The sequence below is a fragment of the Haemaphysalis longicornis genome, unplaced genomic scaffold (assembly GCF_048455015.1).
Source record: "Haemaphysalis longicornis isolate Haplotype H1 unplaced genomic scaffold, Haemaphysalis longicornis Haplotype H1 scaffold_9, whole genome shotgun sequence".
NCBI lineage: Eukaryota > Metazoa > Arthropoda > Arachnida > Ixodida > Ixodidae > Haemaphysalis > Haemaphysalis longicornis.
In genome coordinates this window covers 156,703,105-156,775,193 of record NW_027526460.1, presented here as the reverse complement: position 1 = coordinate 156,775,193, position 72,089 = coordinate 156,703,105, and the positions used below count along the sequence as shown (strand labels likewise).

The 72,089-nt window shown below is 50.7% G+C and overlaps 1 protein-coding gene across 1 annotated transcript; it reads right to left on the bottom strand.

Annotated features, from left to right (window-relative positions):
* Positions 1-31,022: 31,022 nt before the first annotated feature.
* Positions 31,023-65,221, bottom strand: Ago1 (protein argonaute-1). The gene is made up of 9 exons (XM_077685284.1): positions 65,079-65,221; positions 57,223-57,860; positions 54,090-54,556; positions 50,803-50,886; positions 50,342-50,405; positions 49,276-49,347; positions 46,694-46,741; positions 45,269-46,593; positions 31,023-41,092 (listed from the first exon to the last, which is right to left on the bottom strand). Exons 1-9 carry the CDS (start codon positions 65,095-65,097, stop codon positions 40,984-40,986), a joined length of 2,826 nt encoding a protein of 941 aa, XP_077541410.1. The 5' UTR covers positions 65,098-65,221; the 3' UTR covers positions 31,023-40,983.
* Between the last annotated feature and the right edge of the window lie 6,868 nt (positions 65,222-72,089).

The following is a 72,089-nucleotide window of genomic DNA, read 5'->3' as shown; positions in this document are numbered from 1 at the left end:
TCTCCTTGGCAAGACGTGAGGCCGGTCCCCACGCACTCGTTGTCACGGGGGATTTCAATGCGCCACATGCCGCGTGGGGGTATCCCCACAGCAGCCGCCAAGGACAGCGCGTCTGGGTTCATATACAGGCACTCCGCCTTGTGATTAAATCGGACCCGCAGATCCCAACGTGTGTAGGTAACAGCGTTAAGAAGGACTCCTCCCCGGACCTCACGCTCCCATTGAACGCCCCTCAGACAGCCTGGGCCAACATGACCCACGCAGCGATCATTTCATCCCTCAAACCACGCTGTCCTTAAGCAAACACTCTCATACTCGTCTCCGCAGAACCCACTTACCCAACTGGGACAAATTCCGAGGGAGAAGTGCGGCGTGGTCATGACGATCCAGAAATCTCACCGCTAAGTCTCGATCGCTGGGTCCAGAAAATGGTAGCTGATGTCCGGCAAACCAGTACTCCCCTTGATCCATGCATACCGGCGCAAACGGTCGACCCACACCTGCAACATCTCTGGGCAGCGTACTGCGGCATAGAGCGCCGGTGGCGGAAGCAAAAACATAAGAGGAAACTTCGAATAGGAAACTTTGGTTATCTCGTCTCGAAGCTGAAATTCTCAAATACTCAGCTGAGGTTGCCTGTGACCGATGGTTTGAGATCTGTGACGGCATTAAAGGCACCCTATAGGCATGAAACGCACTTGGTCCTTCATAAGGCTCCTTCTAGATCCGACGGGCTCTAAGACGGAACGACGAAACGGCCTCACAGCTATATTACAGAAATTCTCTGCGGATGACGAACAACTCCGGCGCACACTGAGCACGCATTGCATCAACTAGTCCTGCGAGTCCACTCGCTTCATACCGCGGCTCGCCCAACGAAACACTGGACGCACGTGCGGAAGCAGAAGTGAGAAGCGCCCTCCTACTGATTCAGCCAGGATCCACACTCGGTCCAGAATGAGGGACCAACAAACTTCTTCGCAACTTAGACGATCCTTATATTACGGCCCTAACTGCTTACTTTAATTATTACTGGAATCAAGGCACCCTTCCTCCAGTATGGAAACATGCCTCCATAACTTTAATTCCTAAGCCAAGCAAACCTCTTACCATCGAACACCTTCGCCCCATATCTCTCACTTCGTGTATGGGCAAGGTACTAGAACATGTAATCTTTAACAGACTAACCGCTCACATAACGTGCACGGAGGCCTTTCCCCCACAGTTACAGGGTTTAGCCCTAAACTGTCCACCCGGAGTGCCCCTTTGCAGCTACATCAAGAGATCATTTCCCAGCCACCTAAACGCGACGCAGCGGCGATCCTTGCGCTAGATTTGACACAAGCATTCGACAGTCTCCCATAGTGTCATCCTCAGAGGCATAGAGTCTATCGACCCGGGAGACCGCATTTACAACTACGTACGTGATTTTCTCACCGCACACACACCGCCGCACTCCAGGTAGGTTGGTAGGTGAGCTCCATTCTGATCGAATCCCACTTCCTTCCATAAGTACACCCCAGGGTTCAGTATTGTCTCTTCTGTTCAATTTGGTAATTCTGAACATTCGCAAAGAGTTAGATTCGGTACCTGGACTACATTGCGATGTCATCGGCATAAACCTGGAGGTAGCGATGCTCAGATAGAAACCATCCTTCAAGAGGGTGCCCATATCGTGCAGACAGAGGCGCAGCTCGCCGGGTTATCTTGTGCTCCAGAAAAATACGCTCTGCTCATTCTCCCTGCGCGGCCTTGCCGTGATTCGCCGAACATACAGGTTTCCCTCGGCAACCGAATCATTCCAGAGGTGCAAACTCTTAAGTGCTAGGCCTCGTTATGCAGCGCAATCGAGGTAACGGTGAATTCCTCTCCCTACTTAACTCTCAAGTCAATCAAACAATTGGACTTATTCGACGAACCGCTAGCCCTCACCACGGGCTAAAGGAGAAAGAACGAATCCGTCTAATTCAGGCTTTCATCATCAGTCGCACCACATAGTCCCTCCCCTACCTTAAGCTTACCACCTACGACATAGACAAAATTGACTGCCTCATCCGAAATGCATACAAGGCAGCATTACAAATCCCCCTCCACTCGTCCACTGTCAGAATGGCTCGTTGGGAGCATACAATACTGCCCACGAGCTACTAGAGACCCATCGTATTTATCAGCTACACCGCCTCGCTACCACCTACATAGGGTGGCACATTCTTTACCGCTTACGATTTGGCATCCCGGCAATGGTAGAGAACGAAGCTTCGTTGACTCAAGGCATACGAAACTGCCTCATCATACGTCCACTCCCGCGCAACATGCACCCAGTACATCACGCGGAGCGCAGGTGCCAGTGCGCCCGTGCCCTTACAGATAAACACCCCATCTCCCCTATGGCCTCCCCCATCTCCCTCATGCATGGCCTCCGAGATTCCCCCGCGCGCCATGCGCCATGTATGTAGACGCCGCGGAGCACCTACACGCGGAGGGATTTGCTCTCGCAGTAGTCACCCACCCCAACCCTCCCCAGGTCACTTCCCTCACCGTACGGCCTCTTCCCCCGCAACGGGGGAAGAGGCGGCAATAGCCCTGGCCCTTATCACCAGGCCGCAACCACACATTATAATCGCTGATTCGAAGACGGCCGTTCAAACTTCATTCGCGGTAGCATTTCGGCTACGGCACTCAAAATTATCCTACAAAATCCTCCTCATCAACCAGTCGACATCGTCTGGACCCCGGCCCACACTGGGGTGGGAGACAACGAGGCGGCCCACAATGCAGCACGAGAACTCACCATCTGTGCTTGGCTCGCTCGGGCTCCCTGCCACGGTGCTCGGTCGGCCCGCAATCGACTGCTCTAGTACCAAGAAGTCACCGAGCAGTACCGCCTCTCCCGACACCGCTATCCCCCAGCCCATACATCCCTCACCAACGCTCAGGAGCGCGCATGGCGACTTCTTCAGACCAACTCATTCGCCAGTCATTCCCTCCTCCACAGCTATCCCTCTGAGTTCCCTTTACCCATTGCAACTGTCCCCTCTGTGATTCCCTGGACACACTAACCCACGCCATGTGGGCCTGTCATCTTCACCCATTCCCCCCATCTCCAGCGTCGAGAAGTGAGAGGACGCGCTGAGCAGCTCGTAACCGGGGGTGCAACTACTGCCGGTTGACCAAGCCGCCACCATCGCCGCAAGCCCTCGGCCGGCACCCACCACGCGTTCCTATCCAACTTGCTTGGAAAATAAAGTGATTTCTCTCTCTCTCTCTCTCTCTCTCTCTCTCTCTCTCTCTCTCTCTCTCTCTCTCTCTCTCTCTCTCTCTCTCTCTCTCTCTCTCTCTCTCTCTCTCTCTCTCAACAGCACGAAACCGCAAAACAAAACTGTACAAAACAGTGCACAGCATTAATTAAAGAAGTCCTGAAGCGATTTTTGAAAAGTTTATACTTATACTGCCCGCGTGGTGGCTTAGTGGCTATGGCGCTGTACTGCTGGTCCCAAGGTCGCGGGTTTGATTCCCGGCTGTGGCGGCTGCTTTTCTGATGGAGGCGAAAAACGCAAGCGCCCGCGTGCTCGAAATTTCGGCGCACGTTAAGGATCCCCAGGTGGTCGAAATGGATCTGGAGCCCTTTATTGATCTGGAGCCGCGTTGCCGCAGAAGGTGAGCGGAGTGTGGCGACCAATTTCCTTCTCCAGAAAATTGAGCCCGTCCGAATGAAGGTACAGCACCTTTGGTAGGAAACTCCTGGCCATATACGCGGCTATCTGACATTTCCTTCGATATGTAAAAGGGCAAGAATTTTTTGTGCTCCCGGATCACAAGCCGCTCACCTACGCATTGAGCGCGAACTCCGATCCTGGTGCGCACGTGGCCCGGGAGCTCCGCAAATGTCGTACATCGCAGAATTCACGACAGATGTACGCCATGTCAGCGGGACGGATAATGCTGCTGCCGACGCTCTTTCGCGCAGTCCAGTGAATGCCATCAGTCTGCCGAGCGGCGTGGACTTCATATTAACGACGGCTCAACGCAGTGACGGTGAATTGAAGCGTCTACTGACGCCTTCAACCAATTGAAGTTGCAATGGTTATCAGAACCCACAGGGTTCGTATTCTGCGACATGTCTACAGGCAGGGCCCAACCGTTCGTCCCCTCGAACCTCCGTCACAGCATTTTAGATGCGAAGAATCTCATGGCCGGGGCTATGCCCCTCCCTTGTCGTTGTCGTTGTTGTTGCGCCGTCCACACCCCCACTGCGCATGCTCGGCTTGCTGAACGCCCGGTCCCTTCTATGGCTCATGGAGCGACAGTGTTTCCGGTGTCTTCCTGGGCCGGCCCGAGACGAACACGCTTCACGCGCCTTCGACGTTTTATCGTCGTCGGCAGCGGCGTGCGTCGGTGAGTCTCGGCGGGCCGTGATTACAAGCAGCCCACAACCATCCGGGGAACGTGCATCGACCTCATCTTCAGCAACTTTAGGGTTCATCCACCACAACAGCCCTTGACTTTACATTTCACAGACCACAAGGCGGTCATAATCAAAGCGGAACGCAAACCACAGCTCAACGTCACCTACGTTGAACATGATGATGATAATGCCGAAAGGAAGACAAACTCATACCACGTACAACGTCTCTCTCTCTCTCTCTCTCTCTCTCTCTCTCTCTCTCTCTCTCTCTCTCTCTCTCTCTCTCTCTCTCTCTCTCCCTCTCTCTCTCTCTCTCTCTCTCTCTCTCTAATGCCTCTCCACTCTAACACACCCCTCCTCCCTCCAGTAAAATTACACCATCTTCCCGTAGGGGAACCCTGAGTAGTATGCGAAACAGCCATGGGGTCAACACAATTTCCCATTTCGTAGTTAGGGTAAGTGAAAAGTGTGGTAGTTACCATGGAAACCAAACGGTAAATATAACGGTAGCTGCGTACCTCAACCTCACGGAAACACAATTTCCCATTTCGCAGTTACGGTAAGTGAAAAGTGTGGTAGTTACCATGGAAACCAAGCGGTAAATATAACGGTAGCTACGTACATAAACCTCACCGAAACGACGAACTGAAAACTATGGGCACTTGAATCGACCCCATGCCTGCTTTGCATACTACTCAGGGTTCCCCTACGGGAAGATGGTGTAATTTTTTTGACTCGCTGCGCAGCCTGGCAGATCCCGGGATTCGAGCCACGGAACGGCTATGCACAGCGATGTTCGTATGGCCAGGAATAAACCGGGATGTCCGACACTGCACACGAGAGTTGCCGCGGAAGAAAAAAAACACGACGCGTTCAAAATGGCGCCGAAAGTCAGCACATGCGATATATTGTTGTTGGTGTTGTTATAGTCCTTTATTAATCGAGGGAAGGTCATGCGGTTAAAGTAGGGGTAGGGAAAAAAGGGGAAGGGAGGAGCAGCCCAGTTAAAGAGATGATGCGTCCATGAAGACCGCACAGGAGTTCCCTTCAGACAGCAGAGGCCAGGCTAAGGTGAAGATCTACCATTAGGGAATGTTCACGACCGGAGTTAGGCCCCAGACTACATTAATCTTGACAGACCACTCTCCACGCCGAACAGGCCAAGGGCTCTGAGAAAATTAGGATCTTCAAATGGAGGATCATCTCCCGAGGCATCAGGAGGCAGAGCATTGTTGAGGATAGGCCGGTACGGTGAAAACACGGAGGAGCCGGATCAGGCGGTCAAGGGTGGCGAGCGAATACGGTCATCCGGTAGTGGGGAAAGTAAGGAGGTGGAGACCCCGTTGGTAAATCCATTTTCTAGTGGTGTGGAGTGTGAGAGTTGCGTTGGCCCTAGCTTTGTTGACGAATACTTCCACATAGCGAGGCATCCAGGGAGCCAGAGCCATGTAACCAGGAGAGGCGACGGAAGAAAGACGGCATTTCCGTGCCTGGCGTGCATGATCAAGTTGAAGGCGAGGGCAGGGAGAGGAGGGCGACGCATTGTCAACCAGGGGAGGGGTACTATCAAGACGTTCCCATGCTGCATCATGTGCAGCCTGGCTGCCCCCATCCGGATCCGTGTGACCCGGCACCCATGTAAAACGGGTAGCGATCCCATTACGGGCCAGAATGGTGGTCATATATTGGATTCGGTGCACTGTTGGAAAATCGGTGAGGGGCTTGCGCAGCTCTTGGAGGGCTTCGTAAGAGTCTGTGAGAATGCGGATGCGTTGAGGTGGCGGGTTTGTAATAGTGAAGGCCAAATGATGCAGTGCGCTAAGGATGCTCTGGAGTTCCCCTTCCGGAGGGGGGACGAGTTAAAAGTGTGACGTGTGAGGGAGCCGTCCAGGAAGGGGAGAGGCTAGCATCCGTAAAAATATCGACCTCGTCCGGCAATGTCGCTGCGAGGACGCGCTAAAGGGCCTTTTCACGAGCAGTATTCGTTGTTGAGCAACTGTAACAGGCGGGCTTAACCAAGGGGGAGGGGTGGTGAGGCTGACAGAAGTACTGGAAGTACACGTTCGTCCCACGCACAGAGTGCAGTCTCCTGTTGTGCTAGTGTCCGCCGAAGCCGATGTTGTTGTACGGCTTCCACAAGGAGCTCTTCCATCGGAGGGACCAGGGCAGCCCGTTCAAGAGCTTCAATGCGAGTATGCATCGGAACTCCAGTGATCGTACGAAGTCTGGTCCGGTAAAGCACCGCTAAGTGCTTCTTGTGAGTCGAAGAGGTCATAAGAGAGCATGAGGCACGGCGATTGGTTAGCGCCGCCACATTTGTTGGAAAGGCCGGCGATTAGGCGCAGCATTGTTTTCCAGTTTTTGCGCAGCTGTGTTATCCATTGCCGAGCACTGTTGTGACTGCCGAGGGGAACACCTAATAGACAAATTTGGCCACAGTGTGAGGCAATGGGAGTGTCGCCGATGTAGATACTATGATGCATGTTGGCGGGCAGTTGGTGCTGACCGTGGAGGAGAAATTCTGTCTTCTCGGCTACCAGCTCAAGGCCGTGGGTTGGGAGCGTGGTTGAGAGGCTGTTTGCCGCCGCCTGCAGTTATGTAGCCATGTCTCCAGTGCATTTCTAGTCGGCGGCTTCAGCCCACACTGTGAGGTCGTCAGCGTAGACAGCAAAATGAGCCGCAGTGTCCCGTTCCAGGTTGCGGGCTACGCGTGCCATGGCCAAATGAAGAAGAACGGGTCCAAGGACAAAACCCTGGGGAACACCCTTATCTAGATAAAAGGTTCTTGGGCTCCATCCTGGATGCGTGCTGTTGAGCCAAATTGGTAGATTTTTCGAGAAAATTTCAAATTTACTGCTTTGGGCTCTTTGGCCGGGGAAGGGCATAGCGAGCTCTTCGAGGATCGCCGATTGGCTGACGCCGAATGCTTTCCGCACGTCAAAAGTGATGACGTAATCCGGATTGCCAGCCCGTGATGTGCGGTTAGACTGCACGTGTGAGTACCGCAAAGGCGTGAAAATTTCATTGCATTGGACAAACGTCTGTTCAATTCATCGGGAGAATGGTTAGACAGGGAGGCGAATAGCGTAAGGGGTGGTAGCAATAAGCTGATAACGGCACCATATCCCCGATGGCGAATAACTGCTATGCACTTCCGACAGCTTTCACGTTGAGTGGAACTGCTTTAACTGTTTTGTTCTTTATTTTTCAAATTTGGCTGTTTTGAAGCTGTGTACGATTACTTCATTTGCGCTATCTTGACGATCAAACACGTTAACCTCCCCAATTGCGCATTCTCTGCAAATGCAGGGCATTGAACGGTTGGTCCGTTTAAACGATTTTTTTTCTCGTTTCTGTCGTTTTTTTGGGGGCTTCTTTATTTTCTTTTTCGTTTCGTGGGGACCTGTATACATCCCCAGTTCGCTCTTGCAATTTTTTTTATTGGTATACTTTTGTGTAAAATTCCGTTCAACCCATTGTCGTTTACGCTACTGTATCAGTTGCAAATGCAAGGCGCGCAATGGGGACACTCGGGGGCAAATGCTGCGCATTGAAGCCCGGAATCTCGAGTTGTGCCCGTACGCTCTCGAAGCAGTCAAAACGATCAGTTGCTTTAGATGCGCAGAACGAACTTTTCGTAAATACCGAAAACAAAAAAACAGTAGCGCAGTTATGCCGCGAACAAAGCGTTCCAACGGGCTGAACGGTGCACAGAGTTCCTCTATATAGCTCCCGGAGGGGGCTATCGTATTGCAGCGGTTGTGGCACCACAGCGCCACAACGCTGTTGCAGTCTTGCTCGCTAGCCAGTCGGTTGTTTCGGTTACCTCATGCAATCACGTGTTGTCCCTGCTTGAGTCGTGGGAAAGCAGTACGTTCAACGTAGTAACGGTGGCATTTCGAACATAAGTAGCAAAAGCACCATCGTGGGTCGTGCTGCTTCGTACCTACGCGCTATTTAACGCGCCGACGCTACACTGCAGACAATGAGGTGCGCCGCAGTGGAGTGCTCCGGATTAATTTTGACCACCTGGGGATCTTTAATGTGCGCCGAAATCTCGAACGTACCGCCGTTTTCGCGTTTCACCTCCATCAGAAAAGCAGCCGTCACTGCCGGGAATCGCATCCACGTCCTCGTGCTCAGCAGCAGAACGCCTTAGCCACTGAGCCACGGGTCGTGCTTCTGGCGTCCCGCTATAAGCGAAAGTGACGTACAGTAAAAGAGGGCCCCATGTCTTGTTCGGGGCCTCGGCAGACATGCTTAGTCAGGCTATTGTGTTGATCAAGCGATCAGTTCATTTGTCCCCGTGACGAAAGGGTACGCGATAGAAGAGCACCGCCACGGCGTCAAAAGGGCACGCGACAAAACAGCACGCGATAGAACAGCACAGCGTCAGAAAGGCACAGCGTCAAAAACGCACACGACAAAAAAGCACAGCGTCAAAATAGCACAGCGACAAAAGCGCACGTGACAGAATAGCACGGCGACAAAACAGCACACGACAAAACAGCACACACCAAGGGCACAGCCCTGAAACAGTTGGATGCGGTGGCGTAGCTAGGTAGTCTGACGAAGTGCACTAGCGGGGCGGGCTCGGGCCGGGTAGCACGCATTTTCTCATGCCCGGGCCGGGCTCGGGCTTGAACCAAAATTTTCGGGCCGTGCCATTCGAGGCCCGGCAATCCTGTGCCACAAATTATAAATTGTTGACAACAAAAAGATTTTTGTTGATCTTTCAGGTTAACAAAAAGAAGTGAAGTGTAAATTCATTACGGCGCTGTTAACAGATATAAAAGATGATGGCGCTTAGGAAGCCTTTACATAATAAAAATGTATCTGGGACCCATCAGCATAGCGGGAGAGAGTGGGCCAGAAAACGACGGCACTCTAGCCACACAGTACAACATGATTGTCTCTTCCCTTTTCCTTTCAAACAAACACAAACAGAACAAATGTGACCTGGACTTTGGACTATGTGCAGAGTTTGAAGGACCAATTTTTTGAAGCAGAGCCCATGATTTCTTCCGGGAAGAATTTTTTCAAAACCATGAAAACGGGCAAAAACGAGCAGAAGCGCCGATAAAACATTCTTGGCAGATAAGGAGGGCTTTTTTGTTGTTGCTCGTGAGAGCGTTTTCTCGCGGAAAGCTTTTGAAGCTGTCACGAAGAATTTCGTTCATGTGGACATAAAGCCTGCAAAAGTAAAACAGCGTGCCCAGGACATACTGCATGAGCACAACCTGGAAAAACTTGCATCAGCTGTCAAAAAGTCGAAAAAGCCTCATTTGGAAATCTTCTTTACGGCAAAAGCGCACAAATTTGAAATACCTTTTCGTGCAATAGTGACCGAAAGGTGCACTTGGCAGCGAGAGGTTTCTACGTTCTTGCAGACAAATTTAAAAAACCTGGTGGTGTGCGACCCGTTCATCATCCCAAATTCTGATGAACTTGTTAATTTTCTTAAGGTCTCAAATCCAGGTGCCTGTGGCTTCTTTAGCATTGATGTTCAAGACCTATATTATTCAATGCCTTTTGATGATCTTTTGAATAGTGTCCGGCTATGTATCACGGAAGATAATGATGAGATCAGGTTTAGCAACAATTGCGGTGTGTCGGTTAATACATTCATGGAAGTCCTGTTTTTCTATTTGGAGTCTACGTTTGTGGAATGGAAAGGAAAATTTTATGTTAAAAAAAAAGGTGTATGTACAGGATCCAAAGTTGCCCCTGTGCTTAGAAACATTTTCCTAGGCAAAATGGATCGACAAGTCGACCACAACCTAGGTGGGGCAGCCACAAAAATTGTAAGGTACGTCGATGATTTCCTGGTGTAACAGTCTGATAGCCTTGACCGCAGAGTTCGTGATGTTCTGAGTCTTTTCGAGCAGTATATATGGACTGAACTTTACAGTAGAGCTACCGAAAGAGAATGAACTACAGTTCTTAGACTTAAGGCTTTTTCGTGAAGAAAACCACGTTTGCTGGGCGTACGTCCCGCGCTCAAAAAAGCCCATATTCAACTTCAACTCTGGGCACTCAAAGGTAGTAAAGATGGGAATTGCTGCTTCTTGTCTGCGTTCAGCCATTACAAAATCTTGTTCTGATAGAGTATCCACAAGTTTTCATAATCAATTAGATAGACTGAAAAAGGCTGGTTTTCAAGAGTCCGTCGAGCGGAAGGTTGTTCACAAGTTAATAAAGTGTGTGAAGTCTAATTGGGCGACCAAGGAAAAGGACAGCAAAAAACAGCCCACAAAACAGGCAGTATGTGCATAAGTTGGCGCATGGGTTAAAGAATGTTGCCAATAGGTATGATATCAGAGTGGTTTTCTTGGCTCCGAATAAACTGAACAGTGTGTGTGGCAAAGTAGATAGGTTGTTATCAAAACGTAAAAAAATGCCCAAGAAAACAAAACTGCGGAGTAGAGCACAACCCTCCCTTTGTTCGTTGTGCAACGAGCGTTGTTTATTGCTTACCGTTGAATTGTGTCCATATCTACGTGGGCCAGACTGGGCGATGTTTGAATATACGCCTACAAGAGCATCGAAGTTCATTAAAATCGAAGGATGGCTCTAACCTGGCGAAACACTGTTCTGCGTGTGGTTGTACACCAATTTTTTGCGAGGCTTCCGTTTTATCAAAATTTTGGGACAAAACCACCACAGAAGTTATAGAATCATTCCACATTAAAAGGTGTGGCGAACGATGTGTCAGTGCCCCCTCCCTCACTTTGACCGACAAGGAATACTCCTATCTGTGTCACACGTTTCGGAACTAATGCTTTGGTTTACGTAGGGTTGTGGCGCTGTTTCAGGTTTTGGGCGTGTTTGGCGTGTGTTTTATTTTTTCTGCCGCATGTGCCTCGGCCGCTGTTAAGTCTTGTAATGGTATGTTTAATGGAGGAGGGAATCCGACCACGTGTACTCTGGATGGTATATATGTGTATGTTTTCAATAAACGAGTAGTTGCCCGTAAGCGCCGTGTTGTCTACGTCTTCCTTCGCCCCTGTTTTCTGAGCGCTTTTGTTTTCCACCAAGATGAAGCAGGTAGTGAACAGCCCATATAGCTAGCCAAGGCCGCTGCTTCTGCAACAAAAGTACGTTTGTGTATGCGGGCTGAGTGACGCTGTTCGACGAATTCGTCAAGCGTGTTCAGCTGAGACTCAGCTTGGAGCGATGGTTTTGGGGTCATTGCAGGAAGGCAGGTGATGGTGCGCATTGCGGATCTGTTTATAGCCTCAAGTCGGGCCCACTCCGTCTGAGTCATGTACTGGAATTGGGCCTGATAAACCAGTCGAGGCTGCAGTACTGACCTCACCAGCAGGCGAGCCATCTTAGAGCAGGAATCACCAGACTTCTGCGAAATGCGTCGACTCAGGTGAAGCATCTGTCCTGCTTTTTGTCGGGCAGATCGAAGCCACATCACAGCCGACCCAGACGCATAAATATCCAAACCTAGCACTCGAAGAGATGCGGTGGTGCGTACGGTTTGGTCGGAAAGTTGCAGTATGAGGGGAGAAATCACTAGTTTGCGACGGTCCGAAGCACTGGCCACAGGCAGAACGGCTGTTTTGTCCGCTGAAAGTGTCAGTCCAGCGTATTGACACCATGTCTGCGTGTCTGTCAACGCGTGTTGAAGGCACACGTTTTGGCGATGCAGGTGTGGGTGGATGGTCGATACCGTTATGTCGTCCGCGTAGACGAGGAAATGCTGGTCCGGTATGGAGCCCAGATGCCAGGCAAGCGGCAACATCATAATATTAAAGGGGAGGGGTGAAATAACTGACCCCCGAGGTACTCCACGAACTGGTGTGAAGCGGCCCTTGCCCCGCCGATTCGTATAGAGAAAGATGTTCCAGTGAGAAAGGTCTGGATGAAAGAGCACAGCTTGTCTGGGAGGCAAAGGCTTCGGAGAGTTTCCAGGATAGTCTCGTGGCTGACATTATCGTAGGCCTTGTGGATGTCCATGGCAAGGATTGTCCGCACTTTGTGCGAACGACCGCCTAATAGCACCATTGACGACAAATGGCCAAGGTCATCCTCTGTACCCTGACGAGGTCTAAACCCAATCTGGGCCGGTGGTTCCATGGGAACGTGTCCAACCACCATTGAAGGCGGGCTGCCAGCATGCGCTCCAAAAGAAAGCGTGGACGTCAAGGCGATTGGCTGCAAATTGGGAAGATGGTCGGGTGGCTTCCCTGGCTTCGGTATACGCACAATATCTGCGTGAAGCCACGACTCTGGTATTTGGGCAGAGAGCCAAACCTCGCTGATGTAGTTGACGAGAGGCTAAGCGCTGGCTCATCGAGGTTTGTGTACACCTCATATGTAATGCCGTCCGGTCCCGGAGTCGTCCGAAGTTTTGCGTGGTCAATCGCAGCTAGGAACTCAGCCATTGTAAAAGCAGATTGAATTCCATGAGCCGCGTCGTCAGAGGGCGGGTGAACCAACCTGATGTGACAGAGGAAACGGGCACGGGCTACTGGCTGGATGGATGTCATAGGCAGGGTACAAGGCGCGGGCAACATCGGTGGCGAATTGGTCGGGAGGCTTGCCTGATGCCAGACATGCACTGGCTGCCGCATCCGCAGTGCGGCCTCCACTTTCCATCGCCCGAAAGGTGCGCCAGATGGATGATGTAGTCGCCGTTGGGCCGAGCGATTCACACCAGCTCAGCCATCGCTGTCTTGACAAACGTTTCTCATGACGCCTGGAGGCCGCAGTCAGACGTTGCAAGCGTATTCGAGCCTCCACAGACGAGGGATCTCGTGAGGCAGCCACTTCAGCTTGCTTGCGCTGGGCCCATAGCTGCAAGAGTCGGAGGTCAGGTTTTGGCCGGGACTCCACTACCCAAGTTTTCTGAGAGGCGTCTTTTATAGCATGCCTAATAACAGCGATTGGATCTGGGCTGAGCGCCGTGAGGTATGTGTTGGTTTTACCCCGAAGGTCATCCCAATTCACAACCGTGCAGCTACCGCGAAGGCCACGCGTCGATCTCGGGGTAATGCCAATCCTAATGGAGTGATGGTCACTGCACCAGCAGTCTGCTTCTCGCTGCCATGATACCGTATCACCCCCAAGCCACCATGTTAAAGGAGTACTGACACCAAATTTTGACGCCTAAAAAAATGATATAATTGGCTTCATTAGTTTGTATAGATGCCTCACAGAAATTTTTTGCAGCGATCCGAGGCCGGAATCACATCTAAAATCAATTTTGATTGTCCCGGCCGCGAGTTTGCACAAATCGGCAGCACTAGCGAAATCGCTTTCGGCGTGACGAAACATCGGCCGGCGTGTCTGGCCGGTTCAGGGTGACGTCATATAGTTGTTTTCGGAACCGGAAATGATATTCTGCGCTGTTTTTGTCGGTGGTATTCGTTTGGGCAGGAGACGTACGGGTGTAGCTGTGTGAGCAATGCTTGTAAACTTTGCGCACTTTGCGTGTTCGACGTCTTTGCTCTTCAGTTCGTGGCCGGCGTATGGTGTTCCCTTGCACTGGTGCCGAAAACCGCACGATGCCGGCACAGCGCGGTTCGCGATGTCGACGCGCACCGCGGCGACGCTACGGTGCGCGTCGCCGAGCTCGCCCAAGTTGCAATGTGCTATGGCAAGGTCGCGGAATGTGAAGTACTGCTCGTGGAAGCCTGTCCGAACAAATCGACGACGACGCCAAGATGCATTATTTTCCACGCGACGACATGCAGCGCTAAACGCGGACTGAGGTTGTGCGCGGCGGCGGCCGCAAGAACTGTCGCCCAAGCCAGCGGGCTCGGCGTTGCTCGGGTCACCTTGGGTGTTGGGAACTTCAGGCTTAGTATCGAGGCGAATATTTTATCGCCGGTATCTGTACAACTGCGAATGACCATCCCGTACACAAATTTTCACCGCACTATCATCCCCTTTTTCGCATACTAAGCTTTATTTTGGCGATAATTGCCGTTTCAGCGATCGGTGACGAAGACATCTGCTGTGGCCTGTTTTGATTCTGGCGCGCAGGTGGCGCCATCTTTTGGCCGCTCGCCGCACCGTGGGGCCGGCAGTGCTGGGTCAGAGCAGCGTAGGCTTACCATCGCGGCAAATATCTGAACGCCGCTTTTAAATTCAGCGCTCATAACAACCCCTAGCACAATTTTTCACCCCATTAACATCTACTTTCTCGCATGTGGAACTTCTTTTTCGCGATCAGATTGATTATAATGGTGGCGACAAGCTGTTTATAATGGTGGCGACAAGCTGTTCGAGCCGCAGTGATATTAAAAAACGGACGACGGCGAAGACATCGCCGGCCTATTCGCCTGGCCAAAGTTGCTCTGTCTGTCGGGTGGCAGCGACTCATCCGAGTCTGACGATTCAGACGACATGTCGACTGCTCGGGCGAGTGCGGACCATGTGCGATCGTAGCAGACGATGCGGCGAACGTCCCTGACGTCACGGGTGAGACCGTCACGTCAGGCTGGCCCGCTTGCAGGCTGGCCTTCGAACGGCCATTTTCCCGCGCGGCGACCGAATTTGAAACTGGTTGCAATAAACGTGCTATAATTAATTCTGTGTTGGCGGCTGACGGCTTTCCGTTCGATTTTCGTAATTACTGGGCCAATAGGCATTCTTATGCCTATTGCCAATAGGCCAATTTATGCCAATAGGCATAAAAACTGAAAGCGAGAAATTTAGTGTCAGTACTCAGGTGAGTACGGTGGCATCCGAGGATGAATACATCGGCGCGTAGGGCACGAAATGTCATTAAGAAGCGTAAAGTTATCATCACTGAAGTGGTCTAGTAGCACACGCCCGCGTTCACTTGAGGTGGGGTACCCCCAGTCATAATGAGGAGGATTGAAGTCCCCAGCCACAAGTATGGGACAGGCTGCATTCGAACGGCGCAGAGAGGATAGCCAGCCCAATCGTAGCCGAGGTGCACGTCCGCTGTGTGGGCGCACATAACACACCACAAGAATCACATCGCACCGGGGCAGTTGCACCATAACCGCCACCACTTCTTGTCATGCCGTGCACCACGTGTGTAAGGGGATCGGAGTTTGTTGCAAAGACGTAAGTACATAAAATGGCGGCTTTGCCTGGCGGAGAGCTGGTGGGGCCACAGCGCCGATCAGGTATGGATGGATTAGCGTAAGCGGTGAAATTGGGAAGGCGAGGCAGGCAATTGGTCTCTTGTAAGAGGAAAGCCCAAGCACTAAGTTTGCCCAGGCGAAAACGTTCCCGAAGCTCTCCAATTTTCGTTGTGAGCCCGCGACAGTTCCACTGCACTAAGTATGGTGGTTCAGGCATAATTGAGTTGGGCTGCTAACACCGACACCAATTGCTGTAGCTGCTGCACTACAAAGTGTATGAGTTCTTGGTGGTTAAGGGCAGAGGAGACTGGCTTTGACGGGGTCAGGCTGGAGGGCGAGAAACGGGTCTGATTGGAATGACCTTGTTGTGGAGGCTGCTGACGTTGCGGAAGACGAATTAGCCGAGGACGGCGCTGGGTGAGCTTCGTGACCTCAGCTTGCAGGAGGCCACTGATGGTCTACCTCAACCAGCTCGCCCATATCCAGAGATTCCTTTTCACTTTGGTTTTGCTTATTCCGCTGGCGGCGGGAGCGGCAGAGCACGTCGCAGCACGTCGGCCGGGACAATGTTGTAGTGACAGATAGAACGCTCTCCGGAGGGGGAGAGAGAGAGAAACAACTTTATTGGATACGTAGTCTCCTGCAGAGAGAGCAAGCAAGAGCTCCGCGGAGCCAGCCTACTCTCCGACGCGGCCGCTAACGTCTTCAAGGCTGTGCCCTGCCGGCGTCCGCCGGTTCGGCGCGGCGGGTCTCCGGAGAAGTCCCCTCGGACCCTCCGCACTCGCCTCCCACGCTTCTGCCTGGCAAGGGCTGCCTCGAGCTGCTGGACGGCTTGTAACTGCACCGCGTAGTCCGGCGATGCAATCGCGTTTGCAATATTGTCCGGCAGCCGCTCCTGTGCGGCCGCCTCCACCGGATTGCTAGTACAGTCCCACAGAATGTGAGTCAAAGTTGCGTTCGTAACCGCGAACACACTGCACAAGGCGCTCTCATAAGCGTCCGGGCACACGTGTCGCGCCAGCGCCGGCATGATCACCGAGTTGGTCTGGATCTGGCGGTAGAGCACTGCCTCCTTTCTTGATAGCTTCGGGTGTGGTGGTGGCCTTTATTCCTTTATTAATTCCGTGTTCCCCATAATAAAAAAAACAAAAAATAATCGGGGAACGAAACCCGCTCCAGCCAAGCTATGGCAGGTTAACAGCCAATAAAAAATAAATAAAAAAGATCGATAGCCCAAAAATATTTATTTTGTAGAAACCAATTTGTAGATGAGAAAAAAAAATGATACTTAGCACCAAACCAAACTCTCCACGCTTACCCAAATCACAGGGAGCAAGCTAATAGCGAACTGGTGAAGCACCAATGACGAAAAAAAAATCAGAATCAGTACAAATAAAACATACGCACTAAGGCAGCCACGCACGCTGCGAAAAGAAAAAGGTAAACAGTGCACATATTATGTGGCATCGCACAGTACCGAAAAGCGGTTAGAACGCTATATAGCTGACACCAGTCAACAAAAAATGGCACCTATGACTAGCTTGTGAGAGCATAGCTCGCAAAGTTTCAAAAGCGGGGAGAAACAGCATGCCGCTATATCCTTGTACACTGCATAAGAAAAAGACAGACAAAACTCAGTGCATGTTGCGCTTGCACGAGAGAACTCCAGTCCCACAGCGAATCAGGATACGGTAGCCAGCACAATTCTGCAGCCCTGCACACTGCACACATCATACTAGAAAATGCTGTTCATGTGATATTGCAGCCCCGCACACTGCAAAGAACAAAAGCCAGTCACACTAACGCGAAAAAAAAAACTGAGCACATCACACGCGGAAAAGTACATCTTGGCTCGGGTTGCTGGATATCTGTCACACTTCAGGCAGTGCCTTTGAAATAAACTTTGAAATAAACGAGTTCCGTTAAAATTTTTACTGCTACACAGTCATTCAATACTGTCCGTAAATGAGGTGGTTCCAGTGCTTTTCTTATTACATTGTGGAGTCGTCGAACGTACACAACTGTAACCGTCAGTTGTAACCTATAAAAATAATGTGGGAACCATCCATGTCCAGTGATCAACTGAGTTAGCTTTTTTGGTGGAGGGAAGAAGGAGGGAATGTCCAATACATTGGGTATCCATCTGTACAGTTCTGTGTCGGTATTTTCCGTCGACCACCTTCGCTGCCATTGCAGATGACCCTCTTTTGTTAATCGAGATCTCATCATGCGTTTGGACAGTTTACCGTGGGCATCTTCTCCTCTCGTAGCCGCACTTGCCGCCACCATGTCCGCCAGCTCGTTACCCCAAACACCTGAGTGTCCCGGTACGTGATAAAGATGAACAGAAACAACATTCGCGAGACAAAGGATGGCTATTTTCAATTGGTGAACTACGGTGGATTGATTAAACGGGTTGTCAAGGGCGGTTAGGACAGAGAGGCTGTCGGTGTAGATGTAAACCGGAGAAGAAGGTGGATTATCAAGTAAAAACTGAAGTAGTTTGTTCAGGGCTAGTGCTTCTACGTCGAACGAAGAGGTTGGGGTAACGAGCCGGTAACGGCGCACTGCTGTAATAGAATCAGGCCCAGACATGATAACAAAGCCAGCACCAGCTGAAGTAGAAGTATGCGACCCATCTGTGTAGGTGTGTAGGCCAGGGATTCGTAATCTGATTAAGAACTCTGCAAGAGGCGCCTCTACTATATTCTGGAAGAATAAAAGGTGACAGTTGTGGGTTGTGTTGTCTTCCGCCGACCGAAGCAAGAGCCTCCTTTTTTTTTATTGGCTTTTCTATCAAAACGTTTGGAGCCTTGGCTCCCTCCTTATTTATTTCTCTAATTGGCTTTAACCTTCTATAGCTCAGCTGGTGCAGGTTGGTTCCCATTTTTATTTATTTTGTTTTATTCTTTTTGGGGAACATTTATTTTTTAACGGGTGTGGTGGTGGCCTGGTCCGACGGCATTGCCGGTACCATCTCAGGATCTCGGTGTATTCGACGAGAGGTTCCTGGTGAATGCTGTCTTCGCTCGGTCGCCGCCGCTCCGCTGGAGAGACGGGGGAGGTGGGAGGGGCCGCCGCGCGGTTGGTGAGCGCGCGCGCGGCGGCGTCCGCCGTCTCGTTTCGGTTGGGGTGACCGCCCTTGTATTTGTCATTGCCTTCCCGTGTGTCCGTGTGCGCCGGGAACCACCGCAAGTATGTGGCCGGCACCGCTTTGTTCACTGCACTGCACCGCACATTCACAGCACTAGCACCGACGCTATTACGTGTGTACTTCACAATCGCCGAGCGGGAGTCACTCAACACTGTCGTGCATCCGGGGTCCGTGAGGGCCAGGGTAATTGCGGTCTCTTCCGCGTGCCGTGCCGACGGTACGCGTACACTGCAAGCACTGTACACCTCCCCGCTGGTGGCTCGCACCGCCACCGCGACATAGGCTCTGGGTCTGTCGGGGTACTCCGCTGCGTCCACGAAGAGGGCGCCGGTGTCCCCGGCGTACAAATCCGTGAGGGCCTGGGCCCTAGCAGATCTCCGAGCTCTGTTGTGCTCCGGGGGGCACCGGGGTGATCCGGAGTCTCCGTAGGACACCTTCTGGCAGTTCCTTCGAGTCGGCTTGACGGGCCGCACGGTCCGCGAAACCCAGCCGTGCGAGAATGCTACGACCGGTTCGTGTGGTTGTAAGACGTTCGAGCTGGGCCGTGCGCTGGGCCTCGCTGATTTCATCGAGCGTGTTGTGCACTCCGAGTGCCAGGAGTTGCTCCGTGCTGGTACTGTTCAGGAGTCCCAGCGCCGCCTTATACGCTTTCCGGATGGCCGCATCGATCTTGTTCCGTTCTTGCGTCTTCCAGTAATGGTACGCTCCGATGTAGGTTACATTGCTGACCGCGAATGACTGGACCAGCCGGAGCAGGCTGGCTTCCTTCATCCCTTGGTGTCGCGTTGCCACCCGCTTGATGAGGCGAGTGGCCGTCCCGAGTTTGGTGACGAGGCGGTCTGCTGTGGCGCCGTTGCACCGGCTGCTTTCCAACGTCATCCCGAAGACGCGGAGCGCGCTCACCTTGGGTACGATCGTGCCGTTCTTCGACCGTATTGTGATCGCCGCAGAGTCCGCCGCCGCACGTTTTCGGTACGCGCCCGGCGGGGGGATCACTAGGAGCTCGGACTTCTGCGGGGAGCATGTCAGGCCGGAGCCCTCCAAGTGTGACTCGGTGGCTTTCACCGCGCTCTGTAATGCCGCCTCGATGTGGCCATCACTGCCCCCGGAGACCCACAGGGTGATATCGTCCGCGTAGATGGTATGGCGGACTTGTGGGATCTCCGTGAGCCGGTTGGCCACCCCAATCATTACGAGGTTGAATAGCAGCGGCGAGATCACCGAGCCCTGGGGTGTCCCTACGCTGCCGAGCTTCTTTAGCGTTAGTTCCAATTCTCCGGCCTGGATTTTCACCTTCCTCTCCGACAGGAAGTCCTTGATGTAATTGTAAGAGCGCCTGCCCATGCCCAGCTTCGATACCTGCGCCAGGATGGCAGAATGGCGCACCTTGTCAAAGGCGCTTTGTAGGTCGAGGCCCAGCACCGCCCTGTTGTCGCGGGTGGGGGCCTTCACTTCGAGCACCTCATGCTGTAGTAATAGCATGGCGTCTTGTGTGCTGAGCCTCTCCCGGAACCCCAGCATGGTATTGGGGTATAGCCCTTCTGCCTCTAGGTAACGCTGCCATCTATTCATTAGAACATGTTCCAGAACCTTCCCTACACACGAAGTGAGGGAGATCGGGCGCAGGTTCTCAATGCTGGGCGGCTTTCCTGGCTTGTGCGGGCCGTCTTCCACTGTGGGGGCAGCTCGCCCGTTCGCCAACACTTGTTGTAATACCTTGTCAGGGCCGCGATGGCACCGTCACTCAGGTTTCGCAGAGTCTTGTTTGTAACGCGGTCTGGGCCCGCTGCCGACTTGCAGTTCAGCGTCTGCAGCACCGCGCGAACTTCCCACTCTTCGACATCTCTGTCCAATGATGGGTTGTCCGCTCCTCCGTACTCTCCGTGCTGTTCGCTCGGGGTACATGGCAAATATCTTGCATTAGTTCTTCTGCGCGTTTCGCGCTCGCCCAACGCTCGGACGGTCATGTGCATCGTCTGGGCTAGCTGATGTTGTTGATGGCCCTTGGTCCCGGTTTCGTCCAGGAGGTGCCGGAGCAGGTTCCAGGTTCTCCCCTTGTGCATTTGCCCGTCCGCCTCGTTGCAGACGGCGTGCCACTGTTGCGCACATAGTTCTCAGCTGTTTTTCTCTATGGCCTGATTTAGTAGCGCCACTTTCTTGCACAACCGGCGGTTCGTGCGCTGCGTCTTCCATCGCCGCTGTAACAATTGACGGGCTTCTAGCATGTGGGCCAGGCGGTTGTCCCCTTGTTGGATGGTTTCGTCCGTTTCCACCTCGGTGGTCGCGTTCTCGGCCGCGAGGACGATGGCGTCAGCCCATTCGACGATGTCCGTGATCTCCTCTCCCTGCTCCGGCTGTCCCTCGAGGACTTGCCGAAACCGGTCCCAGTCCGTGATTCTGTGCTTGCGTAGGGGTTCCGCGACGGACGGCACGGACGCGGGCAGGATCACCTCGATTATGTAGTGGTCGCTGTCCATGTTCCGCCCCACGTTCCGCCATTTCACCCCTCGCTTCGCTCTGCTTGCCGTTCGGACGAATGTCAAGTCCGGGTTGGTGTCCCTGGCCGCCGCCGTGCCCAGTCGGGTGGGGTTCGCGGGGTCCTGGAGCAGCAGGAAGCCTGCGTCCGCGGCATCGTCCAGTAGGTCCTTTCCTTTCACGGTTGCTCTGCCAAACCCCACGTCTTTATGCGGGGCGTTGAAATCGCCGCATATCAGTATCGTGTTTTCCGGTGCCAACGTGGCAGTCCTTCACGCAGCAGTAGCGGCGTTGCCACAAATTCTTTCGTGCAGCTTTTTGATCCTTTCGGACTCTGCAACTTGTCATTATAACCATGTTTCTTTAAAAATTTACGCCACACAGCGTCAAACCGCACGCAGCGCGCGTGTTTTCGCGTGCGCTGAACGGCCGGCCTCGACATCCACCGACCCAAAGTTGCTAAGCGGTGGCGAAAGGTGGCGCTGCAGTCGCGGCCAAACTTCAGTGTCCGGTGCCTATTAAGGTCCCAAAAATTTTAGTGCGCCTCGAGCGCGCCCTGTAGGGAGCCACTGAAATCCCCCTAGCGGCCCGTTTCGAAAGCGGCCGCGGGAGTCCGCGTCCCGCTCCCCACTGTCGCCGCTGCTTTTGCGGCACGTTCACGACCGAGATTTACCGTGTGCGGGCGTTTGAAATCCATGTTTATGTGGAGCAGTCACTCTGTTCGCAAATGGGGTATGTTTACAAGAGTGTAAATGTTTCTGACGCGATCTTAGTGTGGTATATTCGGTATGTATAAGCGCCATGTGCGTGTCACAGGCCAGCGTCGCGGAACCTGCGTATGATGGAGCCGATTGTAGTTACACTGCCCTGAATTTACTAGCAGTGTCTCCGTCGGTATGTATAAGCGCCATGTGCGTGTCACAGGCCAGCGTCGCGGAACCTGCGTATGATGGAGCCGATTGTAGTTACACTGCCCTGAATTTACTAGCAGTGTCTCCGTAACCACCGGTTCTTAAGATGTTCATGCTACGGGTATACACTACGATGTAAATCAGTTTTGTGCGCTTACACATTCAGCGGAGCACTCATACCTGACAGCACGCCAGTTACGTTTGCCAATATTATACCTTTGATATTGATCACCACCATTCACAAGCCAGTCTCTGTTAATTCCGGGAATATTCAACAAAAGTACGATGGACAATGCATAATTATACTCGGGGATCAGCACACGACAGAGTCGTCTTGTCGTGAGGTGAGCGTCCGCAAACATTCATCTGCTACATATATCCTCTGCGAGCAGCGCGGAGACGGGATTAGAATATAACCCGCGTCCGCGACTAAATGCTTCTGCGAAATATCGTCATATGGCACAGGGAGCCTGTAGAATAAAGCAGAAACGGAAATCAGAGGGCCTTATCACATGCCACACTCTTCCAACGACCCCTTTCATCGCTTGTTGAACTACCTACCCTGTATACTTCCAAAAACTCCCACCTCCCCTCGCGGGAACCCCTGTGTAGATGCGACGCATAGGCGGAGCGGCGAAGGGACCGCGTTCTATAGCGCGCATAACGTTGAGGGGACTGCGTAAGCCGGTCCCAGTCGATGGCGACGTTGGCGTACTTGTAAAGCGGCGTGGACTCTAGGTGTTTGAGCCAAGCGTGGATGTTGCTTCGCCGGAGAACGGCACACCGGTTATACGCGCAGCGCGCCCGAAGGAGAGGAAACCGCCGAAGAGAGAGTACTGCACATGCGCCGGCCCCAGCGTGTCTGCCGCGGCTATGACGCAACGTGCCGCGTCTATGACGCAACACAATCCACTTTAATCTAATCCAATCCAAATCCCATCCAATCCAAGCCAAGCCAATCCAATCCAATCGAATCCAATCCAATGCCCCTCGCGAGAGAGTGTTCGCTATCGGAGAGGAGAGGGGGTCAGCGGCGGAGAGCGCAGCTGGCGCGGCGAGGAGAATGGGGGTGGGGTGGACAACGCCGACGACAACGACGACGACGACGCCGGAGGGACAAGGCGAGTGAATCAGATGCTCTGCATCTAAAATGCGTCCGCCGTACGATCAGTTGTTCGTCGAAGTCGAAACACAAAAGGACAGTGAACGCGAGGTTTGTGTGTGTGATTACTAAAACGTTCATTGCTTGATTCCGCTCCGCATTTGTACACAGCGCCCCCCTCCCTCCCCCCACCCCCTATGTTTCACGAAATAACCGTGCATTTCGCGTATAGTTGGTCTGGTGAACCCTACCCCTGGCTTAAGTTTCGACGAACGTCTTTAGCATGTCAGAAGCTGCACTGTTTTTTTTTTTTTTTCATTTCCGTTAGAGCTAAAAGCTCGTTAATTCGACACCCGTTAATTCAGAAATTCGGATGATTCGGACGGATCTATTGGTCCCGGCCAAAGCGCATGTTAGTCTATGGGACCAAACATTCGTTATTTCGTCAGAATTCGGCCCCGCACCGCTTAATTCGGTCAAATGCTGACGGCTGCCGCTGCACAAAAGTGCGGTAAATTAGCAGCACTGGAACCACTGGAGTGAAACAGAAACCTGAGAGGCATCGCCATCGTCATCAACCACGATTCTGACGAAAAGTCATGCGAGGAGGTGCAGCCGCGAACTTATCACACCTCACGAGAAGTCTCGGATGCGCTTTTGATATTGGAGGACGTTTGCCTGAGCAGTTCCGACAGTTTGTGTACTGTTGGCCACTTGGAAGAGTTAAGAAAAATTGTAATGTCAGCCGGAATCTGCGCGAAACAGCAGACGACTATTACAAAATACTTCAGCAAATAAAGGTATGCTTCTTCAACGTGATTTTAATGTTGTTTTTCCTATTCATTCATTAATTCGGCATTCGGATAATTCGGACATTTTTCCCAGTCCCGTGAGATCCGAATTAACGAGCTTTTACTGTTTCTTCCGCACTTGCACAGCATTTATTTTTCCGTGGTTTCATTAACTTGCCTTGGTTCTTGCTATAAGGCGTGTTGGGCAAATATTTAACGACGCACGGGCTTGGAATATACTGAACATTTTCGCATGGTTTATATTCTTATAAAAGGCATAAGTTATTGTCCGGGATTGGGTAATCATATCCCCGAAACATATTTTTCTGCTACGTATATATTCGAAACGAAGCCGCATTCGTTGTCCACGCTGCCAAATGAAGTTAACCTCTCACTGCACCAGTATCAGGTCTACACGAGGCGACAGTAGAATTCATTTGTGCTTGACGTATTTGGAGGTGACAGTGGTGATATGCTGCTACCGTCGCCGACGCCCGGAAGAGCAGCGGCGAAGTGCGCAGAACCGCGTCCCCGGGTAGCTCTTGCAGTCGATCGCGTACTCTACGAAGACGCAGCTGCTTTCAGATTCTACGCTGAAGGGAGCATCTCTTGCCGGCGGCCCTGTCCTGCGTGCGTCGGCGTCCGCGTCCGCACAGCTGCGTCTCTCCTCCGCTCACCCCCTCTGCTCTCTGCGATAGCGAACACTCTCTCTCTCTCAACATCGGCGGGCGCGTGGCGCAGCGCACTCTCACTCCGCCGGTGGGCGGCGCTGCGCGCTGTGCGCATTAATCATCATCATCATGGAAGCATTAACTGGTCAGCAGTAGGTATTACCAGAGTCCTTGAATGCTTGAAGAACTCTGGTATTACTGAGCAGCGGCTAGAGTATTGGTGGAAAACAAGCAGGGAAGTCGATAAAATAACATCCCAGCCAGGGGTAGCCGCAGGGCAGAATTAAAAAGAAATCCGAGTTGAGGGACTAAATTTAAATTCAAACTACTAAGATAGGCTAGATGGCGCACGCCGTCACCCCGATTCAAAGGGGAGGTCTTTGATCATCATCATCATGTGCAGTACTCTCTCTCCCGCGATCTCCTCTCCTTCGGGTGCGCTGCGCATACACGCGGAGTGCCGCGCTCTGGCCGGTCTCTCAGTCGACGGTCGTCCGCGTTTGCGCTTGCGCTTGCTCTCTTGCCGTACCCGACGATTGCTTGATGCGACGCCAATTGGAACCCCCTTCAGCGTCGCATCACACCAGGGTTCCCGCGAGAGGAGGTGGGCGTAATTTTTTAAGCGAAGAAAACGTACTCTTTCTTATAGACGTCACCATAACAAGTTTTTTGGGGGCGCGGAAAGGCGAAAGAAGCAAAACAGAACCAAAACAATGCACAAGCCCCTATCAGCCATGCAGCGCAAATCCCGCGGGCGTCAACGCCGCGGAGAAGCGGCGGCAGGCGGCGCAGCGATCGCGAAGCTCGAGGCGTATTGGCGGTGAGATGCTTGAGTGGCGCCCCCTGGCTCTGACGTCGGCTTAGGGACTCGCGCCGCTGTCGTCTGCTACAGTCCGCTTGTGAGGGGCGGAAGTGTCTGTTCTAGAAATCGCCCCCTTTGTTGCTGTAGTGCATTAAAAAGGGTATTTATAGTGATTAAGTTACTTAACCAGCTTCTGACGCATCTGCATAATTTGAAGCTGCATCCCCCACAAATTTGCAACCCACGAGGAGATAGAGAACTTTCTTCAGAGCATCGGTCAGAAGAGCGTGTGTAACTCGTCCTTTCTAGCTTATTCGCGAGTATCAGCACTCAGAGCTCCTCGATAAGTATTCAAAATGTGTAGGCTTCCCTGCAGTTTTTTAGAGATGCTCTTATGAAGAATCAAGTCTAATGATACGCACCAAGCAGCGGGGCCCTACACGCACGCATGGCACAGCAGGAAATAAAACGACTGTCTTCTATTTCTTTCGTTGCTGTTGTCTTGTATCAGATTAATGTTTCTTTTTTTTTGTGCCCAACGTTTTAATTTTTCTGCACCGTCACAAACGTCTTATTAGGAGGTTTGGCATTGTTTGGGCTCACAAAGATACTGTGTATAGTTCTTCAGGTTGTATGGCATACATTCCTGCCTTCACAAATTGGCTTTCATTCCGGCTGCGTGCAAGAAGGTTCATATTCGCAGCATGCTTTGTTCATTCACGTGAAAATACAATGAGAAGGTTTGTGCTACGCCACCGCGATCGCGCCCCAAACAACGTTGTCCACAGTACTCGAAGGCGGCTTGCGTACTCCGCATTTCTATCGTAACCATCGTTATCATAACGAACTGACTCTCAACCCGAACAATGATGACATGATTATGGTATTGAAGGCATGATATACTCGCTAACTAACGGAATAAATAGTATACCTGCATATATTACAAGATTTGCAACCGATTAATATTTCCAAGCTCATTCCCAACTTTTCCAGGCGCAAAGAACAAATCCTACTCTACTCGGGATGGCGTTCTATGAATCGAAGAAAATTACTTTTACTATCTTGTCCTAGACTGAGGACCCGGCCCACTAACCAGCTCGATTTCATTGTTAAATAAAGTTTTCTCCTCCTCCTCTTGAGTGCAGTTTTCCTATAACGCATATCCGAATATCGGGAAGATATGGCTGTGGAAAATGTAACGAAATATCCCTCCAGGTCTGAACAAACATAGTGTTACTGTATCTTTAACGCAGACGTGACTCGTTTTGCTCAAAAAACCTCCATACTGGTTAGAAGCCCAGTATAAAACCACCACGCGCCTATTGCACACAGTGGGTTATTTGGAACTCAACCTGCAGTTTTTGCGCGGCCCATAGTGCATGTTGGTATACTTTCACGCCATGACAACATAAACTGATGTAATACAATTCTTTCGGGCGTTCGGCAAGTTTGCAAAAACTGTTTCACCTTACATGTGATTACCGGGAATCGTAATGCCTTCTGTCAAAGCCGGCAGCTTTGAAGGCCTACCTGGCCTAGAATTTGTTTTGGCCTTCCATTTTCTCTGCTGTCGGTTATTAGCAGCTGACTGTTCCCTTTGTTAGAAAGATGGCTTACTACAGAAGCTGACGCCTAGCACCGACTCTTCGCGCCCCGCACAGGACAGGCTTCGCGAGGAATGGGGCGACGCCGGCAGTGTTTCTTCCATAGCAGTATCGAAAACAATACTTTAACTCGCATCTGAAGCTAGTGTATGCGATTTTAAGCCTATTATTATGACAAAAAGTTACGCACACGCAAATTCTGGCGCGCTGTACAAGCATCAGACGTCGAGAGCTAAGAAACAGCAGGGAGAGCGAGCCTGAGTGATGCAGACGACAAATGCGAGAATCCCTACTCGCCCTCTCCTGCGGGCGCGCGCGTTGACGCCGAACGACGCTGACGCTCGCGCGACGCCGAAAATACGCTGCATGTGGTTGGGCCTAAGCCGACGTCACGGAGGCGCGCTTCGCAGCGCCGCCCGTGTTCGCGCTCACCACCAATACTGCAAGGCAGAATATGCGTCCAGCACGCCAATTAATAAATCTGCTCTGATCGCCACAAGTATACGTCGACAACGGGAAAGTGCTGCTGCTTGCGAGAGGCCGTTGGCAACACGTTTCGCCGGAAATGTGCATAACGGTAGCATCTAATCCTTAAAGGGGCACTGACACTAAAATTTTGCATCTTGTTTTTTTTTTTTTTTTTTGCGATAAGTAGCTAGTGACCTACTTATAACCTGTAGAAACCTCATTTGCTTCAGCGTGCGACGGTTGTTTAATTAGAGGCATTTTAAATGCGGCCAGTCGCAGTTTCGGTTTCAGCGAGTGTCGCGAAACGATGGATTTTGTGGATTTTGTGTGAACAAAGCTGACCACGTGACCATCGGAGGGATATCACAGAGCACTGTCGAATCCGCATAGGCGGCAGTTTCTGCGAATGCCCCCACGTACTGATCTCGTGCGGCGCTTAATTAAAAAGCGACCGTGGATGTGACGCAGGCGCTGCGAGTGCAAATGCTACCGCGGCTAAAGAACGACGCGCGACGCTCGAGACGGTGGGTGGCAAGACGCGCGCTGGGGGCAGCCGGCCGGTCTGCCTACCGGTCCACCTACAGATGTGTTCGGCTTAGCACTGCGGCGGATATTCGAGTGCCGCTCTCGTAAGCGGTGCAGATGACAATTTTTAATGCAACCCGCCATCGCATCGTTAACTCCTTTCTCATGTAAGCCACCATGGTCGGGACTTGGGAACAATTTCGTGCAGCGGTAACAAGCTATCACCCGAGCTACCTGTGCCGGCCTGGGCCACTTCGCGGCCGTGGCCGCCGCCTGCACAGCGACCGTGCGGCTAGCTCAGTGGGCTTTTCGTGCCTCCGGCGCGTTTTCGCATCCAATGGTAATAAACAGTAATAGAAACAGAGTGCCTGGAATCGCTGTAGAACTTTGGTAGCGGCCAGCTGCCCCATGAGCTGACGAAATCACGGCGCCTCCGCCGCCAACGATCGGGTTGTTCGTTCTCGAGAGCAGAAGCTCCGCCCTCCGGCCCTCCGATTGGAGCGGCGAGCCGGGCGAGCCGGCGAAAAACGCCGGCAGTGCGGAAGCGGCAAACACAAACTCGTGACGTGTTTGGATGTTGTTTATTTACACGATATCCTCGGGATGTCGATTGCGCGTGGTCCTCTGCTGGCTGCTCGGTTACGTTTCGCACACTTTAAAATTGATTTTAAATATGTTCTAGGCTGTATTCGCCGCTGATATTTTGCAGATGATGTATATGTGTTCCCACCAATCTATCTCCGAAGTTATCTCGCCTTCAAAATTTTGTGTCAGTGCCCCTTTAAAGTTGAAGGTACCAACACGGTAGGCGGCATACGGGCGTTTGTCTAATCAACCAACTAAGTGGAGTGTGGTCGCTAACCACTGCAACTTTACGCCCAGTATTTGACCAATGTTACGGCCAGACTCCTTTACGCTTGCAAGTAATCTAGAAATGGTGGTCTTTAGTTTTCCCAGCAGTGGCGGTGGATGAACTATGACAGTGCGGGGAGGCTGGGTAGTCCATTTACATGGCACCGTCTTTTCAGTAAAACAATTTCGAGCAAGTTAGTGCATACCCCTAAAAATAAGGGTGCGGTAATCATGACACAGGAAGCCCCACAAGAGTCCTGTCAGGCTTCTTGTGTGTCGTGTTTATTGCTCTATTTTTCAGAACAAACGTCTTCCTTGTAGTTTTTGAAAAGCACTCTTACTTAGTCATCAATATTATTGTGAAAACTTTATCAACAGTCACTGGATACTCGTGAATTACCGTCTGACTGGAAGGTCGGGAAGGTGGCCGCTCTGCACAAGTCTGGAAGTAGTCTCCTGATAATTATCGCCCCATCTCACTGACAAGTGTCCCATGTAAAATTCTAGAGCATGTATTGTTTTCTCATCTTGTAAGGTTTCTTGATTCTAACTCATTTTTTTCGTGCGCACAACATGGTTTTCGCAAAACATTTTCATGTGAGACACAGTTACTAACCTTCACCCATCAACTTCATGTCATTTTGGATCGTCGTTCACGTGCCGATTGCATTTTTCTAGACTTCGCAAAAGCTTTCGATAAGGTAAACCATAAACTGTTACTTTTCAAGCTTAGCAAACTAAACCTTGATCGCAATCTTTTCGCCTGGTTGGAGCAGTTTCTTCTTAACTGTTCACAGTTTGTAACGTGCAATGACCATGACTCTTCACTTAGTCCCGTTTTATCTGGTGTGCCCCAAGGTTCCGTTCTTGGTCCTTTTCTTTTTCTTATATATATTATTGATTTGCCAGACCATGTTTCCTCTAACATCCATCTATTTGCTGATGGCTTATTTTTCGCGAAATAAAGGATGTTAACAATACTAACCTATTGCGAAATGATATCGCTGCCTTATCAGATTGGTGCTTGAAGTGGCAAATGGAACTTAACACTACTAAATGCAAAGTTTTGCATGTTTCACGGTCGACGCTTTCTTCCCCTGCTTACCTCAATAACACGGCGCTCGAAAACGTTACATCATATCGGTACTTAGGTGTTAATATTTGTGATAATCTAACCTGGTCTTTGCATGTTGAGAATTTAACAGCGCTAATCGCATGTTAGGCTACTTACGCCTCAACTTTCGTTCCGCACCGGTCTCATTAAAAACACCGTTATACAAAACATTAGGTCAAAACTTGAATACGCAGCTTCTATTTGGGACCCCAGCTCTGAAACTCTCATTAAATCATTAAAACTAGTCCAGAACAACGCCGCTCGTTTCATTCTTCACAATTGCAGCAGAACAGCTAGTGTTACATCCATGAAAAATTCCTTGCAATTACCTCATCTGGCTACTCGTCGCAAATGCAGTAGACTTTCCTTGTTCCATAAAATTTATTACCACAACTCTATTTTACGCACCGCTCTCATTTCCCCACCTTTGTATTTTTCGTCCCGCACCGACCACCCTCACAAAGTAGGCATTATGACATGCCTCACTAACACTTGTTTAAGTCATTCATTCCTCGTACATCGAACGAATGGAACCACCTTCCCGGACCAATTGCTGGCATTCAAGATAACGAACGCTTCCGCACTGCATTATTAACAATGTAACAGATGTTAAGTGTACACGTTTAGTTGTTGCTGCTGCACTTTGTTTTATTTTTGTTGTATTGCTCCCCCTACATGAACCCCCACTCCCCTCTGTAATGCCCTTGGCCTTGAGGGTAAAATAAATAAATAAGAAGCTCCTAAAGAAAAAACAGACTCCAGACTTATCACGAAATTGCAAGACAGAAGTTCCAGCTACTTACACAAGCCTCCCATATTCATGCGTGTGAATACACCAAGCCTCAAAAAAACCTTGTCAGCAGCGCTCATTAGGGCAAGCCCCGGGGATCGCAACCACAAAGCCAGCCCAATTCCCACTTTTTTTACTGGTAGCGTCACAAGTCTGTGTAGCAACTCGAGTTTAACTTTGAAGTCAACGCCAGACATACACTGCTCCTTTGCTGGTGTAGCACGAACGCTTTCAGCGCTGACAGTGCAATGAACCACCAGGGGGGGAAAAAAGACAACCCACAGCATTTGTACGTGAAATAATAGCCACAATCTTTACTACGCAATAAATAACCAACACAAGTGTACAGGCCGGACAGAATGCAGACCCCCTTTCGCCGTTTATTAGCGGTTTCTTTGTGCGCTCGAAATGGTGCCGGCCGGCCAAAGGATCACAATATGAATGTGTGGCACTGAGTGAAGAAGAAAACCCGGAAGAAAAACAAATACAACCACATGAGCCCTCCCCTAACATCGACCAAGGTGAGCTTACCGCCCAGAAAAACTAGACCAGACCAGTCCCTCAACATGCCCAGAATTATGCTCGTGCAATTGCAATGGTGTGTAAAAAGGAAGATTTCTGCAAACAGAAAAGGTCGTCCCACGAAAGTCTTTCTGCAAACAAAAAAGGTCGTCCCACGAAAGTCGCACCGGGGACATTTGTAGGATGTCACTGCCACTTGCGGTCCATTTGTACGCGGGGAACACGCAGGGTAGGTATATTTGTAGCGACACTGCAGAAATACCTTCACGAACACACTCCACCCTACCTTGCAATATCCAAATACAGCCACTGGAGCAGTGTTGAGGCCTTGTTAACTACTAATGCAGTGTTCTCTCAATACAGACCTTCGGAGTCACACTCGACAATGCCACTCACTGTAAGTATTAGCGCAAAAATACCTATGAGAAGAAAAACTTCGGGACTGAGGTAAATAACAGAGCCAGGTTAAGCTCTTGAGCATACATTCGACAACAGTGATTCTGTCCCCCAACAAAACAGATAAGCCGCAACTGGTGGGACATTGTACGAGGCATCAAATAACGCAGGTAGCCAGTTGAAGATCGAGTGCCAAAAAAGATTTGAGAACTGAATCAGAGCTTTGTGGCACTAGCTGGACCATGCAGCAACGACAGAGTAAAGACATTTGACTCAAAAACCCTATGGCTGCACAAATGCTTCTAGAAATAGCTAAAAAAACTTTGTTGTGGTAATGCACATCACGCTGCCAAAGATTTTGACACCTGTAGATATGTTTGTAGCTATGACACAATGCATTATATTTAGTTGTCTGCCACTGTACTCCACAACGCAGACAGGCACTCATTCCGGTGCAGTACTTTGAGATCATATGGCATAAAAACAAATTCCCCAACAGATCTGAAGCATCTTTGTCCATTGATAACTTGTATAGAATACTGCCGATGGAAATCTTCAATTTCAATTGATTGGGTTAAGGTATCGACAAAATGAACTGGTTGGTTTTGGAAGCATTTATGTTAAACCTTGATCACTAGACTTGCCCGGAAGCCGCATGAATACAAGACTCACTCGTACACAAATAACAGCCACTTCAATGCCAGGATGGCTGGATCTCTAGGTGTAGAAATCCTATGGCTGTCTCCTTTCCGCATTTTGTTCCTAGGCTTTGCTTACTGTAATGCCAATTGCAAGGCTTGATGCGACAGCCTTTCAGCCCGGAGTGGTAATGTGGCAAACGCCATTGTGTTGGTGCATGTGGCAAAGTGCAAATGAAATGAATTAATGGCCTTGCACACTGAACAATGTTTTTTGGCTCAGATATGGTGGAAGTATGGGAAAAAATTTTAATTGGACAATTACACTGTTATTATGCTTAATAATGAGGCATAGCAACAGGATGTACTCACTGATTGGCTGATGACAGCTAGTAAATGTGCACCAAACTTCATTATTGTGACCTCTTAGGTCATTAATAGCCCGGCTGTTGTCTGTGTACTGCAAATGCCGCAATAAAGGTTGTATACACACTAACCTGACATGTTTTGTTCACAGTATTTAGTTTTCACTCGCAAGTTTGGCCGAAGAATTGCTTTACTTGTCAATATTTGGTTCTCCCTTTGACAACGCTTTTTTTGTCCTCCAATGTATCGCTTGAAGAAGTTGTTGCTCGACGACATGACCTCTTTGGTGGTTTGGCAACACTTATCTGGGCAGCCATAGAGACGTTACAAGCAGAGTAAATGTATTCTCTTCGTTCACAACACACCAGTGCCACACCAATCCCCAGGCAACAACTGAAGAAACTATGAAGGGATTCGAACTTCAACTCTGGGACGAAATTTGGGCTCGAGAGGTTCCCAGACTCATTGCCTCAATTTTAGCGAACGTTCCAGGCAGTAGAGCAGCAGTGCGTTTTGTGGATGCAGCAAAGCAGCATAGCCACAAGTAGTAGAACACACTCAAGGTAACAAAAAAAAAAGAAGACGGGGCAGTTTAAGTGAATGATGGCCAGCCAACTAGCAGGTCGGCTACCTTGCCGTAGCACGAGCACAATTCTGCGGCCTTTGGGACCCGGCGACACCCCAGTCAAGCGCACGCGATTCTATTCTTGCTTGAAACCTTTGCGCCACTAAGACTTTCTCGGTACATGCAGGAATGCTGTGCAAAAGAAAATTAAAAAATCTCGATGCAACGCAATGCAGACACACAACACACTTAGAACAGTTGACGAGTTCTATTGAGGAAATATATTAAAACTTCATGCTAAAACACTACAATCGGCGATTTGTAACGGCACACTTTACAGGGCAGCTCGTCGTCGTCGCTTTGCATTGTAACAGTGGACAACAAAAAACGCGGTGCACAATTTGGCTGCGGAAGGGGCGGGGAAAAGGCCCCACCGCGCCATTCATGGCTTTAGCGCTTTGCACGATTCCACAAAGGGGAGAGCGCACCCTCTGGCTGCAGCTGAAATGCACCGCTGTTTTAACGGTCCGATGCTCAGTGCTCCCGGCAGCGTGCATTTTGAGAGTGGGGGAAGTGTGGGTGTAGGCACTAATGTGACTACAGCAGCCAGGTACATAGGCAACAGTTGCAGACGTACGAAAAAAGCAATTAAATGAAAGTTGAAAGCAGCACACTGTTTTTCCCCAAAATAAAAGCGAGTGCATTGGCTTTAAAGGTACTGAAACACAAGTGCTGCACTCCCCTTTGTAGATGACAATCGCAAAATTTGAATAAACAGCAGAACACAGTAATAAGAAAACGCTAGCAGGCCTAGCTAGACTAATGACAAGCTGTTGGACTTGAACAAGGGCGCGGCAACCTGCTAGCAACAGCAAAACAGGAGCACTCTTGGGCACGCGGCTTTAGAAAGTAGATTGGGTCGTCCAGGTAAAACCAGATACACTACAACACCGTCTGCGCGAATAGCTGCATCATCGACCCTTTGTGTCAACAAAGAGGTAAAAAAATAACAACGAAATGTGAAAGGTTGCTCGAGGCAGGAATTAATAAAGCTATCCTTTGGCTGAGCTCAGTTCATGTGCAGGCTTGATGCATGAATATGCGTACAGTATGCAGTAATCACACTGGGGAGGGTACGTGACAGTCAGCATGCACAACGCCCTCTCTCCCTGGTGCCCTGCCAGGCTGTTTGCAAGTGGCTGAAGTGAAGGCTGCAGATGAGGCAACAGTCGCAGCGACAACTCAACTGTTCGGAAGAGGAATACCTGTTTTTTCTAGCACACACACCACGTCAGAAATGCCATGACTTAGGCAGTAATTGCTGAGATTCATTCACAGAAGACAGGGAACAAGCTGTTGGAAGTAAATGAAAAAAGAAGCAACTTTTAACCGTTTCTCACATGACGTGTGCTGATGTGATGACTGCTCAACCTCTAATGCTCAACCACCCACCGATGGTTACAGGACCAACGGAACCCTAAACCATGTATGGCATAGCCTAGAGACCCCTAAATCAGTGCCGAATTATAACACGCTTGAACATCGAAGCTAGTTGGTAGTGTGTTAGGGAGTGCAGGGACCCACGCTGATCCTGCTTCCACATGATTCTCTTTTAACCTCGTTTTCCTCTCACCTGCTTTTTGTAATACCCTGCACAGCACTAAGCTTCGCCAAAAAAGTTGAGTAGCTAACTTAAAACAGCAAATAATTTGCAGTTAACCCAGTTACCTAACCCCGCTTCCTGGCTCACACTGCAATTCAGCCACGTTGTTAGGAAGAGTACTACGGGCACGGTAGAAGCAACAATGTCATTCGCCCCATCAACAGGTTTGTACCAGACCTGACCAGACGGGTTCTGCCAGACTGGGCCACGTAATGACCAAGCGAGTTCGCCTCTTATGCCTCCCTCAAGGCGCCACAGCGGCCAGCCTGACCGCAAACAGGTGTCCAGCCAAAGGCCACCGCAACAGAGAAACGAGAGAACAACGTCCTAGTTACAGACCGACAAGCAAACGACACGATTTTGCAAATAGTTCCTAGTCGTACGCACAAAAAACAAGTACGCTCCAAAAAGACAAGCTTCAGGTTGAAGTCCCCTCCACACCTTCCTTAAAATGCAATTTGAGTAAAACTAAAAAAGGCAGATGTGCTCAGAGTGAGGGGGAAACTTTTTGTCTACTCCAGGCCACAACCCGTTGTTCCGAGGGGCTTCAATCATTACCGAGGCTCTCGATTCTTCCTCTTCACAAAATTTGCTCACTCAGTCGAGGCACAGAACCAGTTTCCATGGCAGCAATAACACAGTCAAACACAACAATTCACCCCCTTCCCTCCCCCATGACTACAATCGAACACCCACACGAACAATCACTAGCTGGTCACAACGCACAGGCAACGCACAAACAGAAAAATACGAGGGAAAAGACACAAGTCAGCTAGCCTTGGGGTCATCCAGCACATTCGCTATTCACTGGCGAGCTTACTGCTTGCCCACAAAGCATAATGGGAGGGCCAAACTGGAGCAAACAAAACAAAAAAAATTGATATGCAAATCAACATCCAGGGAGTAAAAATAAATCTCCAAGAAAAAAATCCCAACGGCAACAAAAAACGGGCACAATAAAAATAAGATAAAGTAAAACAGCACGGACCACAAAAATGTAACCACCTCCATTGGGGACATGACAATTGACAGACATCATATATGGACAGCTTTAACTGTGAATTTGCAGCCGTGCGGGAGCACAAGAGTGTCTCAGATCCCGAAAATTCTGTTTTCTGAAAACAATAAATCCGGCACCTAGTATGACTGATCTCCTACTTCGTGACATTTCTAACGTTTACACTTCACTTAAAAAAGAACTATGTTGCTGGTAAGTGGTGTAGACTTGTGATCACAGCTACGTGTTTTATACCAGAAAAAAATTGACTCGAGCCTTTTTGCAGTTCACAGAAGAGTACTACCAATCGGTAAAAAGAAACCCCAGAGTTCTGACCACAGACCACGATGTACAAGAGGCCATTCTCATGCAAAGCCAGTGGGGCTCCATACAGTAGGCAAGAAATGATGTATGAAACAGTAACAGAATAACTCGCACAGTTCAAGACCTTCGTTGGTAATACAGGCAATACAATGGCAGTCTTCACAAACATCTACCAAGTGTGGCGACCACAGTACATTACAAATCAATGACAAGCTGTTCCAGACTTGCGAAACGAAACCCCATAATTTCGGGCACTCAATTCCATTGTTTTCTTTGCCTTCAGTCAGTTGCCGACTATATGCGTTCAGCCAGACAGGATAGCTTACAGCTGAACACTCGCCACAGCAGCGACGAAACTCTGCAGACCAAGAGCGATAACAGTGCCAACACACCGGGAACCGAGCTCCGAAACCCGTAACTCTGCACAACCGAAACGCGTGACTTAGCTAAACACAGAACGGAGACAGCTTGTGTGGAAGGAGTAAGTGAAAGGGGGACAATCAGAGATGCACTACGCAACAGCCATTCACACTACAGCAGTGACCAATACATAAATGCGAGGGCTCGGGGCCAGCAGTTGCAAGGCTGCATCAGACAGGACTCTCACAACACGCGCGTTGAAGTACGGGCCTTAATTGGTGTACAGTACTGTGGAGTCGTTAGCTATCCCGAATAAAACCTTCAGTCTTCTGTAGATAAGCAATGAAAACTCAAGAGGGTTTGGTTTCCGCAACAAACAGTGCAGGGGACACGCAGACCTGGTGGGGAGCAACTGGGAAAGCTTTGCATTCGCCCATTCCGCTCACAAACCTTGAAGAACATGGCCCCACAACGAGGATAGCGGCGCTCACTGCCCAGTCCCAACAAAATGAAAAGAAAAAGGACAAAACACAACACAAAATGATATGACTCGTTTTAATGCTGCTCGACTACGCAGTTAACCACGACACACAGAGGCCCACAACCCTGTTATACCCATGCCCTTTTCCGTCTCAAGGTTGTTTAGAGAGCTATCTGTGGTCAAAACACAAGACTTTATAAAACAAAAGAGACACCTGCCACCGCATGTGTGGAATGCACTGCAGTTTGAGCCCAGAATTTTCTCACAAAGCGTCGCAATCGACGAAAGAGGGAAGGGGACAGGGGGGTTGAGAAAAGGTGCAGTGCCACAAGAACGATAAGAGCCACGCAGGTTGTGCCAACAAGTTTCCACACCATTTGGGATACTGGCCTCGGCAGGAGACGACAGAAACAACAACAGTTGGAGTCCCGGGCAGCAACCATTGGCTGCGGGCAATAATGAGAAAGTGGACAAGACTCGGCAGCTACACAGCGATGATGCACGACGAGTGGAGCCCCGTTAGAAGGGTCACCATCTCTCGAAAGGCCCAAACAGGCAGCGCTGGGTGGCAGTGTCAGCGGCACATGCGTGCCCTGCCAATGGCACCTTCTGTCGCAGGCTTCACCGATTGATCACCCGACAACAACTTAAGGAGTAGGCAGGGACGCAAGCGGCTCGTTGAAACACCAATGCCAACAGAAGAGGCTCTGCAACTGGAACTGCTGCAGCAGCAAAGGGGAAATCTTCCACGCACGCACCAAGGGAAGTGGCGGCCTCACCAAGAAAGGAGAGAACGAGGGATGATAAGTCACAAGGAGTGAGGGTGAACCCCCCCTCCCAAGTAAGACGATGTATCAGCGGCCCAAGTGACTAGCACCCACCCCTGCTCCCGCGTGTTCTGGACATTACCAGCATGGCTGCTCACCACGTTTCAAACTCGTAGATTTCAAAAAAAAAAAAAAAAAACAACTTCGCAGCCTTGCACTAAACCCCACCTTTTCTTCATTCGAGCACACAGGCCAGTTTCATTCCCGTGTTTGCTGTTCAAAGGCTGACCAGAAAACAGCCGGTATGCATTTGTCAGCCCATGTTCTGCAAGAACTCGCCGCACTAAACCTGCTTTTGGGCACAGCAACAGACGTTATCCAATTTCTCCGGAACCAAATTCCTAGCTTTAATGCTACTAATGAGCAAATTTGTGTGCAAGTAGTGTCAGCCCCGAGCCGGATAACTATGGAAATAAAACAAGGGGCTTGCCACACAAAAACCTCCCCTGCCGTTCAGCTCTGCCTCTTTTAATGGCACCGGCATGCTTTTCTCACCAAAAAGTTACCTCTCGCGTAGCCCCAACAAGTACACTGCTTACATCTGACTACATACAATTCGCCGAACTGAAGGGCCACATCACTGCACATCACTGAAGGGCCAAATTAACGTCAATGTAAAGGCATGGCGACATGTGCCCCACAGTAGGAACAATGCCCCCCCCCACCTCCATAAAAAGTTTTCCGCAGAAAGTTTCCACACCCCACTAGCCCTAGCAGTGGCGCTGTGGCACCCTCTTCCGCGCATGCATCGCAGCCAGAGCGGAAGTGGCCTGCTGAGCGGGCAGATCGCCGTGTACCTACTTATAGACAAAGGGTTCAGTACTACTGGCGCTGCCCGTTTCGAAGCAGGCTTTCCCTCGGCTGTGGCTGGCGGCAAGATGGTCGGGCACAGTTCTGCTCCTTGCGGCACACCGCACCCACTTCACCCTTCTGAGCCCGCACTTGAAACCCCACTCCTAAAGGCGGCTTTACGACAGAATCACTTTAAGCCTGGAGCGCCTTGCGTAATCTATTTTGTTCATCATACTGTCACTTGCAAACTTGAAATTGTAACTTAATACAGCATCTTTAGTCAATCCTCGTTTCTTTTACAACTAGGAAAAGAAAACCCGTACTTGGTGAGAAAACATTTTGTGAACACCTCACTTTGCCCAAATGGTGCCATGGACCTAAACTTGATGGAGCCCCACTAAAACAGTCTGTGAATGAATACCTACTAAAAAAGCCAACCCCCCCCCCCCCCCCCTTCTACCATACAGATATAAAAGCTACGCACGCATGAGTTAGGCATGGCACAATTAAAATCGTTAAAAAGGCTGCACTTGTTCAACTTGTTCACATCCAAAGTACAAAAAAGGAGAGCAGCAGGGCAGCCTGGTGTGCATGATTTGAAAGCAAATTTAAACCCCTAAACGTTCACTGTGTCCCTTTGGAGGGTAATTATTCTAGCTAAGACAACTTTTGCAGCCCTCCACCTGTGTCCTGAGCAACGCCCCCGATAAACTGGCGCAACAAGCAGCCAGGGTCCAGAACAGCACAGTCGAGCAGGGCTGGGAAGGACGGGGGGCGGAGAGCAGAGGGGAGGGGCCTCTGCCGAGCGCACTCACACCAGACTGCAGCAGCAACGCACCTCACACACACACACCTCATGTGCCGCTGTGTTCCTACACTCATGCAAAATACACCTTCTCCGTTAATTTACCACCCACACAGCTCGGCACGCGCTCTCGCAACTGAAAGGGCATTCAAGGCTTGGCTCGTCAGCCCAAGGTGTGGGGTGCGATGCTAGTGCAGCGGTTTGGCAACGCTCGGCAGAGACCCATTTGCGTCTGTGAGGTACTTCCGCATGACCACCCCCCGGCCCTTCGAACACAATACCGGTGGATTGTGTGACCATCACACACACCATCTGTCGGACTTTTACCGGTCACGATTATAAGACATAGAAGACGAGGAGAGAGGGATGCGAGAAAAAGTAACCAGAAAGGAAAGGTAACGCACAACGGAGGGGGGGAAACAGTCCGTTGCGGAGGACGATTAAAAAATGGCAGGCTGGGAGCGAATCTAAGAGCTACCATGAACAGCTATTTGGTTTCTCTGGCATGACGAAAAATGAAGGCTGCAAGTTCAAAAGGGGCGTAGACGAGGGGCAAAGACACCGTCGAGGGGTCGCGCCTCCACGAGCCGCCTTTGTCACAACGATGAAGCGCATTCGCGGAGACAAAATGCATGCACAGATGCAGCGTTTAAAAACGGGGGCCACAAAAGAGAAGCGGGGGCCCCTGTGGTCGCACATTGTACGAGGGAAAAGGAGGAGGCAAGCGATGTGACAGGGCGGCTGCCAAACAACGCCCCCTTGCCAGTCAGACACTCGCGGGAAAACATGTGCAACTAGCCCCGCCATCCGCTCTGGCACGCGAGCACGATGGGGGGGACGATGGAATGGTTGTGACATCCTGGCGCGAATTATGGGTGACAGAATTAAAATGGGCGACACAGTGGACAGCACGAGAGGTTTCTCCCCCAACCGTCACCCATGACACTGGTAAACGGCATGCAAGTGAAAAAAGCCCAGGGCCGGGCTGAAGTCGTGTATGACGGCTGCCAGCCGCTAGTGGCAGTAGAGAATGGGCTCAAACTAGACTGGCAATCTTGGGAGGCATCGGCAAGCCAGCAGCAGCGCATTACTGTTTTAGCCAGAGGCCCACCCTCCCTCGCGGGCACTCCCACCCATTGGCATCTTTGCAACGCCTCTCACATGGGTGGGCACCCCATTGCCGCTGAAGCTCCCCACGACTTCAACCCAGGGCCCATTGTTTTAACTCATCCCCCACCCGACGGAGCCAGCTTTTGGAAGGAGGCCTCCCGTATGCATCGCAGACGGAAAAAACACTCCCTCGCAGGGGCGGGGCTCGCCGGCGCGAACGATCCTCCTCAGAGAGCAGCGGCCGTCGTCTTGCCGGGGGTGGCCCCTCGGGTGGTTGCTACCCCCCTCCTCGTCGGGGTGGAAGGTGCCGGGACGCAGTGGGGCTCGCGCCAGCACCCGGGGAGCAAGGCGGTGGCCGGGGCAAGTCGGCCACCCCCGAGGGGCCCACCGTAGCAGCCGCCTTAGGCAAAGTACATGACCTTCAGGGTTTCCGGGTGGATGGTGACCGCTCGGGCCAGTGCCACCACCGTCCGGTCGTCCCCGTTGCTCGACTGGTGGCTGCCTTCACCACTGCGCATAATAGAAAAGGGGAGAGGGAAGCAAACTGCGTTAAAACCTTGCCGGTCCCAAGCAACCCATTCCGCGTGATCACACTCTCCGTTCTCAAAACTCCCTTCCGGTTGCGGAGGACTCCCCTAGCACCCGGAGCTCTTCCAAGACCCCGTACCAGCTGCTCTCAAACTCAAGAATCCCTTAATTTAGACACAGCTACGACTTCAATCCTCCAAGATGCCAGCATGCTTTTGCTGGGCTGTTCTTTTATTACATGCTAGCAATTGCATTCACAACACACCAGAATGACACCAGCACAATGTCCAACAGACTGCAAAACGAGACACATAATCTGGAAAAAACGTCACCCAAGCATACACTGGACTGAAAAAACAAGTGTCCCGGTGAATTTTTTTAGGAGTTTTTCCAACGCAGATGAATCTGGAGATTAACGGAGATGCTCACAGAGATGAAACCGTTGGGGGGGCGGCAGAGGTATACAACTTTGCTGTAAACACCTTGTGTCTGAAAAGGACGAAGAGTTCTAGCACTAGGTGTTGAAAATGGTCTTCTGAGACGCTTAGGATGCGACCTAAATGACTTTTTCAAAGGAAAAGCAATCAAGTGCCTAGTACTGTCCATACGCCCACAAAGTCACCAGGTTAGCATCCATCAATGAAAATGTGGCAACGTGACAAATTTTTTAGACTAACCATACGTCATCTCGGCACGAAAAGGAAAATATATATTGCAGGTCTTAGCTTATACAATGCTACATAATGCTCTCAACTGTGAACTCACCAGTGATGACAATTATGGTGATGTACAGCCGGCCAGATGTAACTGGCGTGCGCGAGCGGCGGCTTTTCGTGCGTCAAACATGTCGAGCTTAAGTGCACGAGCTTAAGGCCATGTCGAGCTTAAGGCCATTTTCTGCTAGGCTATTCCTTTTTATGAGGCCATGCAGACAAAACACAAGTTTTGTTCATTTGAGAGATTGCCTTGGTAGAATCATACTGACACCACCTTTAACGCACTCTTCACTCAAATAAGCTATATAATTAGGAAAAAAAGGGAATTGCCATGCGACCCACTTCCTCATCTCCTGCAACAAAGTCTATGATATATGCCCAGCTGTGCGATTGGCGGATTATTGCGATTGGCGGATTATAATTAGCTTGGGCACCTTGTCGAACAAGCTATTACCACTTAAATGCAATGCCTATTCATTTTACAGCAAAAAGAATGGTGGGGTAAGCCATGAAAGTTACGAAAATACACATATACATAGTAGTACCGATGCGAACTGTTGGTACTGGGCGCTATATGCTTGTTTTAGCTTCACAGCAGCCCGCGGCTTTGGAGTTGTACACAACACTGGCTGATTGGCATGACCGATGTCTTACAATGGCCCTGTTTGTCGAGCATGCCCCATGTTTCACAAAACGATTGCTTTCTACTGTAACAAAAACAAGCCAGGTGCCCATACAGTCAAAAACAAAGCAACGGCAGCAACGGACCGCGGCTAGCACCATCTGGGAAGATTGACAGTAAGCAAGGCTGCAAAGCCTAATGACGCACTTCCAAGTTCGTTGAAATACTTGTGCTTCATGGCAGACATCACGAAAACACAATTTGGCGGGAGAATCAAAATTTTAACCTAGACTGATTAATTTCTCGGAGAACACTGCACGATTTGCTGCCGGACAAGCTCGGGGGGGGGCACTACAAAACATGAAATCTTTCAAATAAAACAAACTTGTACTTTGTCAGCATGGCCCCTTTAACAGCAGCACGAGATGGGAAAAATGCTGCTTGCACGCGCTAGTTAACGATTTGGCCAGCTGTACACTCAGCTCCTTGGCAAATCACCTGCGTCAACAAAGACTACGACAATGATAATGCGGGTTGTCTTTGCATTCGCGTAATACTTCGTCAAATTACTGTTTCAGCTTCGCAGCTTTAGGTGCAGAATGCAATTTGTTATTGTCTGCGACTCGCTGCTACCGTGCACCTTTAGCATTGGCAGAGGCTATGTGTTGGCAGCTGCAAGCTAGCAGACTAAGTGCTACGCCAGGTATGTACAGAAACTGAACTGCATATGCTGCCAAATGGCCTGTCGTGGCTTGCCTGTCGCGGTAGCTAGTCTGCGGGATGCAGGTATGTCACGAAGATGACTGTCCTATATATCGTTACACTGGGCACTATACTCGGTTACAACTGAAGAACGGCACCACCTCATGTATATCACTCCGCAAAAGCGCCGGACCCGTGACGTCAGTGCGTGCGCGTTTTGAAAGGGGTTTGCTATGAATGCGCGATATCGTCTGCCTTGTCTCACGCAGTTTATTACGTCCAAAAAACCACGGAAACGGCTCACGCCATGTTCAAAATATTCTCAGTAACATCCTACTTGCGCCGCGCGGAGAAACATCCGGCTACGGTGATAAGGCACAGCGGCAACTTCCGGTGCCATTCTAAAGTTGTCACCAAGTATAACCTCTGGTATCCTGAATTTACAAACTAGCAGTTTCAAGTGCACTTTCCAATAAAACCGCTGATGCAATGTGGGTTCACGCCAAATACAGAAGTAAATAGTTGAGGTGACACGTCACTGCCAGCATGGCTAAGCTGCGGCCAGTTTTCCTGTGGCACGAAAGCACTGCCACAAAAGGGAGCGTATGACTAGTAGCTGCAGCGCTCTGGCTATTGCCTGCCGGTACGCCTTTTACATTGGCCTCTACTACTGCTTCTTGCAACTCGCCGACTGCTCTGCTCTGTGCCATTTTTAGGACCACTTGCTCAACTTCCCCTTTTCTGACTTGTCACTCGTGTGCCGACAACTACCGTATTTACACGATTGTAAGTCGACTCGAATGTAGGTCGACCCCCCAAAAATGGCACCTCTCAAAAAAAAAAAAAAAAAAAAAAGCCAGCGCCGCTTAGAAAATCGTATCACAAAGAGAAGCTTTTCCGTCGACCCACACGGCGGCTCTCCACAAGAGTGGTACGTGCGCTCGCGGTATGCGCGGTATTTGTTAAAAAAGAAAAGCTTTTGTATAGGCACCCGGAATAACCATGCGCCGTGGGTTGAGCGGGAAAAAACATTCGCTGCGAGATGACAACCATCGAAGCAACCGGCTAGCGGCCACTGCCGCCACAGCCGCGCGTTACCAAAACAAACATGGCGGCTGACGGAAGCGGCCGCTCGCGATTTCTTTTGAGCGACTAACCTCCCACCATCGCGTTCGGAAGTGTACTGAACAATCTGATATGATTTGGGCTACGTTAGCGCCGCGCATTGAATCAAGGGATTTGCTAATACTCATTTTGTTTATTAGAGACGAATAAAACGCTTCTTGACGCGTTTTTGCACGCGATTCGTGCGCGGCGACGCCCGCGTCAACGATTCTGCGCGCGCGCGGCAGCTTCTACTGGTTTTTTTTACCTCGGTATTACGCGTGACGAGCGCGGCAGTGGGAGAAGCCTGACGAAGAGCGCGCCTCCCATTGGGGAGGCGCCCTCTTCATGCCGGCAGCTTGAAAGCGCTCGGGAGTCGGGACAGCTGGCTGGCGCCGCCGGAGATGTTTAGGCTTACCACGGTGGCGGCGCGGATGATGCTAGTGTCGTTTTCGACCACATTTCTCCTTTCCTGCTCAAACGCCTTTGTTTGTGCCTTCAGTGATATCTTAAAGTGCGGTTAGAAGCGGTCGCTGAAGCTACGCGCACCTCTTCGCGGCTGGTGACGCCGCCATGTTGCCGCCGCCGGTCGCGTAGCGCGCGCGGGTGGCATTCGCGGCAGTGTCAGCGCGGCGCATTTTCGCGAGCACAAAACGCCCCATGCGGTTCACGCTTTAGACCATAACCATGGGGAAGAGGGTGCAAAGCTGTCCCCACCTCGTAGCACCCCCGATTTCTCGTTTCTCTTGCCGTTACTAGCGGTAAACGGTTCCATTTCGATTCTAAGTCGACCCCCCAACATTGGATTGTCATATTTGAAAAAAAGGGTCGACCTACAATCGTGTAAATACGGTAAGTTCTGGGCACCAAAAGTGCCCAGAACAAAGCAAAGATGCTGGTACACTGGCACTTCTGCGCCATCCAGCCGAGGAAGAATCTATCCTTTTACGGGCGCCTGGAAAAGCAAGCACGCCAGCCCAGCGGCCGGCACGAGTGCCGAGAGAAGCCACGCACCTGTCGTGCTCCTTCTCGACAAGGTGGTAGCGGGCACGGAAGGCCACCAGGTGTGCGTAGTAGGCCGGTGCGGGGATGGAGACGGAGCGCGTGCAGCGCACATAGGTGTGGCACAGCTGGTAGGTGAGGCACTGCAGCTCGTCGGCCGAGAACTGGTTGTCGTCCCAGAGGACGTGGTAGTGCGAGGGCCGGCTGGTGCCCTGGATGCCCGCGTGCGAGCACAGGTAGAAGTCGAACTCGGTGGGGTGGGTGATGCCCAGGTCGACGGTGGTGCCCGCCGGGATGTTGCCGCTCTTGCCAATCTGCTCCTTCTTGTCGGAGCAGAAGAGGCGCGTGTGGTGCCGCTTCTGCACCACCACAAAGGTGATGCCCGGCTTGTAGTCCGTCTCCAGCTTGAGGCAGGCCTCGCGCACCGCCAGCAGCTCGTGGTGCAGCACCTGCTGGAACTGGCCCTCCGAGACGCCGTCCCGGTAGAAGATGATGCGGGTGGGCTTGAAGCGCGTCGACTTGTAGAACTGCACGAGCAGCTCGCGCACCATGGATGCCAGGTCCTGGATGATCTCCTGGCGGTGCTGCTGCACCCGCACGGTGGCCGCGTAGCGGCTCGGGTGCGCGTCCATGCTGCCCACCACGGCGGCGATGCTGGGCTTCTTGTTGTCGCCGGCCGGCGGGTGGGTGACGTCGGCGCCCAGGAAGATGACGGGCTCGTTGAACACCTTGGGCCGGATGCTGGGCACCAGGATGGAGTTGATGCCGCCCAGCTTGACGTTGATCTTGAGGCACAGGTTGGACAGGGTCTGGGGCGAGGTCTTGTTGACGTTCTTGGCCTGCACGCACTGGGTGGCCATGCCCAGCACGGTGTCGCCCACGCGCTTGACCTCGGCGTAGACGGGCGTCTTGCCCGGCAGCACGACGACGACGAGCTGGAGGCCCGCGAAGGTGGACTTGAGGTAGCGGAACATGGGCTCCACCTGGTCGGGGCCCGTGGCATACTTGCAGAAGCAGGGCTGGCCGATGATGGGCATGCCCGCGTCGTTGCTGATCTTCTGCAGCTGCTGGGTGAAGTTGCGCAGGGCGTCCTCGCGGCAGGTGCGCTGGGGCGCGAAGCAGGCGATGGCCCAGATGCGGATCTCGACGCCCGTGTGGAACTGCTTGCCCCGCATGTCCCACACCCCCTGGTTGGGGATCGCCTGCTGCTTGGTCCGGCCGCCATACTGAAGCTTTGGCGGAGGAAGGATGCGGCCCCGAACCTCCATCATAGTGTTGCTGATGGACAGACCAAACTCCTGCACGTACGGGTCCGTGTTGAAGTCCGCCTTGCGCACCTGTTCGAAGAGGGGAGGAGGAGGAGACAGCACTCGTTGGGCTTCCTTCTTTCTCTCGCATCCCTGGCTTCAAGCACGAGCAACACAAAAGGCCACTTACGAGGTTGTTGATTTCACGCTCCCGGTCTGGGGCGGATCTGGCAGTTGCCTGCGAAGAAACACGGGGCACCACAGGTCACACAACTGGCAGAAAGGACCATTGCCACAAATGCAGCAGCCGGGGGGGGTGCCCACACAACGCCAGTGGGCCCTTCTGGCAAGCCAGCTGAGGCATGAGAAAGGCCACTGCCACACCTGGTCAACTCTTTCGCTACCGCAGAAAATTGACCAATTTTGGGGGGTCCAAGAAAACATTTTTTTTTCGCTAAAAAATTATTTAGGCACTAATTGCAGGAGCACAAAATGCAGATTATTTAACGGCCTTTCCAATAACACCAGTTTTTTAAAGGTTTTCATATATCATAGTTGTGAAAAAAAATATCAAAATCAAAAGTTTTGTCAAGTTGTCGAAAAAAATGATAAAAAAGGAGTTGTGTATATTAAACCACCGGTAGTAGAAAAAAATTAGAATATACATTTTGCAGGAAAACATTTCAAAAACACACCCTAACAAAAATGTCGACTTGCGCGGAACAGTTTTTCAGATATAAAAAAAAAATGTTAGCACACACGGTGTTCGTGTCATGCGGTGAAGCCCAACCTCTAATTCAAACTGTGCAATTTTGGGTGGTTCCTTGGAATAAATCTGGCGTTTTGACGTTATCAGACGCACCAATTTGCCCCCACATAACGTAAAAACATCTTGTCAATGGCTGACTTTGCATTTACATCGAGCACAATATTTGGGACAAGCACGCGATGCAGAAAAAAACATGCATGAAGTTGAAAACGCAACGCCGTGGCTGATGTTTGTTGTCGTTCACGATCAGTTATCTCTCAAAACATAAAGCTGAGCTTTATTATCATCTTCTTACTCGCAATTGTAGCCTTGCTCGCAAAAATGAGGTACGAGCTAGAATCGTCCCCTGCGATCTTTGGCCGAGTAGCAGTCGCGCGCTAAAAAAGATCATCACAACGAGCCTCCTCTATTGCCGCGCCACCTAACATTTTTCAAATGAAACAGTACAAAAACTTATCAGAGACTCCGTCCGAATAGACAGTTCAACTAAGCAGCAACATTAGACACCCAGATATACCCTCGCATGAAAACGAAACTGGAAGGCGAACAGCTGGCAGTGTAAGGCCGGTTTGAAGCGCTGTCCTCGGCGGAACAGATATCTGGCGACTGGGATGTGACCTTTTGACTTGTATCTGAAGTTCTTATCGCAGAAATCGGGTTAGGGTGGGGGGAAATGAGGAGCGGCGTGCTTTGTTCGAGGATCAGTCGCGGACGCTTCAGGCGCCATGGCAGTTAGCCTTGAAGTTGGGTAACTGCGTAGTTGCGCTAAATATGAATTTCGCGATGCAGAAACGAAACCGAAACTGTTGTAAACTGTTTGGGAATGGTCCTGGGGTAAGTAGAACTACCAGAGTACTTAGGACAACTTGCGCAAAGGCAATAAAACTGCCTAAAATCATAAAGTAGCTTTGCAACCAGGCACTGCTCGACATTTTCAGCCGATTTCTGGGATTATTACTGTCAGAGCGTGAACCTGACGATTGAAAATCGTTTGCTAGTTCCCCATTCACGCCCTGATAGCAAAAAACAAGCGCTGGTGCAGAGTAATTACGAGTTGCACGCATTCTTCGTTGGTAGCCTTGAGGCGCGATGACCACGCCCCTTTTCCACAACCAGGTGATTCAAAAGCGTGTCAAAAATCACGTTTACGTTGCAAAAATGAAAACAAAACTGATTTTGAAAGGCCATTTTCTGATCTTACTCCGAACAGCTTTACTTGTTCGAGAAACCCCTGGAACGCTATGAAAAGGCGCTCCCAAAAGTATCGATCAAATTGATCGATTTTGATAGGCGCGGTAGCGAAAGAGTTAATGTTGTGCACTGGCCTCTCACTGAAGGCACACATGGTGGCGATAAAAATAAACCTTTGACAAAATAACGCAAATGACCAGAAAACTTCTCATTTTTGCCTAGAAACTATCCATCCCAGCAGCATTCAGACAGTACGTTACAGTAACAACGCAATAAAAAGAAAAGCACGACACTCTGAGCTAGGATTCTTTGAGCTGCACTTCCCTTCCACAGTCCCTATGTCTTGTGTAAAACCGTTGACTCTTTTCTACTATCTCAAGAAGCTAGCCCCCCCTTCCTTCCCAGTGTTGACTTTTCTGCACAGCGAGATGCAGCTACAAAGTCGCATGCAAGGCATGCAAACCGGCAAACCGTACCTGTTGAGCTGGAGAGAATTTCTGTGCAATGCACCAGCCGTCAGCATAAAACGTAACTCGAGAGCAGTCACCCGGCAAGACTTCACGATGTCCCTCAACAATCAATGTACAATTCAACCAATAAGTACAGCTTTTCTTCATCTTGTCTTTCCAATCATTAACACCTGTCTCCCGCATCATACGTCCGTATCACCAAGTACCAAAGGTGTCCCTCGCTCAACACAGCCCAAAGAGGTTTCCGTTCCTGGCCCCCACACGTTACCCACTGACGGGCACTCAAAGAATTCAAGGGTCGGCACTAGGTGGGAAGCCAGGAGTGGAGGGGCCGGCACTCACTTTGATCATGGTCGACGTTTGCATATCAGTGAGCTTCTTGATGCACCTCTGGCCCGCCACTATGTTGCAGACCTGTTGAAGAGGAGTGGGGAAACATTAGCGGCCCCACACAGCACCAGCCACGGCTGCTGCCCACTCGTCCGCCCTCAACTCAGGCCAAAGTGGGAGGGAGGGCAGTTTAGTTCAGACTCAACAGCCCTACTAAAGGGAGGAAAAAAACGAGTGTGCGTGCCACAGATGCTAGCTATGGGATCACCTGAAGAGGAAAACAACAATAACGAGCAGATAGAAAAATTACGGCAGTCCACAAATTACCCACTCCCGAAATCCTGAAATTTTCCTGCTCTTCTGCAGTTCATATTCTCCGACTCAGCGACATTTTACAAAGTGCCTTCCACTAACTGACTCGCGCTCATTGATTAAGATTGAGAAATTCAAAAATTCTCTGATGTTTCCTTTTTTTTCACTTCCCCGATTCCCCGAGGATTTCCAGTTTTCCCCCGGTTAGTCAACATCCCAATTAAACAAATAGGCCACTAAATCCTAGAGATTGTACGGCACACTGCAGTAATGCATACGTTAAAGGCGAGAAACAAGTGACACACTAACCTACGTACTAGACAAATGCACCACCCCTAGAGGTAACAGTTGCCATGCAAGAAACAAAGCATTGTGAAACCTAATTACAATTGACATTGCCAGTGGATGTTTCGGGCAGCACAACTTTCGACCCCACAAATTGTGCAAATTAGTTCCCTGCAGAACACAGGGCGGGAAAGGGGGCAGCGTGGTCACTACACAGCCAGCCGCACAGGGCCTCAAAACAAAGGCAGCAGAGAGGCAGAACAATGGATAGTCAGGCGGGATTGGTGATCCAAACGTCAAAGGGAATGCCTGCACGTAAAAGATTGGGCAGTGAACAGGATACGATGCGTGCAGCTTCCCGACTTTTGTCTCCCATCCCTCCTTTCACACACCGACTTTCCCCCCTTTGAAACACAATGTGAGCCAGCCCAATGACACGCTGCTCTGAACGCATGGGCGGGATTGTCCAAAAGAGCCTCACCTCGAGGGGCAGGTAGGTGTGCTTGTGCTCCTGTCCCACCTGGAGGCAGGGCAGGTGCGGATACCTGCACACAACACGGGGGGGAGGAGAAAAGTTGTCACTACACAGGCAGTCGCCCAGGGCCTCAAAAAAAGGCAGCAGAGCGGCAGAAGGATGGACAGTACGGCGGGATTGCTGATCCGATCTAGTCCGACTTGGCCAATTCCCTGCAGCACTGCAGGCTTTGTTGTTGCATTTCCAACGGTGTCCCCATCACCCACCCACTCGTCGCAGGCCCTGTTTGGCCTGCCCACATTCCACATTCCATCTGCGGGGAAGCAGAGATTAAGGCCCTCAAACTGCTCCCACCCCCCGCACACAGCCTGGGTGCACTGCTCAAACGGGGGGCCCAGCAGTGCCCAGCAGCCCACAAGAGTTCTCTGTTCAGGTCCCACATGCTGGAGAGGGGAGCGGGCGCTTGCCTGAGCTTCATCTTGTACTTGTCCAGGAAGTACTTGGCCACTGTGCACTCCACCGTCTGCCCGTTCTCCAGCTGCAGGGGGAAGCTGCGCAGGGGGAACACGGCAATGTCAATGGCCACAATAGGGGAAGTGCCGTGAAAAAACGCTACTCTAAGCATTTCATTCAATTCAACGTCTCACAAACACTTCAACAGCAAGCCCCATTTAGAAAGTGTTGTCACCAAAAGTACGTTTAGCAAGGTTCTCTCTTTGAGCCGTCAGGGGAGCCCAGACTCCGAAGCGGAGTTTTGCAGCTGCCGCACGTGGCCCTCTTCTTCCTTCCTCCCCAGCTACGACACAGTTGCACTTTCTGCGACGGGTTTAAGGGGGAACGTGGCTTTCAAAATCAACTTTTTTATTTCTTTGTGGATTTTGATGAAAATTGGCACAGCAACTGGAAATGCTTCTGTGATAACACCATAAAAATTTCAAGGTAATATTTTGATAACTTTTTTATCTATTAAATTTTCTTTCTGTTCCGCTTGTACCGAGCTTGAGTGACTTATGAAACATGATAGAAAACTTTTTCGGAGCGCTTTGCATTCCCAAATGAATGAACGAGGTCGTGACAGTTTTAGAATTTTCTTTTAACAACACAATGTTTGAGTTTTCATTTTTTTAGAGGTTAATGTGCAACAGGCATGTTGACTGTGAACGACTATTTGAATAAAAAAATCACAAAAAACAAATCCGGAAAACCAAGAGTGTCACAACCTGAACTGTTTATCAAGGAATGTAATGCAAGAAACGGAATCAAAATAAACTCAGCGGTCACGAAGAAATCCCTGGAACAAGCGACACAGGTGGCAAAAAAAAACTGTTGAGAAAACGGTTTCCGAAGTTGCAACATAGATTTCACTTATCAAAAGTCGTAGCCTTTCATGTCCTTTTGAACATGGGGCTTCAGGAAGGCCTTGCCTTGAAATTGGAGTGCCTTTTACAGCCTTTCTCTTTGCACAAAACATCATTTTCAGCTCCTCTGTGAGGAGTACATAGCCCAGTTAGCAGACCAAACGGAGGGGGAGATGGCTTTCAATCGGCTTTCAATGCAAAGTAGGTTAGCTGGTTGCCTGTATCGCACTGGACAACTTCCCTTTGCAGTGTTGTCCCCATGGCAACAAGTGAAGCATTTCTTTTCTTAAATTTGAGAATTTCTGGCTTCTTTTATGTTTTAATACTTTGCCTCGCGCAGCAACTTAGCACTCATACGTGCAGGTGTTCATTGCAAAAAGTTTGCATACCACAAGGATGCAAATGAGCTACTTTGAAGCTTGATATAATATTGTGCATAACTCCAACTTGGAAGGAAGGTTTTCTTTTTTTTTTCACTACTTTTGATGTTCAAGGCATCCAATACTTCTCCCAGCAGTCAGTATGCCCTAAGCAATAGATTATATGCATTGGTATCAATAATTTCCCTAAAAAAATCACTGTTAAATGCTGCGACAGTAAAATAAATTTTTAACGCAGAGAACATATTTTTATTCCTATATTCCAAACTCAAACCTGTTTGCATGATTATTAGAAGTGCACGGGAAACGTTGCGCAAGAAAGGCGATACGGCTCGCGTGCATCACGCACTTACCGCGACATATCGTACTTTGATTATCCCTGGTACGGCTTGTCAGGTCACTTTTATGATTAAATCTAATGTTGCAGACATTAATTACAACTACTGGCGTTCAATAGTAACCGGTTGCGCAGACGTGATGCTCCAATGTGCGTCGGCTATGCCATGCGCACCGCAGCATTTGACGCGTCGACCGTTTCTTTCCCAAGGCTATACTCGGTGACAACTTAACGGCACCGGAAGAGTCCGCTGTGCCTTATCACCGTAGCCGGATGTTTCTCCGCGTGGCGCAAGTAGGGCGTTACTGGGAATATTTTGAACATGGCGTGAGCCGTTCCCGTGATTTTTTGGACTTAATATGCTTATAAACGACTGCAGTGACGACAAACAAACTGCGTGAGACAAGGCAGACGATATCACGCATTCATAGCAAACCCCTTTCAAAGCACGCACGCACGCACTGACGTCACGGGTCCGGCGCTTTGGCGGAGTGATACACTACATGAAGTGGTGCCGTTCTTGAGTTGTAACCGAGTATAGCGAGCCCACAATCAAAACACAGCAATAACTAAGCGTATAAACATCGCGAATCCGACTAAAAGTTCACTTCACGAACCGCTATCGCAAGCGTGCTCATAGCATCGCCCTCCGGGGTCTGGCGACGGTAGGGTCTCGCACACCACGAAGCGTTCGATGACCTCCACCTTTCGAGCCACACAAGTTCCTGTGATCTGGGGCGGTATTCTCGTAACTGTCCCTTTTGAAAACGTCCCTTTTGCGTCCCTTTCACCGTGACGTACTTCCGGTTAAGCAGTGGGCGTTGGCAGTAGGTTGCCGCGCTTGCGCTACGTCACTTCCGGTTGTTTGCTTTTGGCCAATCAGGGCTCGCCAAAAGGGACACTTTCGAAAGGGACGCAAAAGGGACAAAACTCGAGAATACCGCCCCTGGCTCGCGATCTCAGGCCTTCCCATCGCGATAACGTCCGTGTTGAATAGCACAGACTGAACAGAAACTTGGTTGAGCGAAGCAGCGAAAATGAACTCAAACCGCCCATGCTAAGCAGTTCAGGCGGCCGCCATCTTGCATTGTGCCGCGACACCCAATCAGAAGGGTCGTCTTAGCGCGCCCCAACTGGAGGACGAATAGCGCTTCAGCATCTGTTTCTACTTCGTTTGTGCATCGTTTCTTTACTGCCATTCATGCATTTGTGAATGAACGAAGGTAAAAGAGACGAGCAGAACCGGAAAGCCGAACTCTCGGCCTATCTAACGATATCAAAATGGCCGCGCCCGGTTGCACCGTTGCGGAGATACAGCAGTCCGAAAATTGCCGTTTTTTTTCGCCCTTTTGCGCTGATAGTTTGTCACCGCACCTGGCAAAACTATTTTTTTATGCGACTTTGCGACGCTTTTCAGCGTAAAAACTTTGCAGACGCACAGAACAGGAAACATAGAAGCCGAATATGTAACTTTCAAAATAAACGATGTTTTGGTCATTTTTCTGAAGTTGAAAGCCGCGTCCCCCCTTAATAATCACCCCCTCAGTGACAAGATGTAGACACGTGTCCTTCTCCCAGCACACTGTCTATAGCAATGCTCGATTGCTTCGGTGGCTGGCTGCCAATGTGGCACGGGAGGCGTTCAAAAGCGTCACCAAGACGAGAGATGATGCACTCACGACTGGAGCTGGGCGGGCCGGCGGGTGACGTTGCAGACGCGGTACTTGCGGCGCATGCTGCCGCAGTGGGTGATCTCGATCTTGAGGCCCTTGATCTCCTTGGTGAACTTGACGCGCTGCGAGTCGGTGAGGGGCTTGCGCTGCTCGTTGACGTCGCGGAGCTCCAGCACCTCGCACATGAACTCGATGACGGGCTGGGCCTTGTAGAAGGCCGTGGCGGACACGTCGATGTTGAGCATCATCTTCCACTGGCTGGGCCGCACGCTCTGGTGGAATCCGAACCAGACCTCCCTCCCCCCGCCCAGCGGGTGGAAGTAGCCGTCCGGGGACGAGAAGAAGCTCCGCCCCACGGGCGTGTACGTCATCGAGGGCAGGTGCCGCATCACCACGTCCAGCGCCTGCACCGCGTCCAGCGGGATGTGCCGCGACCGGCCCTCCAGCACCTCCTCCAGCGCATACAGGCTCACCTGCAAGGGGACGAAACCACTCGTACCGCCGCTTCAGACAGAGTACGTCTCGTGGCACTGTCAAAACCAGGCACCGCTCCACCCCTTGGGGAAATAAAGAAACCCCTTTTACACCCCTGGAAAGGAAGCGTTTCTTGTAATCACACGCACAAGTACGCCGGGTGTGGTCCCTGGCAGATGATGCAATTATCAGTGGGGTGACCATGTTGGGTCCAGTTAGCACTGATACGTCGGCCACAACGCGAGTTAATACTGTGCCCGAACCATTAGCGCCACAAATTCAGGATGTGGGGTTGGATAAAACACCGGATGAGGCGTGCATTTATGTATTCAGAAGGAGTGGAGCAATCGAATGCCAGGACGGCGAGGATTTCCTTATCTCTCTGCGTGGGGATGCGCCTCACTGCCATCATGCCACGAATTCTCGGGCCACCGAGCCCATTGGCAGCCACGTCTTGTTCATCAACTCTGGCTCACGGGACCACACCTTGGGAGCAGTTCAGGCTCCAGTGGGGTGTGAGCAGGATGTCAAGATCAACCATGTGGCTTGCTGTTGGTTACGTACAGTCAGATGCCGCTACAACGAAATTGACAGAACCCACGAAAAATTTCACTGAAGGAAAAGTTCGTTGAGGCGAAATCTGCCCCAACACACCTCAGAAGGGCAAGAAAATTATCCCAGTGTATTATCCACGTCGTTGACTGCATCAATAAATGTTTAGAAAAAGGAGTAACGGGCAATTCCACTGTGTTTATTTAGATAACAAACATACCAATGGCTATCTGCTTGTTACCTGCATGTACGGAGCGTGCATAACTGGGGAGGGGGAATGCAGTCGCCAAACATATTGCTGTACAACAAAGCGTATCAACCGCCGAGCTGATTACTTGCAGATAGCAGATAGCTGCTAGGCCGTCAGAAGCCAACCTTCTCGCTTGTGGCAAGAGCGGCACCGTTACCTTGCACTCTGACTGGGCACGGCGGCATCTGACCTTGGCACGCAAGCCGCGTGCGCGCTTGCTTTTATCATGACCGCACGCTCGTGATTAAGATAGGATGACGCGGGTTTATAACTAAACATGAAAACATTTTTGGTGCAATGACAGCATTGATTAATTGCAGAAGGAAAACTGCAATGACAGCTGCTCACAATGCATACATGGCAGCAGAGTGCCAGCAGGAGAAATTTGCACAATTTCAACTGGATACGGCTTTGCGAACCAGGCCTGCACCTTGCGTAAAGACGACCAGCCACATCACTATGACCAGCAAACAATAGCGTCCACCAATGAGTTTGTTTATGGGAGGCACTGTAGGTGCACGGCACACAGTTCCGGTGAAACTAAGTGCATAAAATTAGAGATAGCTGGCTTTATACTTATTTTATCAGAAAATACATCTTCAAACCCAGCCCCACTGAGCAAAAATTTCGTTCATGCGACATGAAGTCAGACAAATGGTTCGTTGTGGCGAAGTCTTTGTTGCATTGACTTCTACGGCGAGCATGCGGGGAATTGGAAATATTTCGTAGAAGAGGAAATTTGGTTGAACAGGTTTGGTTTGCTGTAGCGGGGTTTGACTAAGACATCTTCGGTTCGCTGTTTTTGGCTTTGTACTATTCACCGATGATGGTTTCAAAAAAATTTGGAAAAGAGATACCAACCATGAAGCAACTGGGCTTTCATTTGCAACCGATTCAATCGCAAGGAATGGTTTGGAGGAAGTTATTGTCACAGGTGGTGCAAAAAAAGCCTTCAGTGCAACCCCTTTCCAGGGGCTGATCAGGTTTTCTTTTAGTTGTGGGGAGCCTTGTTTCCCTACACCTCGCCTGCGCATGTTTTGGCGAGCTGGGAGCCGCCATTTTAGGCAGCCGGCGCGCCACACGAGTCGTGACCTCTTCATGACCCCATGTGACATGCCGAACCGGCTCGTCGTGAACGTGTGCGCGAGGGAAGGAGGACCAGCTTGTCACCTTCCCGCGCGCCACACTCCCCGACCAGGGGAAAACCTCCTCTCCCCCGGGAGCTGACCTGTAGGACGCACGCGTGTTCCGCCGGGATTCGACTGGGCGGTTTGGTCGGAATCTGTTGGCTCGGTAGTGCCTACTCCGAATGCCCCAATGATGGTGAACCCAGATGGCTCCACGGGAGTCTGCTAAGGGATTCTGTCCTGACCGGTCGCAAGGGATGCCTCCCCCGCTCCTGCGGCTGTGATGACAGATATCGAGGTCTGAATCCCGCGGCTCGAACGAGCGAACAGACCCACTGTCTCCCCACAAGCGATAGTGGCGTTGTCGGGTATATGCCCTGTATTTGCCAGGCAATGAGGCCTCACTTTGGATTGCCGGAGTCTGTCTGCCACATGCGAGTACCCGAACCAGTGCATGAGTCTTCGGTGTCCGCCGGGGCTAGTGTATGGCGCGTAGCACTTTCTCCAACGAAGCTAGCCATGTTCCTCTGCTATCCCATACGTTAGCCCACATATTGGAGTTTGAGGTTGCCTTGTGGCATAGAGAGAAAGCAAGGACCCGGAGCTGCCTGCCTGGTGGGTAGACAGACTGAGCCCACCGGCTGAAGTGTTGGTTACCAGGGCTCCTACAGCCACCGTTGGATGCCCCTACCCCTGTGCCATTGCCACAGTCCTTCCCCCGAGCGACGGCACTCACCTGGGCCACCCACTTGATGGCGACCCGGAACACGCGGTCCTTGCCCTCGCCCGGCAGGGTCACCTCCAGCTCGGCCTTCTCCTTGCCGATGGGCAGGTCATCGCGCGTGTACATGTTCTTGCGGCCGTCGAACACGGGCTTCTGGCTGCCAAAGATCTTGGAGTATGACTGCACCATGGTCTCGATGATCTCCCGGTTGACCTTGCGGGGGCACTTGTCGGGCGTGATGGTCACGTCGTAGTGGTGCAGGAAGCCCCGCGGCATCGAGATCTGGAAGTGGTTGGCCCGCAGCAGGATGGGCCGGCCCTCGGTGCCCACGTTGGGCCGCCGGGGGCACGAGAACTGGGGCAGCACCACCGACAGCTCCCCCGCTCCACCCCCCAGGGGGGGCCCTCCAGGAGGGGGCACCACCACCCCGCCGCCCGCAGCCACGACGCCGCTGCCACCGGCTACCGCCGCTGGCGGGGGCGGGCCACCGACCAGGGGCACCACGGGGGCAGGCCCTCCGCCCAGCGGGGTCGGGCCCAGGGGGGCCACCGTGCCCGGAACCACGGGGGGCCCGCCGGGGGCCACAGGGGGGCCAGGGGCCCGCGGCGCCCCTCCCGGCCCTCCTCCTCCAGCGCCAGGGGGCCCAGGGGCTGCAACAGCAGAGGGGAAAGGACGCTGCCTTGAGGAACCCCACAGTGAGGGTAAAGCCACGCATCCCCGTGCCTCCACAAATTGTGCTTCCACGAGGACCCCCATTACGCTCGGTCGACTCCCGTGCATAACTACACCCTGTTCTTCGCAACCCGCCCTCCTGCATGTTTTTCCCCTTTCCTAAATGCGACTTGTCGCACACAGCGTTGAGCCAGATGCCTGCTTATCAAGATGGGTGCACTTGTGGGACGGGTGCAACAGCAGCACAGCTACAATGCGCTGGGGAATGGCAACTACGCACCAAAAAAATAGGAACGCTAACGAGTCGTATTAAAATTGACAACACAGCTGTGCCAATATGACCGAGATAATGCAAATATGCATTAATACGTCCTGGCCATTAGCTCCACACTTGGAAAGGGAGGCAGGAAATGGTCGATGCACCACCTGACACTTAAACAGGGTTCCTTGTTGACCACGTGAAAACGAAAGCGCACTTAAATTAGCTACCACAGCCCCAGTGTGACTTCTTTACAAACAAATGTTTTCCCTGTTTTGTTGTTCTAAGAAAAACCTCACTAACTGCAAAACAACCCTTGTGAGTATTATAGCTGAACATTGGTGATGAAGACATGGGTATATTACAATAACCCCAAAAACTTAGTTGGCATTCATAAGCTTTGTATTTGTTTTCTTTTTAAAAGAGGGTTAGACATGATGCACAAATATATTACTGCAGTAACGACCGCTGCCTTTCACCGAGGCAGAAGCGGTAACTGGGCCGGTTCAGATGCGAAACCTATTGAACTCGCACTTCATCATAAGCCCCTTTTCCTCCACTAGAAATTTGCTGAAAACATAACCTCTTAAGTTCTGGGAAATCCCCATGTGGTGCATCACCATAACGTGGCAATTTAATATTGGATTTACTGAGGCTACACAACAAGAAACATTCGATGTTTATCAACTTGAGTATTTTCTTCATTGTTGCCTACTGCATTTTGTCTCCTTGTGTGTCATTTTCTGCATTGTGGTACTTTTTTTCTATTTCTGTTCGCGCTGTTTCGTTCTTACCTTGGTTTGTGATTGATGTGCCCCCCCCCCTCCCTTACTCTATGCTCTACGACGGGCCTGTAAGGTATCTCGAATAAAAAAAAGAGCAGAAACTAAGAAAAATGTGGAATGGCAATGTGGGTACGGTGGAAAAAGCATTGACTGTCTCCCTGCACAAGCAGCTACAATCACAGATGATTTTTTTTCCTTCCATGGTGAAGCACTTTCAAACAAGCTGGTTTCGAGGCTGAACCATGAAATCGCAACCTACCAGCATCACCAGTAGAAAACCAGCCACGTGAAAAGCCTAGCTTCCATGTGTCCCCAAAGCTCGTAAGCCCCAGAGAAGCAACCAACGTGAGCAGGTGCCAACAAACTGATTTATGAATGCCAACGATTCAACCCTGGACGTGGCGACACAAGGGATAGGTGCTCAGCTTTCAAGGTTCGATTGCACTCCACATTTTCTTTTTTTTAAGCTCTATCGTTGATTTATTAATGTGTCAAACTTTCTCGATAACCTAGAGAAGCTCAAATTAAGTACAACATGGAGCCAGTGAAGCAACCCAAGCTGGGGTTTGACATCCCAAAGCTACTCCTGGCCTTTGGTCGGAGCCCTGGCAAAGGACTGCGGAGTACCTTATTGCAACAAGGAATTGCTAACATGAATCGAGATCTAGATTTTTCACCTTCACCATAAAAAAAAGTGGCTGCCACAACAGAGACTGGACCTGTGTGCTCGTGCCCAGCAGGCCTTGGCCACTGAGCAACTGCCACCAAGCCACCAAAGGTTTTCAGGTTGAAGCTGCTGTTGATGCATTTGTACACCCTGGTAGGGACCTGCATGGGCCCGGACTAACCCGAAAGCCAAGCCCAAGCCTGCACCGGCCTCGGGCTTGGGTTCATGGGCCTGGCTGTTCAGTTTTCCCGAATGACGGGTAGAAAAGAGCATTAAAAGGAATGTTCCGAGTATATTTCGACATGTTTCTTGCTGTTAGTTCTAGACATTGTTTATAAAACTTGTTTCACTAGGGTGGTAGCCATTGTACTGTAACTTTAATAAAATTCCATGCACTGCATCAACATTTCATATTTAGGGGTACAGCATACCGAAGATACCATGACGGGGGAATGCCGTTGCGGGGAAGGAATAATTCGGACAACCTGGACCTCTGCACCTACGTCTATGTACCTGTGTGTCTTGCATGTCACACCCATTGAAACGCTGCTGCCGTGGCCGGGAATCGTACTCGCGTGCTACAGAACCAGCACCGCTGAGCAACCACTGCCGGCAGAACATTTCAATGTCCGTACATACTCGTGCATTGAAACGCGGCACCAGAAATGTCAGCATACCAACTTGCCACGGAGACAACCGCGCGATGTTACCAATAACCTGCTCATCAAAGGCGATGGTGTATGATGTAAGAATACCATTCCACTGGTGTCACGTGAACTGTAGACGAAGGAACCTACTTAACCCAAATTTTGTGCATTTCAAACCATGATGTGCTGCAGACAAGATAGGCCGTCTGATTGCCCGCTGCGAAGAGACGCAACCGCATGTAATAAATTTTCTTAGGCACCAAAGCCCGGGCCTGGTCACACACACACGGGCCCTCCCTAAAAAATGAATGACTGGGCCCGGACGGGCCCAGGCCTGGCTCACTTTTGGGCCCCCAGGCCAGACCCGGGCTAGGTGTTACGGGCCATGGTAGCGCTTGGGCTTCATAAAGCGGGTGCGTGCAGTGCTCTATACCTTGGTAGCCATTTTTGGTCTAAACCAGTCATGGGCACGTTACCGGAAAAAAGTAACAGTGTTACAGTTACAGTTACCTAACCAAAAAAAGTAACTCTGTTACAGTTACAGTTACGAATTTTCCGAAAGTAACTAGTTACAGTTACAGTTACTGCAAAAAAGTAACGTCGTTACTTTTCCGTTACTGAAAAGATTTGGCTTAATTAATAGAAACGTACGAAGGCATGAAGGTAGTAAAAATTACACATAGTAAACCCTACACGAGGGGAACCTAAAATGATGCACTCTCATGCCCAAACCAACAATCGTTGTGTACACCCCATTTTTTTTTTTATTACAGAAGTTTTGCTATCTATCACAAAGAACTTTATTTTTTTGTTGCTGCACTCTCGGTGCAAAAAATTTATTTGCAAACATCATTGTAGCACATAATTAGTTGTTTTTCAAAATTCGAATCATAGAGGCCGAACTTCTACTATACCGAGCTGGATGACAACACAGCCGAAACAATCTTTCAATGTCCACTTAATTTATTTTCGCCTGCAATGCCGTCGCTTGTCCGCCCCGCGTAGTGAGAGAGTATGGGAAAAAGGGGGCGAAGGGGGCGGATCGACGGAAGGCCCTTGGAGGAATGGGGAAACTTACGTGGGAGTACATCGGTTGTCGAGGTGTTTTTGAAAGATACTCAAAAAATGCGCTTCGTTAACTTTTTATTTCGTGCTTGTGGTCGGAGACGGAGACCAATGTGAGCCATTGCCGAAGCGACGTTTGTGTGTGGGCCCTCGGAGTTGTTCTCCCGCCCCAACTCCCAGCCACCCCCATCCCCTGAATAAGACAAGATATTTCCAAAGGGAATAGAAACTGAAATAAACGCTTTACTGTTTCCCCCTCGTTCTCCTCCCCCCTGTCCTCACAAAGGCGGATTTCGCCGTCTCGACCGGGAAACCCTGCTCTTACAATCCCAGCCTTCCACAGCAATCACGTCACCGATGCCAGGAACCCCTCCGTTCGTTTGCTTTGAGGCGTAGGCCGAACGAAGCTCGCCCAAGTATTCCTTGCACCCAACCTACAGGAGCAGATGTAGCTACTGTTTTCGTTTCGGCCACAGCCCTCGAAACGAAGTCGCGAGGCTTTCCAAGAACATTTCTTCGTGCAGTGGCAGTGTGGTCAGACGTCTGCCGGCCAAGATGCTGGCTGGTGTGAGGGCACTCGGGGGCCACCATCGTTGGGGTCGTCGTATGTGTGGAGGGGCGTGAAATTTATTACTTCCTCGACCTCGTTCGAGTACTGTTGACAGCTCGATGAAGCCTCTAGACCAGGGGTCCCAAACGTGTGGTCCCAAATACGGCCAGGCCTCTCTAAAGAGCACAATGGTCGCAAGCAACGGCGACTTGTGAATCGAACACTCTACAGTGCGCACAGGGCTGGACGAGCGCGAGGCCGCCGAGAGACTCCCCGCGGCGTTTTATGCCCCCGCAAACGGGGCTGCACGTCGCTAATGAGAAAGCGACGCCCTGACCGGAGTTTTCCAGGCTTCCGCGAAAGTGCAAAGGTTTCAGTGCGTTGTGCGGCGTTTGTGGGTGTTTGTTTTCCTGTTCGCCTTTGTGTCAAACACTTTTACTGCGCCCCAGATGTGGCGAAAATGGTGCAGCCGCGCGTCGGCCTCTGGCGCGTCAACATGCATCCACGTGCGCTTAGACGCGTGTCGCAGCGTTATTTATGGCCTGGGTGAGAGCAATGTCGCGCTGGTGAGGAAAATACTGCAGCTTAGACTTAGAAACTTCGAGCCCTTAGTAGACCGCGTGAGACACCACGCACACGTGCACGCCTAAACATTTCTAGACCAGATGTTTTTCGCCCATGCGAAGGGAGTGAGCTGGCATAGATGAACTAGACGAAGGTTCTGCGGAAGAAAGGCCTAAAAAGTGAAACGCGCAAACTGTACATCGGCCGTTAATGAGTGTTGCTGTTGGATAATTTTTTTATAAAATAAAGTAACTGTAACGATATTTCTCGTTACAGTTACTCCACGAAAAAGTAACAGTGTTACAGTTACAAGTTCCTCTAACTTAAAAGTAACTAGTTACAGTTACAAGTTGCTGAAAAAAAGTAACTAGTTACCGGTAACGCGTTACTAGTAACTAGTTACTGCCCAAGACTGGTCTAAACACATTGTTAAAAGACAGCATGGCACCTATAGGTTCCAGGTCTACACTTGCTCAACCTTGAGAGCACACAATGAGGCCACAGAGGGATGCCTCATCAACGACATGATGTAGAATACTACGCACAGCAAGCTGTTATGCTGTACAAATTTTTTGCATGCTGCTTGCAGCATTTTGCACCCCTACCCCCTGCGTACGTCAGACATACGTTTTAGACATTGTCTCCATTGCCCCACACAAAAATTGGAAATGTCATCCTTCAAAATGCCAGACCACTACTCCAACCAGTCTTTCCTGAAAACTGTGTTGCGTTGGAAATGCAACTACCACTTGTCAGATGTAGTTTCCCACCAGAGTGGATTCTGAAGCATCTGCAGAAGGTAACTGCATATGCCTTTGAACTGAAAAGGCAGCACGAGCACAACACACCAACTCTGAACCAGTGCTCCCTCTGTGCCCCACCAACCACAGCCATGCCTTGCGACCACATGTGTCGGCTTTGAAGAACAATGGAAGGAAGACTGTGCTGCCGGGAGAAAACATCTCCGCTCCAAGAACAAAGCCCACTATGGTCCAGATTGGAAGGAATGGACCAAAAGAGACAGAACCAGGCCAAAATACAAGCCAGGGCATGCGGAAGAAACGGACTCCCTGCCGGGATAACCAGGACTGGGAATACATCACGAAAGTAATCCTGTCAAATAACAATTGGGTATGGGTGCCACCAGGTTTCCAGAAACAATATCTCGCCAGGCCGCTGCATGTAGAAAATGCTCACAGCCTCCTTTCCCACTTGAGGTATTGTCTCAAAAGTGATCTCATTTCAGTTATAACCGGACCGATTTCGTACTGCACACATCTGAAAACGGCGGAGACTCGGGGATACCTATGGACCAGTGGCGCGCGTGCATGATAATGACTTGATACACCAAGGCAAAGAAACTCCAGCTCCCTGAAGCGCCTACTACAATGGCCACCAGCCCTTCTTTTCTGCCCAATTTATGAACGTAAGATGCGCGCTTTGCTCGTGCGAACGCACCAAAACACTTGGTCTGGCCTTTCAACACCACGAGCGAGCACCGCACGGCAAACACAACGCGGCTCTCCGGCGCAGAATGGGCAAAATCATGGTGACGCAAGAGAACGCACGACGCCAAGGAATTTCCCCGACCACGCCAAACACGACGCGTGAGCCCGACGGGCAGCTGGATACCATCCAAGCATGTCCCCAGTCACGTGGCTCGCTCGGCGTACACAATGACTCCAGTAACATGCGGATCGCTCAAGTTAGGCAGGCCCGATGGCTACACGCTTTTGTTTACAGTGTTTTATGGCGTTGCGAATTGGCGTCGAATCGCACTGCTAAAAATCGCGCAAAATCGAGCAAATCGGTAAAAAAAGAAAAGTCTGAGGTTGCGGCGGCCAGCAGATGACGGCCAAGGTCCCGCAATCAGGGCGCATTTTCTTTGATTCGTATCCACACCCCCAGATGCTTTGACAGTGGTGCAGGGCTTTAGTAAACTCTGGCGTAGCACGTACAACTGGGTCGCGGGTTGCAAAACGACGCGCTAGCAGGTACACGAATTGCGTGTCATCACGTGCAGTGGGCATAATACAATCCGCGCAACACTCGCACGTGACAAACGCGCTCGCCTCAGCGGAGGCTAGCTAGTCTGAGTCCGCCCATGCGGGATTTTTACCAAACCTAGGTGATCGCATGAACTCAATTTGGGGCACTGCCTGTTCGAAGGGTTCAGTGCGGGCACGGTGAACCGCAAACACCACCCACGCCCGCGGGGAACCCCCCCACGTCCGCGAATGAATGACTGGCCTTCTCAGCGCGCGCTGGCTTCCATTTTTGTTTTGCTTCGACCACGAGATCGCGTGCCCCTCGGCCTCCCCCGTTTCGGCTGCCCACTGGCGTTCACTGCGGACCCGCAGCTCAGTGGGTCTGGGCACGCCCGCCCGAGGCCTGGCGGGCCCACGCCGAAGCCACCCCCTCGCTGTGAGCGGGCATTAGCCAACCTTATCCCGTAGCGCGAACAACGCACGAGTAGACGGGGTTTCCGACGGTAACGTAAGCCTCGACGCTGTCCCTACGCGGAATCGCTCGACTACTAGGCCTAACCGCGTCCGAGTGACCAGTCTCCGCGTCTCCGTGCGCACCTAGGCGGCCCGAACACTCGCGAGAACAGAGCCTGGGCTCAGGGAATGCAGGACATGGTGAAGAATCCACTTACGCTGGCCAACAGGGTACATCCTTGCTTCTGTGTTGTGTTCACCCAAGTTGTGTGTGTTTCAAACCGCGGCCTTGATCGGGGGAGGAGGAAGAAAATAAACCAATAACCTCGACGCCGTCCGTACGACGTCACGGAAACACCGCTCGCGGCGCCATGCGACGCGTGGTTTTTGCGCGTTGAAACCGTCTCGGCAAGAAAGATTTTTCGCGCGCTAAGTTAAAGCAATCAAAACAAGCCTCCATAAGCAAAGAACTGAACGAAAAGTACTGTCTGCGGTACAGCGAATATTTTTGAGACAGATTGAAACGCTTCCGCTAAATGCTCCCCGCCGCTAGGACACGGAGGCAATCATGACGCAGACGACGCAGACGCACCCGGTTTGATGTACGTCGTAGTGGCGTCATCGTTTGTGAATCATTTGCGTGATGGTAGCGTGGGTGAGTTTCATACAATGGTGTGAAACTGCGTGGATTTTGTTTTGTTGTGTGAAACTGACAGGCCATTCCGTCAATCGCCCCGGGCTTTCTGAAGCATCCGAACGTGGCCTTGACTGCACTGCATATTGATTTGAAAGTGTGCCATTCTCGCGATACGCTCTCCGGACCATGACCAGCGCGTTCGGCGCTGCTGGAAAATATAAGATGTAACCGAGGACTTTTTTTTTTTTTTCTACGTTAGGGTGCTTCAAAGGAAGATATGATAGCCTTGTGCGTAAACAGTTCTTTAAACCCAAATTTGAAAGCATTTCGGTCATGAAATTCGAAAGCATTCCGATCGCTCAATTCATCAATAGTTAGCAGTTATCTCTTTCGTGATGTTTTCGTACGATGGAAATAGGTAAAAATTTAGGAAGTGGATATTTTGCCGGCAGCCGGCATTTTTTGTCTCACGGGAATTATGCCGGCAGTGTCGTCCGATTGGCTGGCTCTTTCTTTGACGTCAAATTTCCGGTTTTTGCGTTTCATTTCAGCCATGTAGGCTGCATAATTTATCTGTGCTTGATTTATTTTCGTACATTTACTATTGTTTTTAAAAATTGTTTCCCAAAAAAAGATCTTAGGCTGCGTTTCGAGCCTTTGTCCCTCAGCGGTTTGTACGTGGGCTGTTCCCCGGCGCGCGCATATGAGCCAGGAAGCGAGTCGCAGTGATACAATTTGTTTACTTTTGCTGCGGACAACTTGCACAGCTTCCACCGCATTGCACACTATAAATTTGAGGGAAAAGGATCTTGAGGGCCTGCCCACATAGCATTTTACGGCTCGTATGGCAGGCCTGCGCGCGGTGAGCTCCTGTGACCGGACATTATCAGCACTGAGTCACTGAATCTTTCCGGGTTTGGCTCTGAATATCCTGAAATTATTTGAAAAAAAAACATTAAAACGTTAAAACTACTTTGATTCGTTATTCGTATCCGGCGTTATCCTGAAATGTAATACCAGCATCCAAACCTTTGCGACGGTCGGCATATTTAACAGGCGTAGAAACTGTCGGAAGCCGGTACGTGCAATCACCCGTAAAAAATTCCAGCTGCCGGCATAATTAACAGGACCAGAAAATGCCGGTTGCCGGCATAACTTTACAACGGGCGGAAAATGCCGGCTGCCGGCATTTTCCGCTTTTGTAATTTTGCCGGCACTCCGCCAGCTGCGATGGTAGCGCCACCGTTGTGCCGGCATAATTCCCGTGAGAAAAAAATGCCGGCAAAATATCCACTTCCAAAAATTTACTTAGCAGATGTCGCACATCACAGCACATTACAGGCGCGCTTGAATTTGAGCTATCCAGGATGCAAGTTTGAAGTTTCGATGGTGCACAGTCGCAGATAAAGAAGCGGGGAGGGGGGTAAATACTAAAGTCCCTACATAGATTTTTTGAAAGCACTTTAGCTGGAACCCCATGACCTAAACCATGGAGTTTCATGGAAAAATCAAAGCCGGAAACCCCACCCTTACAATGAAATTCTAATTTCGACGTCCCTTGAGAGTGCAACCAGGAGCGTTGGCAGATATCCCGCTTCTTCAAAAAGAAAGAAAAACAGTGCCCTTCCACTCTGACCAGCGTAGCGGGGGGCTGTCCAGTGGTCCAGGGAGTGCACGTGTGTTGTATGTTTCTTGCTTATACATTCGTCGTCTGGATTGTTTTCTTTTTTTTTCTTTTTTTTTTTGAAGCGAAACAATTAACTCTATCATTTGCTACTGAGCGTATATCTAATTGGTTGAACGAAACGTCAGGACTTTTAATTTTATTCCAGCGGATGAATTAAACAAATATGCGGCTCTCCGTTTCCTTCTTGTGTCGTACGCATGCATCTTCGCAACGGCTGGACCACGGAGGACAGCAGTCAGGTCGCATCGGGCCGTCGTCCACGTCGAAATCCCCCCCCCCCCCCCCTCCAACCCAACGCGTACATGTTGTCGATGAGCTTTTTCTTCGAAGCTTTTGAAATAGCTTCCTCGCGTGTTGAATGCCCGGGTTACTTGGGTGATTGATATGTTTTTTATTGGGCAGCGCTGTTACCACTATTCCCTGCGCCTTATACAAGCTTTAAAACTGTCTTTTCGCACATGTTATCGCTGAGCGCATAAAGCCATGGCTGCACATGCACACCCCCGCCCCCACGGGGCCAAGGTTAAATCTACCCGCGGGCGACCCTTCGAGCGGCTAAAACGCCACACCAGGAGCCCTTCAAGAAGGAAACACGAGACCTGATAGGTGCGAAAGACTTCTGTTATACGCCGATTTATCTACGTACGCTATATGTGTGTACAATCATCACCACCAGCCTATCTACGCCCACCGCAGGGCAAAGGCCTCTCCCATTTATCTCCAACTACCCCAGTCCTGCGCTAACTACGACCAACTTATCCCTGCAAACTTCTTGATGTCATCTGCCCATCTAACTTTCTGCCGCCCCCTGCTACGCTTGCCTTCTCTAGGGATCCACTCTGTACAATATTACTTCAAAAAGAAAACATCGCACGAAAAAAAGCAGACAAACACAGCGCTGATTTAAAAGCGAAACTTTAGTGTCATCACTGATGGCGTCGTACGCCAATAAGCCCTGCGGGAAAGCCAACTTTCTGTGACGATGATGATGAATGAGTGTGGGTGAAGTGGAAGAGAAAAACGCCTCCCGTGGCCGGTATCCAGTCTGGGTCTCTCGCGGTATGCAGCCGGCGCCTATACCCGACTGCTCCATTGCGATATGGTTGAAGCGGTTCGGAAAACTCAGACCACAACCAAGCAATCCATTACGAAAAGAATGGCGTTGCTCTGCGTGTCGTGAGGCTGTTAGCCACAAGACGCTAGGCCTGACTTCACATTTCGAGGTTTAGGATGTTAGGCCTGACGTCACTTTTGGGGTTTAACACCTCAAACCGGCGCCCACGCAAAACATTGCTCACTGAACGCCAAGCAGCAGGTACCGATTCGCGCCGCACACCCCAAATAGGGTTTCCACCTTTCCCTGGAGAAAAAACCGGCCCTCCGGGGGGGATGAATTTGTGTTAAAAAACTAACGCCACGTATTTTTGTTTTACATGCAATGCAATTTATTGTAGAGTTTTCCTGCAGAGAAATCCACATGATGTTTGTACTAAATGTAATTGAGATTTTGGATATTGCTGCACGGAAAAGTGTCCGCACTTGGTCACCTCGCCGGCGGCATTTGCTCCCTTTAATTGGTCCCCTTCCATCCCAGGAATCGCGCTTTGCGGCGTATTTTCTCGGCTCGCGTGTCTTTGCACAGCTTGTCGACACATATTTGTCGTCGTAGTTGCTGTATTCACGCTTGCGAATGAACAAAAAAGAAATACCCGCGGCACGATGGCCAAAAAACCGACCAATGTCGGCCGGTTTTAGGTACAGACCGGCAACCGGCCCGCTGTCTAAAAAACCGGTCCGGCCGGTCCAAAACCGGTCAGGTGGCAACCCTAACCCCAAACCCAAACATTAGGCCTACGGAGGGCACACCGGAGAGTTGCTGTGGATATTCTAGAAAATTGGCGCGTACCTGCCGCACATACTCGCAGTGTGGGATTGGCCACGAGAAAGCTTCGTGTTCAAACCTTGGTTCAAACCATCGTCGTCATTAGATGGAGGGGTGCATCATTTCTTGTCGCCTTTCTTGTCTTCCTTGTTTGTCTTATATCGACAAACAATTTTGCAGCGCTGTGTTTGTCCCTTTCGCGTCCGGCGCTGTACTTTTTTTTAATTACGGCTCAACCACCACCGTTTGCTCTATTAAATGTTTCTTCTCTCTCTCTCTCTCTCTCTCTCTCTCTCTCTCTCTCTCTCTCTCTCTCTCTCTCTCTCTCTCTATCAATTATGAATGCGTACGAACTAGCGTTCGCTACCCGCTATGCTAAAGCACTCTAAGAGACTCAGCAACACAATTAAGTGACACTCACAACCGGGCAGTTTTTTTTAAGCGAAATATTTCTTAGTTGGACCGATGGCGCCCTGTAAAAAGAACCCATAGACCGGTTGGTGGACCGAAAAGCTCTGATATCTCTGGGCGCACGGCGCGTACGTGAAACCGGCTTCCATTGTGTCAAAACGGTTACTCGAAAATCGCTAAAAAGGAACGGTTCTAGATGTACAGCCGGTAAAACGCTTGTCTATAACAGCGATTTCAACTTCAACCAGCTACATCCGAAAACTTCCGAAACATACTCGTTCCAAACATGTCGGAGGCAAAAGCGAAGGAATTCCGCAGTAGTTTTATTCAAATCCCGCTCCGGCGGGGCAGGATAGGGCTGAGAGTACGAACGCTGTGTTATAGACAAGCCTTTTACCGGCTGTACACGCATCGATCATGAAGAAGGGTACAGATACCTTTATCTCATAAAACACATATCGGTATAGGCTCCGGACATCGAAGTTTGCCGCGCGAGCGCAGCGCCAGCCGCGACATACACGCGCAACTCTGGGTCGGTCCCGCCGCGCCGACCGCCTTCAGCGCCAGTGAACGCAACTTAGCAAAAAACGTTTGTTATAACGTTATTTGCGCGTATATGTACTACATAGTGCAACAAAATCATGCAAAGTGTTATACAGTCGGGGGAAGGCTCCAAATAAAGCGGGGCACTGATAAAATGCTCTTGCCTCGCTGCCGAGCCGCAGGCTAGCACAACTGGGAAGCATGTGTTCAAGGCTTTGCATTCTCCTGCGGATTCTTCTTCTCTGTTTTTTTTTCGCAGATACCGCGCATGGTTACTGAATCTTGAGAGGCCCACATTAAGCGAGCGGATTACCTGCTGCCATGGTGTACGATCAGCTTGTTAGTAGGCTGGTTATAGGCGGTCAATACACATAATTGCGCTCTAAGTTTGGTAACAAAGAGGGCCCCAAGCACAGTTATAGCATTATAGCTTTATCACCCAGCGGTTCTACTCTGCTTCATCTAATATTCCACGTGCTTATACCGCCGAATTAAATACATATAACCACATATGGGGCGCGGACACTTATAGGCGTAATGTTCCCAAATGTTTCGCGAGCATTTGGATAGCATAAAATCACCGCCTCTTCTTGCAAAAGAAACAATGAAATTGTTGTATAAGCCACTGAAAAGCAAGAAAAATAGAGCTAAGACGTGCCGCAATCAAAGTTGGAACAATATGTACACGGGAAAAAAAATTTCGCGTTCGGGGAGGAGGAGGCGGAGGACAAACTTTATTTATCCCATCCGTTGTGATTGCGGTCACTCAGGACCAGTGAGGGGTGTACTCAGGGAACTAAATTTTTCCTCCCGTGGCTTTTGTTGCAAAAATGTTGACGGTAATAAAAGCGCTACTATTCCTTCCTAACGGAGGTCTCCTGCCGAACCCGTTGGCGTGGAGAGAACAAAAATACCCGAATATGAATATTCCGTAATTTATTCCGATACGCCTATTAGATGTTCTGCTTACCCCTCCTCATCCCATCCCTGCCTAAAGGAATTTCTTGTGATAGCCTTCTCGTGATGAGTTTCTTTTTTGGGGCGTGTTTACTTATATGCAACTAACGTACTGGGCAACAACTGGAAGCGCAAAAGTTTCTCGGCGAAGCGGGCACTTATTAACGTCCGCACTTTCGCTATACCCAAACAAACGTGAATTTCATACTGTTACATGTATGGAGCATCACATTCGGATCAAAGACCTATATGTAACTCCCGTGTGGTCCGGTTAGTAGTTCTGCAGTCGCATGCAAGTGCACTTACATGGATGGAATACCCCGCGCGGAAACATCGCGCAACGTCTGATATATCTGCAAACAAAGCCTCCTCTTTTGTGGAGTCAACAATATAAATTATGTTTTCTTTTGAAGCGAAACGTGCTCATCTTGAGAAAGGTTTGCCCCGAAGGCAGGCTGTACAAGCGTTTCTCTTCTGAGAATCACGCCTATGCGGCCTTTATATGCCTTCTCATACGCGAGTTCAACCGAATAAATCCTTCTCTATATATTCACATGCACTGTGTGGCACGATTACTTTACAATCTCTTATTTCGTTTTAAGCCCAAAAGGGGCGACTAATATGCTTAATCCGCGCTGCAAGAAGAGCGCCCCCGAGCCAGCAGCGCACCGGCTTGCGGGGACCGACCCATTGTTGCGCATAGTGCCGAAAGGGGCGCTGGGTGTCGCCTGGGTTCGTTTTTCGTTTGCGATTTGGGTATTTGAGGTTTGGCGGTCTATTCGGCGCACTTTTAGCGAAGGTTTGGACGCTTTTGATGTCAGAAAGCTTTCGCGCTTTTCTCAACTTTCTCTTTGGAAGGGGGGGGGGGGGGGGCGTCGAACGGGAAGACTTCATAGGCGACAAGTACGTGGGGGCAGCGGGGCGCGTGCCCCCACCGAGTTTCTTCGGAGGGGGCGACGCCCCCACCGGGAAAGTTCGTGTGAGCCAGTGGCGTAGCCAGGGGGGTGCTGACCAGGTTTAACCCCCCCCCCCCCGCCCCCCTTTCTGCCCCCGGAATATTTACCGTAGACGCCGTGCTCCCTGCTGAGCTTTACGTCGCGTGTAAATAAAGG

Excerpts from the sequence above, each read along its gene's own strand:
- Ago1 (XM_077685284.1), bottom strand. Across the intron at positions 50,406-50,802 it reads AAGTACAAGATGAAGCTCAG|GTATCCGCACCTGCCCTGCC; the intron begins GCAAGCGCCCGC and ends TGTTGTGTGCAG. Across the intron at positions 49,348-50,341 it reads ACACCTACCTGCCCCTCGAG|GTCTGCAACATAGTGGCGGG; the intron begins GTGAGGCTCTTT and ends CCTCTTCAACAG.